The sequence below is a fragment of the Ursus arctos genome, unplaced genomic scaffold, assembly GCF_023065955.2.
Source record: "Ursus arctos isolate Adak ecotype North America unplaced genomic scaffold, UrsArc2.0 scaffold_26, whole genome shotgun sequence".
Lineage (NCBI taxonomy): Eukaryota > Metazoa > Chordata > Mammalia > Carnivora > Ursidae > Ursus > Ursus arctos.
The window spans coordinates 38,474,756-38,543,142 of NW_026622941.1; the positions used below are offsets into that span (position 1 = coordinate 38,474,756).

At 55.0% G+C, this 68,387-nt stretch overlaps 2 protein-coding genes across 5 annotated transcripts; one reads left to right on the forward strand and one right to left on the reverse strand.

The window, feature by feature from the left end:
- Positions 1-13,972: 13,972 nt before the first annotated feature.
- Positions 13,973-19,312, forward strand: TMEM106C (transmembrane protein 106C). Of its 4 annotated transcripts, none has more exons than XM_026502014.4 (8): positions 13,973-14,058; positions 14,633-14,844; positions 15,749-15,812; positions 16,308-16,467; positions 16,559-16,699; positions 17,144-17,193; positions 17,667-17,720; positions 18,593-19,312. In XM_026502014.4, the coding sequence occupies exons 2-8, from the start codon at positions 14,661-14,663 to the stop codon at positions 18,687-18,689; spliced, it is 750 nt and encodes a 249-aa protein (XP_026357799.1). In that variant the 5' UTR covers positions 13,973-14,058; positions 14,633-14,660; the 3' UTR covers positions 18,690-19,312. The 4 variants fall into 4 exon arrangements, with proteins under 4 accessions (XP_026357799.1, XP_048072604.1, XP_026357796.1 ...); XM_048216647.2 differs by having other exon boundaries at positions 14,015-14,173; XM_026502011.4 differs by having other exon boundaries at positions 14,044-14,132.
- A 10,987-nt stretch (positions 19,313-30,299) lies between these two features.
- Positions 30,300-60,474, reverse strand: COL2A1 (collagen type II alpha 1 chain). The gene is made up of 53 exons (XM_057318811.1): positions 60,390-60,474; positions 54,708-54,724; positions 54,493-54,525; positions 54,355-54,387; positions 54,203-54,256; positions 53,951-54,052; positions 52,852-52,929; positions 52,177-52,221; positions 52,024-52,077; positions 51,561-51,614; positions 50,733-50,786; positions 50,261-50,314; positions 50,080-50,133; positions 49,749-49,793; positions 49,198-49,251; positions 46,143-46,187; positions 45,695-45,748; positions 44,390-44,488; positions 44,052-44,096; positions 43,860-43,958; positions 43,626-43,679; positions 43,151-43,258; positions 42,719-42,772; positions 42,539-42,637; positions 42,339-42,392; positions 41,800-41,898; positions 41,362-41,415; positions 40,950-41,003; positions 40,558-40,611; positions 40,314-40,367; positions 40,040-40,084; positions 39,783-39,881; positions 39,453-39,560; positions 39,112-39,165; positions 38,784-38,837; positions 38,395-38,448; positions 38,026-38,079; positions 37,610-37,717; positions 36,958-37,011; positions 36,465-36,518; positions 35,525-35,686; positions 35,224-35,331; positions 34,892-34,999; positions 34,521-34,574; positions 34,238-34,345; positions 33,958-34,011; positions 33,694-33,801; positions 33,389-33,442; positions 32,879-32,986; positions 32,234-32,522; positions 31,588-31,775; positions 31,139-31,381; positions 30,300-30,639 (listed from the first exon to the last, which is right to left on the reverse strand). Exons 1-53 carry the CDS (start codon positions 60,472-60,474, stop codon positions 30,493-30,495), a joined length of 4,257 nt encoding a protein of 1,418 aa, XP_057174794.1. The 3' UTR covers positions 30,300-30,492.
- Positions 60,475-68,387: the final 7,913 nt, after the last annotated feature.

The following is a 68,387-nucleotide window of genomic DNA, read 5'->3' on the forward strand; positions in this document are numbered from 1 at the left end:
GACAGGACAGGAGAATCTCCCTGGGGAGACACTCGGGCTAATCTGAGGGATGAGAATGGGACTGGCTGTGTGTGTGTGTGTGGGGGGGGATTCCAGGCCCCGAGGCAGGAAAAGAACTTCGACCATCACGGACTCAAATAAGACACCCCCCCCCCCAGGTGCTGGGGCAGTGGGGAGGACACAAGACAAAGCTGGAAATGAGAAAAACAAAACAAAACAATGCTTAAGGCCTTTGAGGCTCTGGTCCTGTTCTGAACACGCACACACGCACGCACGCACGCACGCACACACGCATGCACATTGACAGGCTTGTGGGGAAAGGGTTTATAGTCTGAATGATGATTCTTACTGCTTCCTTGAGACTGAAACTAGAAGCCTCAGTTGGAAGCAGGCAGACCAGTTACAAGGCCATTGCAGAGTCCAGGTAAGAGAGGATGGTAGTTTCTTTGAATGAAAACGGGGTGGTGGCAGTTGAGAGACATGGTGGAATTCGAAGAGGAGGAACCCGCTTTGGAGGAAGGATTTGCTGGACTTGCTGAGAATTGGGTGTAAAAGGTAAAGAGGACTCAAGGACTGCAGTCTTTCGCAACTAGGAAGGTGGAGAGGATGCAGGCAAGACTGGGGCATAACAGGGTGAGAATCAAGAGTTCTTCTGGCAACGGGTTATGTTGGAAACATCTGGGAGTCCTCAAGAAGAAATGTCAAGTCTGTTTCTAGGAATCAGGGCTCAAAGAGGAGGAATGGGCCAGTCATGGACTGGCATCCACATGGCAGTGCCTACGGCAATGCACCCACGGAGGGAGGAGCTCAGGACCGAGTCCAAGGTCATCGGCATTAAAGCCACTTTGGAGAGGAACGTGCAGGAAGAAAACCAGGAGAGCCCCATGTAAGCCCCATGTATGGTAAGCCAGAGAGGGGAGCCGGCTGAGTTCAAGCTGCACACAGAGGGGAAGCGAGGCCAAGAAGCTGGGTTTGGCGACTTTCTTACAAGTGGGTGTGGTGGGGCAGAAGCCAGATTTGGGGGGAGGGTGAAGAGGGAATGGCAGGGAGGAGGTAAGAAGAGCCAGTGTCACCCACTCTTGGGAGGAGTGTGGCCGTGAAAGCAGCAGGGCCGTGCAGCTGTGGCTGGAAGGGCGTGGGTCTTGGAGGGGTTTTTAAAGATGAGAGCTACAGTGTGTTCAGCATGTTTGCATGCTGGTGGGAACATCCTGGCGGGAAGCTGGAGAGGAAAGATGCAAAGGAGAGAGGGGCTAACCCGCCCTCAGACACCCCTGGCTTCCCCAACCGAGATGAGGGCGACCTTGCCCCTGGACCCAGACCCAGGTACCTGGTCCCTCCCCGGAGTTGGATGGACGGGCAATGCCCAAGGCTTGGGGTAAAGGAAGCTGGGAGGGGAGGCCTGTCTTGCTCTGGAAATAGAAAACCGACACCGGTAACTGAGTAACTCCTGGACAGGGAGCAAAGGCACCGAAGGGGCAGAAATAATCTGTCCCGCTTGGGCAGTGAGGCAGATCCGATGCGGGGTGGAGAGGCCCAGCCTGCGGTCGCTCAGCCCCCAGCATCCCTCCTCGGCCCACAGGGCAAGCACTGCTCTTCTCAGTCTTACTCTGCGCCCCCCGCCCCCAGAAGCGATGGGGCCTGGCAGGCAGAGCGTCGTCAAGCCAAGGTCACGCACTCAGTGCCTAGGCCAGCCAGCTCAGTTCCCTCTGCCCCTACAGCCACTGCCTGCTCCAGACCCCAGGCAAGCGTGCCACCCATAATGGACAGACCGATAGACAGGGCAGAGCCGCCCTGAGCCCTGGCCAGGCAGAGGAGCCTAAGCACAGGGTTCCGGTTCCCTACACCCCTCAACCCCCCTCCCCCCGGCCACTCGCTCTCCAATCACCCCAGCTGCTCAAGTCCTAACTCCCAGCAGACAGGCCTCCCTCTTCTGAGGTCCTGAGCTTGTGTTACGTACCTCCCGCCCCCCAGCTAGACTGCAGTTTCCTCCCGGCTCCTCACAGCAGCTGTGAGTGGACGGAGCGGTGGGCCGCTTCGGGAGTGCAGAAGCTCTGACAGGATCTGGGCCTTCTCCCTCGTAGCTTCAGCACCTCTGTCTTCTCTCACCTTGGGGTGCAGGCTGCCCGGGCTCACCGCTAAGATCACATCTCATGGGCCGATGTCGGGAGATGAGCAAGGCCTGAGGGGAAGTTCTGTTCTGGGTTCAGCTCCCAGGTCTGCTCTTCCTCCGCAGTGGGCCTTGTCCGAGGAAAACAGGGGTTTGAGGGAAAGCAGGTGCCAGGCTCCAGAGAAGGGGGTTGGGCCCCTCTCTGCTGAGGAGGAAAAGCAGGTGAGAATCACTGACCTGGGAAGTTTCCATGAACTCTGGCTATGGGGGAGAAGGGAGGGAGAGGGCAGCAGGAGCAGAGCCAAGCACAGGGGGAGGGAAGCAACCTCGCAAAGTAGTTTCCTTACCATAAACTTCTAATTGGATCCCATGGTAAACAGATCCACTAGACGGGCCCTGAGCAATGAGGAGGGCTGGGCACCGCTCACCACCGGGACATCATAAGAGGTAGAGCAAGGGGGATCATGGGCCTGGACCACTGGGGTGTGGATCCTGGGCGACAGGGAGGCAGCTTGCCCAGGTCAGACACAAAGGCTGTGCCCATCCCCGTCCCCTCTGCCTCCCAGCACAAAATGTGGTCTGTTTATGCGAGTGTGAGTGAGAGGGGAGGGGTCATGGGGTCTTTGGGAGCCCCGAGATCTGTACCAGCTGCTGACTCAGCCATCCCCCCCCCCCCAGGACACCTCTCTCCCAAGCTGATGGGAACAAAACGGCCGCAAGTTTCCAGTTGTAAAAATCGGGGAGGAGCCATCAAGAACAAAGATCAAGGCTTCGGATTTTCCATGACACTTGGGCAGGGGCGGGGGCACCGGGCCTCTCTGGCACGGTTCCCATGGCCCGTGCCCTCTGGGAAGCAGGAAGCCACCATGCGGGCATGGGGCACAGCCAGCCTCACCATGGGCGCGGCGCCCTCTCCTGGGGCGGCCTTGGCAGGAGGCGAGCTGCTGGCCTTGCAGGTTGTCCGTGCACAGGCTTCTGAACTCTAGGCCTTTCCAGCCCCAGTGGCTCTCGGGGATGGACGGATGGACAGCCTCAGGGGCCCGGAGCTCAGCCAGCAGCCGCTGAGCCTGCAGTGTGAGGAGAGGTCAAGGCTCAGGAGGGAGAAAGGGAAGGAGATTGAGACAGAGCACAAGAGAAGGGAGTGTGGACTTTGCGGCAGGTGGGGTGGTGGGGCGGCTGGAGGTCAAAAGGCAGCGGGACTGGGCTGCCTCCCAGGGTCAGGCCAGTCTCTGTCCTGCTGCTCCCCACGCACCAGACTGTCCACCTCAGGAAGGCTGGGGCAGCTGAGAGCCAGAGGGGCCGACCCGTCAGACACGCGATGGTACCTGTTGAGTGGAGCGCTCCTCAGCTGTAATAAAAAGTGGAAGAAATCCACGCAGACTGACAGGGAAGATGGCCGAGGTACCGTGAGTGAGAAGAAGTTGAAAAACAATACGCAGAATCTGATACTATTTTGTTAGAAATAATTACGTTTAATCAACAACTAGTAATTAACAACGGTTGCCTTTAGATGTGTATAGCCAAGTAACTGTTCATTTGAATGTGCTTAGAAAGAAGTGCAGAGGACACCTGCCAAATCGCTCAAAGAAATTATGTCTGGGATCACAGAAAAAAGGAAAGACTTTGTATTTGAAATTCCTACGACAACAATGAATAATTTTTAATGAAAAAAAAAAAAGCTGAGGGCGGGGGGAATGGTTCTGAGCAGTCCAAGTGTGCAGATAGAGCTGGGCAGGTCAAAAGGTGACCTGCCAGGGGCACACATACTCACACGCGTGCTCACGCCAACCGCACCTGGCCCACCGAGGAGGACACACCTGGAAGGTCTGGCAAAAATTTGGGCCACACCTTGCTCAGGCACATCCTCATGGCCCCGGGCTTGCTTGGCATGTGTCAGGCAGGGCCCTTTCTAGGCATCCATCCCATCCCAGATGGGCTTCTAGCTCCTTCTAGCTAGAGGGTATCTTTCCTATCTTCCAGGTACTCTCCGCTGGGCCTCCATCCTTTCTTGCCAGGTACTCAAACAGCAGGGCCCTAGGTGAGTCAACAAATCCAGGAGGGGAACATCCGGCTTGGCCGCGAAGAGGGCCTCCCCCTTCTCTGGGCACTGGGGTGCTGCTCTCCAACACAGGGGTTGTCCTGGGGATTCTGATTTGATAAGAAACTGCCCCAGGCATCAGCCAATCCAAATATGTTCCAGGTTGTCCGTTTACTGGTTGGGTGGCCTTGGACTTGTTATCTAACCTTTCTGAGCCTCAGTTTTCTCATCTGTAAAGTGGGAATAATAAGGTTGCTGTGAAACTCAAAAATGATACTATCTAAGAGACTAAATGCTTTGGAAGATAAACAAGGAAATGGCGATCACAGAAGTCAGGAGACAGTTCCCTCTGGGGTGGAGAGGTGGGGCTGATGAGGGAGGCACTCAGGACTTCTGGGATGCTGATGGTATTCTATTTCTTGACCTGGCCTGCGGAAACGTGGGTGTATGATTTAAATTATTTATTAAACTCTACATATATGTTTAATAGAAGTATATTTCTTCTCTCAATAAGAAAAAAAATGCCAAGTTTCATGTTCAGCGTAAATGTAAAATTATATTAGGAAGTACAAATTCCCATTTGTACCCTCTGAGAAGCCTCTGGGACTCTAAATTTTGCTGTGGTCCAAGTTAGCCGGCTGTAAGGATCGCCTAATAAGCAGCAATTTCAGTCATAAATTTAGACCTGTGTTGCTTTCCTTACTGGGGGAGACCTAGGACTGCAGATGGGCCTCAGGGGTGTGCATCATTATGAGGGAGGCCTCGAAGACAGCTGTCAGTCCATGCACAACCCTGAGCCGGCTCTTCCCCGGCTCCTCGGCCCTGCAGACTGCTGAGCACTGCAGGCACACCCTCCCACCCAGACTTCCTGGCCAGAGTACTCCTCACCCTGCAAAGAGCGAAGTGCTCTGAAACCCAGACGGCCTCCTTTCCACCCCCACCCACCACCCCTTATTCCTCAACAGCTCGGCCACTTCCTTGGTCCTCAGGCCCAGCCATTTCCGGCTAGGCTGGCACCCCACCTCATGCCTGAAAAGTCAGCCCCCCGATTCCCAGCCTCTCCTACCCTTGCTACTGGCTCCCCGAGACTGCAAGGCACTCTGCCCCCCACAGCTTCTCCAGGCTCCAGAGCCCAGTCTGCATGGGGGCATCACCCCCCTTCCGGGCTCTGACTCCAGTGGAGGGAGCCTTCCGGAGAACAGAGAACGTGGCGTGGAGGGCAGGACCTCCCTGCCGGCCCAGGCATGAGACCCCATGCTGGGTCCCCCCACCCCCACCCCGCACCCGATGGCACCAGGCAGCCCTCAGGGCTGAGCCCACCCTGCCATCAGAGGCCACAGGAATTTCCATGTGGCTCTGGCCAGGGGCACTGCCTAGTGACTGTCAATTCCCTACCCCCACGTCTGACTTGCTCCTTGTCTCCTTCTGACTCGGCTTCTGTTCGACTCTATGATTTACTTTCTCTCCCATCCTGGAATTTCTGTGGGTCTCTGTCTCAGCAATCTTCCCCGGCCAGCACAGGGGCAGAGTGGACCTTCCCTCTGTGTGGGGGGCAGCCCGTGGCCCCTGCTCCTGGCCCTTGGCCTGGGCCTCTGCCAGCTGGGGGGGGGGGTCTCCCTGGCTGAGGCCCCACCCCCAGTGGGGAGGTGACTAAGGTGACAATTTTGGAAAAAAGCCTGCGGGCCTCAGAGGCAGAACAGAACTGAGAGGAAAGAGACTGCTGATGAAGTTGGGGTTGCGGGAGGAAGGCACTTCTCTTTGAAGTTCAGGAGCGTGGGGTGGTGTTGGGGGAATGAAAAGCAACTGGGGTGCACGGGGGCTCTCTGAGGTATTGTATAATAAAGGCTAAGAAGGACGTCGGGTTCTGGAGAAAAACAGGTCTTGGGGGAAATAGAGGTGGATTTCAGGGATCGGTTCTGATATTAAGTTCTTTTCAGTGTCTAACCTCAATCCTGCCTGCTGCAGAGCCAACCCTTTCCATCTGTTTGCTTCTTGCATCTTCAGAATTCACGCGAGGCATAAAGTGAAAGAGAGCGCAAGAGGCACTTGTGAGCAGCAGAGAGGCTCTCTCCTCAGCCCGGGAAGCCACCAGGGCGTCCCCTCCCACCCCCCATCACCTGATGGCGCCCCAGTCCTTGGCACAACCCGGGGACCGAGCTGTGGGCAGTGGCAGCTTCAAATCACTTAGACAATCTTCCTTTCACTAGTTTATTTATTATTCTTTTCCCACCTCTCCACCCCTTCCCCACCAGCTGCTTAAAATATTTTTTCAAACAGAAAAATCCAACCACAGCTGGAAACCAACCCTAAAGTTAGAGGAGAACGTGGGAGCTGCCAGGGAAAATTGCCGGAGTTCAGGCGGGGCTGTGAGAGGAAGGGCCCCAGCCACGGAGACAGCCCCGCTCTGCAGGGGCCCCGGGGGTGGGGCTGTGGACCAGGGGAGAGGGCACTTGGGTCCCATCCTCGTCCCACAAACAGTCTGCAAGGACCCGCTGTGCGGGGGACACAAATCGGCTTAAGTAAAAGAGAGGGACCCTCCCCTCAAGGCGCCGTGGGCTTAAGGAGGAAGTAGGGCACAGACACGAATGTACCAATGACAACAGCCTCCACGGAGAGAGGATTTCCCACCCAAAGGTGCTGGTCTTGACACACATCTACTCACTCAAAGCCCTATCAACCCTGTAAGGAAGGTACTGTTGTTATCCCCGTCTTGCGGAGGAGCAAACTGAGGCACACGGAAGTTAAGAAACTCACACACCACCATACAACTGGTATAATAGTCGGGCTTTGTGCCCCGGGGGTCCAGAATCCACGCTCTCAGCCCCTAGGCTATGCTGCCTCTCTAGGATCATGCAAGGGGAGAGGCACCCCCCACCCCAGGGAGAGAAGTACAAACAAAGTAACACGAGATGGTCCCCGGCAGAGGGTCAGGACAGAAGTGCTTCATGGAGGAAGTAACATATGTGCTGCTTCTGGAAGGGGAGTGGCGATTGAGGACCTAAGCTCAGTGGCAGGGATACAACCGTAAGAGCAGAGAAAGCTGAGGCAGAAGCAGGGGCAGAAACAGGACCCCAGAGGCCCAGCTCCCAACATATGGCGCCCATCACGCAAGAGGCTGTCCTCCCAGCAGCCAGCGCGGAGAGGAGGAAGATGCCAGGCCGCCACTGTGGACAGTCATCTGGATTCACGCTCCATCTCTCCAGCACCTTCGGCTGCTTCTCACCTCTGACGCCTCCCTTACCTGCCCAGTTCTCTCACTCTTACTGTTGGTACTGTCCCCTACAAACCTGTCCATAAGGACGGGGGAAAGACAAAACAAGAACACTCAAAAACTCTCTTTGATACAAATGTTTGGTGCCATTTAATTTGGACAAAAATTACCAAGCTATCTCGGTTGGGATGGATGGACCACTAGAGTGGCCACACAGCCATGTGGCCCAAAGACCCCAAGAGATACGGTGGTGGGTCATTGGACTGGACCCTTCTCCCTGCCCTGCCTCTTCTTGTCTCTGTGACCTTTACCAGGTCACTGGGCGTCTCTGGGCCTCAGTCCTCTCTGGATCTGTCTGGCGTGCTCCCTTTCAGATCCAAAAGCCCCATGAGCTGAGAGCCTCTGAGTCCTGCTGGGTCCTCTTCTCCACACCTAAGGACTTGGAATGACCAGCTGGGGGTGCTCAAAGCCAATTCAAAGATGGTGACAATACTGCCAGGTCACCGGTCTGGCTATTCTCCCATATGCCTTCAACTGTAAGCTTCTGAGCGCCGGTTGATAGGGAACCATCATCGTGATGATTGCTGTGGTGTATTGAATGCTTACTACCTGACAGGCACTCTTCTAAGAGGCTGTCATGGAATAAATTATTCCATCATTTTAACAATGTCACACATGAGGAACCCGAGGTACCGAAGGGGTTAAGGTCAGTGCCCAACGTCACACAGCTAGTGACAGGCTGAGCCATGATTCCCATGCAGCAGTCTGGCTCCAGAAGCCACTGGAAGATGGCAGGTGCAGAGCTTCCATGGAGGACGTGGGGAGCCCCTGGAGGGAGGGGACTATGTTCTATTCATCGCTTTCTGCTAGAGCCCAGACTCCCTGAAAGATTGGGCTGGCCTTGACTGGCATGGGGTAGAGCCGGGAGACAGCGTTGTGAGTCCTAACGAGTTGCTAGTGTCCAGGAATTTCCATAAACTAGATGCCCCCATGCCCATGGCGTGAAGGGCTCTGAGCCCATTCCCAGCTCTGAACCAGTTCGGCCCCAGCCAGAGCCACCAGCTGCAAGCTCCTATCTGTTCCAAGGTGGGCCTCGCCTGTGGGCATCCAGATCCCAGGAGCTGGCTGCTTCCTGTCCCACCAGGCAAGGGCCGGCCAGCCAGTCCCAGGCCTGCTGCTGCAGTAACCCAGCTTTGGGTGGGCTCCTTCCCTTGGAAGCTGGCCACCTCCTGGACCCTTCTGTGGACAGGAAAAACCCCGAACCTCTGCAGGTTTTAAGGCTGAGCCTCAAGGGGAAGAGAACTTGCAGGGTGGAGGCCTCCGGTGCTGGGCCTCCCACGCCCCCTGGCGGAAGGAACAGAGCTGTGCACAGGCCTGTACTGCCACCTAAGTCCAGCCTTCCCTCCCCTCTCCTGCCCTCCGTCCTCTCTCCTCCAGCCTCTAGTCACTTACCATAACTTCACGTCCACTGGGTACCAAGCACATGCCATGAGGTGGGGACACACAATGTGTCCTGTGACTATGACACTGTCCCTGCCCTAAGGTACCCCCTCATTCATTCACTCAACTCACTCAACTACTCTCTGCCAGGCTTTCTTCTAGGCTCCAGGGACACCATCCCTGCCCTCGGGGAGTTTATAGTCTAAGAGGACAGTCGCCCTGGTTCACAGGCAGGTGTAACAGCAGGGAGAGCACAGGTGCTAGACATGAGTCCAACGGACGGATGTGACGGCACCTGCCCGGACGCTGAGCGGTGCGTGTGCGGGGACAGCAGGAGATCGGTTTGCAGGGAAGATTGCAGAGTGGCATCCGGGCTAGGCTTCAATGGTTGTGTAGGAACTCTCTGGGTGCAGGAAATGGGGTGTGGGGTGGGGTGGGGTGGGGTGGGGCAGGGAGAAAAGAATGTCCTACCCAGAGAGGACAGAATGAGCAAGCACGAGTAGTTGCCGGCGTGTTCAGGGAGCTGCAAATAGTCCTCTGTGGTCGGAGCGTGTGGTTAGTGGGAAGAGAGCAGCAGGAGAGTGGAAAGGGCCTTGCAAGCTTTGGAAGGGTTTTGGGTCTTTTCCTGAAGCCTGTGAGGAGCCTCTGAAGGTTTTAAGAAACAGAATGATATGACTCCATTTGCATTTTATTAAAGGGCCTCGAGACTAGACCACTCCCTCAATCGAGTGTGAAGGAAGAGCCAGAAGGGCAGGTGGCCGTAGGTGGTGTGGTATTCGTATCCCAGCTGTGTGACACTGGGCAGGTCACTCCACTTCTCTGAGCCATGGATGCGCCATCCATCAGATGGGGGTGTTGAGACCCAGGCTGTAGAGAGAGAGGCTGTGGAGAGAACTAAATGTGAAGCTAGAGCCTTCTACACTGCCTGACCCATAACAGATACTCAGGAAACTGTTCCTTTGTTTAAGTCGAGAAACCGACTAAGAAGGCCACCGCATCGCCTCGGCAAAGATGGACACGGCCTGACTGTAGATGGAGAAGAGAAGACACCAAGAGCTAGTTGAGACAGCTGACTTGCGGGATGGGGGTGAGGATGCAAATCCTCTTGGAGGTCACCTCTGCCGTCTGTCCTCGGGCCCCGCCCTGTGGCTCCCTCATTCCTCACCCACAGTTTTCACTGCCTGCTCTGCACGGGGCATCCACTCATACCCTGCTTGTCCCTCTTCCACTCGTCTGGTGGGTCTCAGATAGAGGCTTCTGGGGGCAGAAGCCCAACGCCCAGCACAGCACCACATGCAGACAAGAGTGTAATGGCAGTTTTGACGACAATCAGGTGTGGGTCTGTTTGGCCACCAGGTTTGTCCCTGAGGCTGGCACGGGGGCGGCGGCGGGGGGGAGTGTACGTCACATGTGTATAGCGGGCACATGGGTGTGACTCAGCACACGTGTTCCTCGGAGGGGCTTTTGGCGTTTACTAAGGCCCAAGGCCTGCACAGCCATCACATGGACCCTGGGGACAGGTGTTACCAGTGTTCGGGGGCCAGGTATTCGTCTCCTCAATCTGCAAGTCCCCCTACAAGAGGATCTGGTTCTGGTGTTTGTTTTAAGATGTTAGCTTGTGTTCTGGTTTTCCTTGTGTGACAGTCCCGCCTTCCAAAGAGATAATAGTCCTTTGGGTTTGATTACTGTAGGGTGGAAATATTTCTTAAAAGATTGCTTTAAGCAAATCTCCTCAACTGTCTTTATTCAATGGCTCAGCTCACCGGAGAGATGACACCGGGTATTCCTGAAGTACCACTGAGGAGAAAGGGGAAAACACGGGGAGAGCAGGGAGAGACGCGGCCTGTGCCAGGCAGGGAAGGGAGCTCCTGCAGGCCCACCCGCTGGAGGGTCCCTGAGGATTTGAGACCTTGGTCCTGGCATCGCTGTAGGGAATGGCTGCACTGTGCCCGGGCATGCCGGTCCTTGGGCACCAGCCCTGCCAGCCCAGGCCAAGATTCCTGGGCCCCAGGAAAGCAGTCACATCCCCAAACCAGAGGCCTGTGGTGCACTGTATGAGGACAAGAGAGCGTGACACAGTGGTGGCCTGCTTCCCGGGCTCAAAGAAGCAAGTGCCAACTCTTTCACATACCAGGTGTCACTTAGCTTCAAGCAAGTTCTCCCGAGTGTGGAATAAAGGTAGCAGAATGAAGACCTTGAAGAGCGTTCCCAGCTCTACCCCCTCAGCCTCCATGTCAGTGAGGAGGGAGGTTACCAGAGTCCTAAACGCTCGCCTGCACAGTCTTGGCCCTGGGTGTGAGGGGAGGGTATGGAGCTGAGCAGAGCCAGTCCCTCCCCCCATCCCTCAGGGCCTTTCAGGACAGCAGCCCTTGGGACTCTACTGCTCTCAGCCTGGGAGGCCAGGGCTACCTAGAGCACAGGGAGACACCAAAGAGGCTGGAAGTGCAGGGATCCCCAGGCGGCCCCACTCTGCCCTGGCCCACCCGGAGAGCCCCAGTGAGCTCATGTCTGCAGCAACCTCACTGCTCATAACCAGGACGGTGAGACAAACCTGGAAGCCAGGCAAAGGTGAGAAGTGATGGGTATCTCCTCAGGAATGTGCTGCCCAATTAAAACTGCCTCCTGGATGGCACAGGCGGAGGCTGGGACCACTGCCCCAGGCAGTGCTGGCCAGCCTTCAGGCTGAGCCGTTCTGCAAGCATTGATTGAGAGCCTACCACGCTGGTGTGGAGCTGGGAGCTGGGGAGGTGAGGAGATAGACGAGCCACACTGGAGAGTAGTCTATCTGTCCCAGACCCACCTTCAGAAGCAGACTGTCAGACGCCTCAGGGGTTCTGCTGGTTAAGTTCCCAGGTCTCCTTCACAGCCCCTATCAACCCAAAGTCCTTTCCATCCTCACCACAGGCCCAAGCGCTTAGCCTGTTCCCTTCCCTTTTCAAGGCAACCACAGCCCTCCGTCTTCCTCTGGTCTCCACGTATAAAACAGGCTGCTGCCTCTTCACCGTCCCTGCTCCCGGGACAGCCTGGACCCTCTGTAATGTCCAGCTGTAGTGTGGACATCAGTCTTTGGCAGGGTTCCAACAGAGGTGGAAAGGTGAGGCAACACCCGTGTGACAAGAGGATGGACTCATTCCCCGGATTCCTCAGGAGAATTCCCTGTCAGAAGCAGGTTCTCAGACGAGAAAGCTGAACTCGGAAGAAAGGCCTCACACAGGAAAGAGGCCTCCCTCCTACTAAGAGCAGACGTTAGAAGAGCGTGGCCTACGTAGTGTGTGATTAAAGCTGTCACGCTGCTTGTGTTAAAACCCAGGCTTTAAACTAGCTCTGTATCTTTTAGGATTACATCACACGGTGAGAGACATGCCAAAAAACACAATTTTGGTGGGGAGTGCTCATTTTTCTCATGTAATGAGAAGTCATAAGATAGGTAGTCCAGGGGCGCCTGGATGGCGCAGTCATTAAGCGTCTGCCTTCGGCTCAGGGCGTGATCCCGGCGTTCTGGGATCGAGCCCCACATCAGGCTCCTCTGCTATGAGCCTGCTTCTTCCTCTCCCACTCCCCCTGCTTGTGTCCCTCTCTCGCTGGCTGTCTCTCTCTCTGTCAAATAAATAAAATCTTTAGAAAAAAAAAAAAAAAGATAGGTAGTCCAAGGCTTGAATGTGGCTCCAAATGCCACAGGGACCAAGGCTCCTTGTATGCTTCTACCCAGCCTCCCATAGCATGCATTTCTTGCCTCATGGTCACAAGATGGCTGCCCCGTATCCAATACCAAGCCCAAATTACAAACAGGAAGAGGAAAGTCAAAGGACCAGTTGAGTTTCCGTCCCTTTTAAGGAGCTTTCCAGGAAGCGCCACACAACCTCTGTTTATATCTCATTGGCTCAAACTGTGTCACATGGCAAGAAAGGTTGGGAGATGTATTTTTAATTGAGAATATTGTTGTCCCAAACAAAATCAGATTTGTATAAATAAAGAATATAAATTGGTATAGAGCTTGCAAAGAGAGAAGCGAAGACCCGATTCCAAGAAGGAGAAGGTATGGGCTGAAGGTAAAAAAAGAGGAACAATGGCTCCTTGCTGCTTCTGATAAAGATTCTTTGCTTGACCAAACTTTAGTCAGGCTCCTAAAACTTCTCATAGGCCCATCTGTGTGCTTATTGTAAAATCCAGTTTTAGCAAGAAAACTCCCAACCCTGGGTACCTGATCATTCTCCACCATCCCCCAGGTAAATGTCTGATCACCCTGGCCCGTCTTTAGCAAGAATCCTGTTAGGTCGGTTTAGCCAGAATCCTCCTTACCCCTGATGTTTCCTCTTAGTAATTTTCCATCCACTGACCCCCAACCTGCTCCTTGGCTCTAAATTCCTACTTGCCCATACAGAGCTGTGCCCAATCCCCTCCCCCCAACCCCGCAGCAAGTCCCCGTTGCAGCAGTCCCTACACCTATTCCCATGGCCCCCTTTAGTAAAGTCTGCCTTATTGTTTTTAACAAGTGTCATTCAATATGTCTTTTTTCAGCCCTTCTTACTCTAAAGGCTCAGCGGACCGACTATGACCAGCAGCCGGGCAGGCAACTAGAAAACAGAAGGGGCACCCAGCCTTCCCTATAGAATGAGGAGAGAGAGAGGGAGGTGGCGGACCTCGGACGTCGCAGGCTTCACTCCCCATGGCCACCCAGTTCAGAATCTCTCCTCTCCAGCATCATCTTAAGCAATGTCACCTGCTTAATGTCTGCCCTCCGCTGCAGGGTAAGCTCAACCTGGTAGTCCGTACAAAGAAACCCACCCTTTAAAACGTGTACTCTCATCCCTCTGTGCACGCCTTTGTGTGTGTGGACGGCTAGCGAACGGGAGGACCACGAGCAGGAGAGGGGCAGGTTCCGTGTCTTCCGCATCTTTGTAACCTCCGCGTCCACACAGCCCCTGCGCTCAAACAGGAGTTGAGAATGGCTCTGGCCGCCGCAGCGTCCTTCCTCGTCCCCAGGCAGAGACTACGCGACTCCGGAAACTTAACTCGGGCCCCTCCTGCCGTTTCTGAGGAACGGCGGAGCGTCTCCCCCGCTCCGAGTCCGCCTCCCCGGAACAGCTCAGGGTGGGTGCCGTTCTCCGCCGCCCTCTGCCGGCGCCGCCGCTGGGTTGCGAAGAGCGCATGCGCGCGCGCACGCCGGCACCTCCCCCTCTCCGCCCAGTCCCAGTCCCCGCGCAGCTTGTCCTTCGGCGCGTGCGCAGCGAGTGCTGGCAGCTGCGAGGGCTGAAGAGGCAGGTAAACCTGCCGGAGCGGGCAGGTGGCGGCGGGTGCGGCCCGGAGAGGAGCTGCCAGGAGTTGGCGCCCTGCAGGTCCGGGGACGTCGGCGTTCGCTCACGCCTGGGCGACTCTGGTGGGCTCGGAGCGTCACTCTGCCAGGGGGCGTGACCCGAGCCCGCCTCCCGGGGCTGCGAGAGGAGGGGGATGGGGAGCTCGAAGGCCTGTTATTGATTTGGTGCCTGTTGTTTGTCGGGTTTTCTCGAGGAGAGCACAGAGTTTGCAGAGAGTGGACAGGAAGGGGCGAGGCTGGGACCAGGTGGGAGCTGGGGTGCGCCGAGTCCCCAGGCCGTGAGGAGCTGGGCAGGTTGGCGGAGGGAGCTGTTGTTCCTCTGGCTTTATGTAGCGGGTGGGAGGGAGGTGGGGAACATTGCTACAAAATAATGATCCTGGTAGAAATGGTGCAGGTGTTTGAAATCACGGGACGGCAGTTTGGTTATTTTTGTTTTCACTTTTCTCATAGAAAGATGCAGTTTCTTCTCTCCTGGCGCGGTGTGTCCACTAACCTGCCTTCACTTGCTTCTGTACCTCCTAGGACATGACACCAGTGGCACATCCCGGCCATGGGGTCCCAGCATTCCACCTCTGCTCGCCCCTCTTATTGCAGGCGAAAGAAAGAGGACAGGGAGGATCTGCTGGCCGACAGGGAGCAGGAAGAAGCCATTGCTCAGTTCCCATATGTGGAGTTCACTGGTCGAGATAGCATCACCTGTCTCACATGCCAGGGGACAGGCTACATTCCAACAGGTGAGAATCTTTGGTTATCATGGGAAGGTCTCCCAAGGTACCTACAGGGTTTCTCCTGTCTCCCAGACAGAGCTTTTCTTCTAGGCAGTAGTTCCACAGTCAGAGACAGTGCCCTGAACAGGAGCCAGTCGAGCTGACTTGATAAATTTGGGTAGGTTCCACAACTTCTGTTGGTCTCCTTATACCTGAAAGCCTTTCTTCACTTCCACTCTTTTGTTCTTTGTTTCCTTGCTTTGGAACATTCAGTTTGCTCTGCGCTGTGGGGTTTGTTGACAGGCACATCTCTTTATTGCTCTCACTCCTGAGGCCTGGCACAGCTTTGCAGGGGAACCATCTTGGAAGCTTCTTTTCAAGGAAGCAGGTAGTAAATCATTAACCGCCTAAGGTCTGGAAAATATTTCAAGTGGGGACAGAAAAACACATGCTCAGGAGTGGAGCCTGGATTAAGGACAGGATCACCTGTCACTAACTTGGACCTCAGAAAGTCTTAACAGTTTAGATGGAGAGTCACAGCTGTTTATAGCTGGTGAGAACTCTAGAAACCATCTACTCCCAAGCCTTCATATGACACATGAGGAGACAGTGGCCTAGAGAGGTAGTGACTACTTTCCCAAGGCCATCCGGCAGTTCCAGGCCACGTAGTAATATTAAAACAGGATCCTAGATTTCTCAACCTCAGTGTCACTGTCCTGGTAGGACTGATAGATGTTTTGTAATTTCTGGCATACTCTATAGATTTACTTGTTTCTTGTTCCTTAGGCCCAGACTGTGAAACCTGTATCATAGAAATGTCTAATTCCAGACAAGCGTGTGTTGCGGCAGCTTGATGTGCGACGTAAGGGAGAGTGCCACCAGCACATGGAATTTACTTTTATACCAAAATAATTGTTTGGTTCTTTCCTAGAGCAAGTAAACGAGTTGGTGGCTTTGATCCCACACAGTGATCAGAGATTGCGCCCTCAGAGAACGTGAGTTTCGTGCCTCTCTCCTTCCAATACGTACTTCTGCCCTCTGCCCCTAGTCCTGTATATTTATGAGCTCCAGCCAACTTTTGGAAAACTTTTATGTGTTCTTGTGAATTTCCCATTTCCTTTAATACTATGTACTCAAGCAAGATATGTTTGCCCCATCACAGTCTGGGGAAGGAAACTGCTAGAAACATTCTAAGGGCCAAGTGCAAGAGTTAACTTGGAAGGCGTTGGAGAACAGGGGTATCGTGCATGGGAGGTGAGGGAATGTTTCTGTCCTCAGAGCTCTTCTCTTCAGCTTCTCTTCCCAGATGACAGACAACATTCATAGTGGGTTTTTAAAGTCTTCTCCCACTCCACTCATTCTTGCCTGGTTTCTGGTTCCTGGCTCTTTGTACTTTCCCTTTCCCTTCATTCCTGCTTTTGCATTTAATCTTGACTAACTGGACCTTGATATCTGACTGCTTGGCTGATCATGTGCTGTGTCATTTGCAGGAAGCAGTACGTCCTCCTGTCTGTCCTGCTCTGTCTCCTGGCATCTGGTTTGGTGGTTTTCTTCCTGTTTCCACATTCGGTCCTTGTGGATGATGATGGCATCAAGGTGGTGAAAGTCACATTTAATAAGCAGGACTCCCTTGTCATCCTTGCCATCACGGTAAGACGGAGGGCTTTGTTTCCCAGGTCGTGCACCTGCAGGCCTTGGACCCAGGACACTTATCCTTGTTTCCTCACTTGCCCTGATGTAGGCCACCCTGAAAATCAGGAACTCCAACTTCTACTCAGTGGCAGTGACCAGCCTGTCCAGCCAGGTTCAGTACATGAACACAGTGGTTGGTACATATGTGACCGCTAACGTCTCCCTCATTCCACCTCGGAGTGAGCAACTGGTATGCTGTTTTCTTAGGGTCCTTGCTCCACGGGCTTCAGGGAGGAGTAGGGGCTGTGGGGTGCTGTAGCCTCATGACTTTGCTTTCCCTGTCATTCCCACTGGTAGGAACTAGTTGGTGAGGAAGATCTGACACGCCCTGTAATTATGAGAAATTAGGGGGAAAATCGGCATTTAAGTATTAGGGGGACACAAGAATGTGTGAGAGCAAACGATTTGCTACAAATCAGGAAGAGGAGGTATTACAGTCTGAGGCTCGTTGGCCTCTCAGAAGAGAAGAGGTTGCAGACATCGTTAGAGGGACCTAGTCTGCGTCAGGGACAGTCTTGGGGAAGTATTTCGTATCTGATAGAAGAATGCTCCCAGGTCCATGGATTGCTGATAGTAATACTGTTCTGTGTCAAGCCTGCCTGACCACAGACTCACTCTGGTGTCTTAATTTCAGGTGAATTTTACTGCGAAGGCCGAGATGGGAGGACCGTTCTCCTATGTGTAGTAAGGACAGTGTTCTCTCTATGTGCGCTCTCTGCTGGATGAAAGGGGTTCGCAGCGTACTCAGTTGATTGGGGCTGCTCCTACCTTAAGTCCCAGCCGTAGGCCCGTAGGTCCCCTGAGCTTTGGCCATCTTGAGGGTTATTTGGGGGATGTGTTGTTAGATATGCGGCTGATGTGCTAGAATTTCTAAGAGAACATTAAGCCACTAGAAACATTTCCAAGTTCCAGCATTTATATGGCGGGTCTGAAAAAAACGAAAAGGATTATGACGTGGGAGGGTGTGTGGACACTGTGGGGACACAGAGCTAGTGAGCCCTGGCAGCACTTAGGTCAGAAGGGGAGGGGAGGGGCCCCAAGCAGGACTGACCCTGTAATTCAGCACTCTTCTGATGATCTCTTTTTCTTTTCTTTTCTTTCTTGTCTTTTTTTTTTTTTTTTTAAACCAAACTGTCTCCCTATTTGCGGTCTGGTAGCTTCTTCTGCACATTGCCCGATATCCTGGTGCACAACATAGTGGTCTTCATGCGGTACGTGGCTCTCCTCCCTGTCCCCATGGCCTTTGTGTTTGCGTCTGGACCATCAGGCAGTGTGACCTCACCACCTTTGCTCAGGGGGTGCTGTGTGACCCTCAAGGCAGAGGCACCTAACCAAAGAAGGACACCCAGTGCCTTACAGGCGCAGATACAGTGGACCCTTGGGCATCCTCTAGATGCAGGACCCAAGTCACAAATCTCCAGATTCACAGTCAGCAGTTAGATAGTTTTCTCCATGGAGTGGGTTCTAGTTTTGTGATCCCTTTAGAATCCTAATGAGACTAGTAAAGAATGGAAAAACTTCTCAGGTGTAAGTACCGAGCATTTGACTAGGTTACTTTCTAGCCACATAAATTACCCTATGTCATGGATCTTTAGGGTTTGGCCTAGAACCATGACTGTTAAATGGGCAGAATGAGAAGCACCGCTGCAGGCATTTGAAATACGAGGGTCTAGAGCAGGGTTTCTCAGCCTCGGCAAAGGATTCACAACCGTTGTTGTGAGGAACTGTCCTATGCATTCCAAGATGTTTAACAGCATCCCAAGCCTCTACCTGCCAACCACCAGTCACCACTTCGCCCCGCCCACAGTTTAACAGCCCAGAATGTCGCCAGACAGTGCCAGAAGTTTCTTGTGGGGTAGAATTGTCCTGGGTGGAGAGTCGCTTATTGCGATAGAAATGGCACAGCCTTTCTGTGACTGTACGGAGATCTTCTGGCCTCCTGCTTATGTAACCATGAAGCTCTGCGCCCGCGACCCATGGATACTGTTGCCTGAGCTGTTGCCAGAAGTTATTTAGGCAATTCTTCCTACTTCATCGCAAAAACAGAATTTATTATTCTTGGTTTGTTTTTTTTTCCCCCCAGAACTTCGGTGAAGATATCCTACATTGGCCACATGACCCAGAGCTCCTTGGAGACACATCACTATGTGGATTGTGGAGCAAATTCCACAGCTGTTTAGAAACCGCTCTCGGTTCTTCCGTGGCAGCACCTGCCAGAAGAGACCCAGCATCTGTTCCCAGGGCCCGAGTGTCCTACCTGTCCCGGGTGGTAGAAGTAGAGGAGAAATCGGTTCTCTTAATCCCCAGCAAACATCCTCCTGCCACTTGGGGGAAGAGCTCCTCTCTGTAGCACCATCTGTGTTTCTCAGAACCAGCAGAAGCACTGCCCAGTGCCTAGCTTGTGCCCAGCAAATAGTAGGCACTCAGAGCCAGTTTGAAGAATTGAATTCCGATCTTTTCAGCTGTTCGTGGGGCATTATGCACTGAAATCCTACCGAGGTTCTAGTTAGCAGACCATGGAGTGGCGTGGACTGTTAGGGCAGCTGCGGAATGGTCTCCCTCATCTGCGCAGAAGAGGCAGCAGGGTGGGAACGTTTGAATACATAAGAAAGCACAGACCATTGAATTGGGGAGATTTTTTCACCGGCTCACAAATGCCTAGGAACTTAAAAAAAACTTTTTTCCTGTAGAAAGTTACAATTGTTTTTACCAAGAGTCTACGTGAGGCTTGATTTACCCTTCATCCATTGGCTGGAACATGGATTGGGGATTTGGTAGAAAAATAAACCCGGCTTTTGATTCGCCTGCGTCTCCTCTGATTGCCTGGATGTCTTAGGAGCCACCTCCGGGGGACTAGAATAGTTGTCTGCTAAGTGGGTCAGCACAGGATGGGAGGGAGGAAGAGGAGCCCTGACTGCCCTGTCCCCGTGAGCTCCCCTCCCAGAAAGCAGCCTCCCGCCACGGCAGCCTTGCTTGTCTCCAACTGGCCCTGGTGGTGACAGGCGGGCCCCCCCCCCCCCCCCCCCCCGCTCTTCCGGGGCAGAGTGCCAAGCTCCCCCTGGAGGTGGCTAGCGGTAGGGCAGACGCCTGACAGGGAGAAGCTGCTTTCCTAAGAAGGGATGACCCCCCACCAACTGGCTGTAGCGCTAAGGGGAGCTGGTTTGAGGCTGAAAGTTCCTTGACGTGTGGCCACCCCCTTGGCGCCCCAAGAGTGGGCTACAGCCCCGTGACAGCAGCGAATCCCGTTGAGTAGTTAGGTTCCAGAACTCGGCAGAGGTGGGCTCCCTTTTGTCCCCATTCCTGTAGCTCGCTGCTCAGTATTTGCTTAATGATTTTCGCACTCTGGATCTTCAGAGAACGGTTACATTTCATGACCGTTTGGCTGATGTTGACCGTGACTGAGTAACCCAAAGCTGAGTGTTGGAAGCCGAGTTTGCGCGTTCTGCCGGATCCTTCAGTGCTGTGTGCCTACGGGGTAGTGAGGTCTGCCCTGCGCAGGGGTGCGGGAGCCGTCGCCATCCGAGAACACTGGCCAAACAGAGCGCGCCCTGCACACACGAAGATGTTCGCAGTTAGACGTCTTCTCTTTCATCTTCCCATTTCCCAAACAGCCTGTAGCATATTTTTCGTGTAATTTTGAAAAGGTTACTCAGTTTTGAGTCACATTTTCTGGCCATGTGCCTCAGTAGCATTTCTACTACATACTATCTTACAATTCAGTGACAATATTCAAATGAGAGCACTTACAAGGTTTAAACACAGCTGACTGCATAGTGCGGTGTGGTTCTTGTGCCTATTTCTATCCCTGGCGTCCCAAAGGACCCTTCGGGATGTTCTGCACAGTTTCATTATGCCGTCTGTCAGTTACTGAATAGATGCATATAATTTGCTGTCAGCAACACCAAAATAGAAGGGCGTCACTGCTGTCACTATTGTTTCTCTAGTGCGCTGAGATTTGGAGAGCACATGTTTCTCAGAGATAAGGCTTTACTAGGCTTTACTCTGTAGTTTCTGGCTTGGCCTATGCTCTGATCTTTTTGCTCTCAAACTACTTCCGTGTCACCTGGTGGAACTCTCCATTTGTTCACTTACTCAAGCCAGAAAAATGTTTACTGAGCACCTGCTTTTCACCAAGGACGGGGTTTCGTCTGAAGCATTTGGTCGAGAATCCTAGCTAGAAGTTTATCAAGCTTTTGACATTTGCCAGGCCCCCTATAGGCCACAGTTTGGCTTACAGTCCATTCTGCAACCCCAGTTTCCCCAAAGCAGGATCCCCTTGATCCCTGGATCAGCTGTTCCAGGAACTCTAGCCTCAGGTGTGAACCAAATTATTTTAAAAGTTCTGCCTGTTCGGTGGGGCCCTGGCTGGCTCAGTTGGTAGAGCATGCGACTCTTGATCTCGGAGTCATGAATTCAAGCCTCACATTGGGTGGAGAGCCTCCTTAAAAAAAAAAAAATAATGAAAATAAAACGCTGAGCCTATTTATAAAAGCTCTACGTGAATCTAAAGGGCCCCAAATACTTCCTCTGGGCAAAGTAGTTCTTATTCTTTCCCTTTCTAAGTCAGATTCTTTGTTTTAATTTCAGTAGGGTTAACAGGCAGTGTTATAATAGTTGTAGGTGGACATTAGCAGTGAGTCAACACTTGTATACGTTACTGAGTGCCCAGCCTAGGTGCTCTTCACCGGCTTCAGCTGTTCCCCCATCCCCACACCCATCTCCGTGCTGGCAACCATCAGTCTGTTCTCTGTAGTTCTCTGTTTCTTGCTTTCTCTCTTTTCCTTTGCTTGTTTGTTTTGTTTCTTCAATTCCACATATGAGCAAAGTCATATGGTATTTGTCTTTCTCTGATTGACTTATTTCACTTAGCATTATTCTAGTTGCACCCATGTTATTGCAAATGGTAAGATTTCATTCTTTTCTGTGGCTGAATAATATTCCATTGTGTATGTAGACCACATGTTCTTTATCCATTCCTCAGTCAGTGGACACTTGGGCTGCTTCCATAATTTGGCTTTTGTAAATAATGCTGCAATCAGTGTAGGGGTGCATGTATCCCTTTGAATTAGTGTTTTTGTATTTTGGGGGTAAGTACCTAGTCATGCAATTGCCGGATCATATGGTAGTTCCATTTTTAATTTTTGAGGAACCCTCCTACTGTTTTTCACCGTGGCTGCCGCAGTTTGCATTCCCACCAACAGTGCAAGAGGGTTCCTTTTTCTCCACATCCTCACCCACACTTGTTGTTTCTTGTGTTTTTGATTTTAGCCATTCTCACAGCCGTGAGGTGACATCTCATTGTAGTTTCGATTTGCATTTCCCCGAGGATGAGTGATGCTGAGCATCTTTCCATGTGTCTGTTGGCCATCCAGATGTCTTCTTTGGAGAAATGTTTGTTCATGCCTTCTGCCCATTTTTTAATTGGATTATTTTTTCTTTGGGTGTTGAGTTGTATCAGTTCTTTATATATTTTGGATACTAACCCTTTATCAAATACGCCATTGCAAATATCTCCCATCCTGTAGGTTGCCTTGTAGTTTTGTTGATTGTTTCCTTCACTGTGCAGAAGCTTTTTATTTTGATGTCGTCCCAATAGTTTACTTTTGCTTTTGTTTGCCTTGCCTCAGGAGACCTATCTAGAGAAATGTTGCTACAGTCGATGCCAGAGAAAATTACTGCCTATCCTCTCTTCCAGGATGATTATGGTTTCAGGTCTCACACTTAAGTCTTTAATCCATTTTGAGTTTATTTTTGTGTATGGTGTAAGAAAGTGGTCCAGTTTCATTCTTTTGCATGTCGCTGATCCGTTTTCCCAACAACATTTGTTGAAGAGACTGTCTTTTTCCCGTTGGATATTCCTTCCCCCTTTGTCAGAGACTAATTGGCCATATATTTGTGGGTTTATTTCTGTGTTTTCTACTCTGTTCCATTGATCTCTGTGTCTGTTATTCTGCCAGTATCATACTGGTTTGATTACTACAAGCTTTATGATATGAGTTGAAGTCTGGAACTGTGAAACCTCCAGCTTTGCTTTGCTTTTTCAGAATTGCTTTGGCTGTTTGGGATCGTTTGTGGTTCCATATACATTTTAGGATTGTTTGTTCGGGTTCTGTGAAAAATGCTATTGGTATTTTAATGGAGATTGCATTAAATCTGTAGATTGCTTTGGGTAGTACAGACATTATAAGAATATTTGTGCTTCCAATCTATGCATGGAATATCTTTCCATTTCTTTGTGTCATCTTCAATTTCTTTTGTCAGGGCTTTATAGTTTTCAGAGTATAGCTCTTTCATCTCTTTGGTTAAGTTTATTGCTAGATGTTTTATTTTTTTTGGTGCAGTTGTAAATGGGATTGCTTTCTTAATTTCACTTTCTGCTGCTTCATTATTAGTGTATAGAAATGCAACGGCAGGGCACCTGGGTGGCTCAGTTGGTTAAGCATCTGCCTTCAGGTCAGGTCATGGTCCCAGAGTCCTGAATCAAGTTCCACATCGGGGTCCCTGTCTGCTCCTCCCTGTCCCTCTGCCCCTCCCCCAGCTTGCGCTTTCTCTCACTCTCTCAAATAAATAAATAAAATCTTAAAAAAAAAAAAAAGGAAATACAATGGGTTTCTACACATTGATTTTGTATCCTGTGATTTTCCTGAATTCATTTATCAGTTCTAGTAGTTTTTTGGTGAGGTCTTTCATGTTTTCTGTATACACTATCATGTCATTTGCAAATAGTGACAGTTTAATTTCTTCGTTACCAATACGGATGCCTCAGTTCTCTTTCTTGTCTGATTGCTGTGGTTAGGACTTCCAGTACTATGTTGAAGAAAAGTGCTGAGAGTGGACATCCTTGTCTTATTCCTGACCTTTGGGGGAATGTCCTCAGTTTTTCCCCATTGAGTACGATGTTGGCTAAGGGTTTTTCATATACGACCTTTATTAAATTGAGGTATGTTCCTTGTAGCCCTGCTTTGCAGAGGATTTTTATCGTGAAAGGGTGTTATACTTTGTCATGTGCTTTTTTTCTGCATCTATTGAAATGATCATATGGCTTTTATCCTTTCTTCCGTTGATGTAATGTATCACCTTGATTGATTTGTGAATATTGAACCACCCTTGCACCCTGGGAATAAATATCGTAGTGTATTTTTGTAACGTACTGTTGGATTTGGTTTGCTAATATTTTGTTGAGGACTTTTGCATCTATATTCAGGAGAGATATTGGCCTGTAGTTCCCATTTTTTCTGGTGTCTATATTTGGGTTTGGTATCAGGGTAATACTAGCCTCACAGAATGAATTTGGAAGATTTCCTTCCTCTTTTAGTTTTTGGAATAGTTTGAGAATAGATATTAACCCTTCTTCAAATGTTTGGTAGAATTCACCCATGAAGTTGTCTGGTTATTTGGATTTTTGTTTTTTGGGAGTTTTTTTATTACTGATTCAATTCATTGCTAGTAATTGGCTTGTTCAAATTTTCTGTTTCTTCCTGCTTCAGTTTTGGGAGGTTATGTGTGTCTAGGAATTTATCCATTTCTTTACGTTGTCCATTTTTTTGGCATATAGGTTTTCAAAATATTCTGTTAAAATTGTTTGTATTTCTGTGGTGTTGGTCATTATTTCTCCTCTTTCATTAGTGATTTTGTTATTTAGGTTGCCTGTCACTCTCTCCCTCCCTCCCTCCCTTTTTGGTGACTCTAACTAGAGGTTTTATCCGTTTTGTTGATCTTTGCAAAAAACCGGCTCCTGAATTCACTGATCTGTTGGGGTTTTTTTAGTTTCTATATCATTTATTTCTGCTCTAATCTTTATTATTTCCTCCCTTTTGCTGGTTTTGGGTTTTTCTTCTTTTTCTAGCTCTTTTAGGTACAAGGTTAGGTTGTTTATTTGAGATTTTTGTCACTTCTTGAGGTAGGCCTGTATTGCTATAAACTTCCCTCTTAGAACAGCTTTTGCGGGGATGTCTGGGTGGCTCAGTCAGGTAAGTGTCTGCCTTTGGCTCAGGTCATGATCCCTGGGTCCTGGGATCAAGTCCCACATTGGGCTCCTTGTTCAGTGGGGAGCCTGTTTGGCCCTCGCCTGCTCTGCCCGCCTCTCCCTCTGCTTATGCTCTCCCTCCGCCAAATCAATAAAATCTTAAAAGTTAAAAACAGCTTTTGCCACATCCCAGAGATTTTGGACCATTGTGTTTTGATTGTCTCCATGTATTTTTTTTATTTCCTTTTTGACTTCTTGGTTGACCCTTCACTGTTTAGTAGAGTGTTATTTAATCTCTATGTATTTGTGTTCTTTCCAGATATTTTTCTTGGGGTTGCTTTCTAGTTTCATAGCAAAGTGGTCGGAAAAGATGCATGGCATGACTTTGGTCTTGACTATATTGAGGCTGGCTTTGTGGCCTAATATGTGCCTGTTCTGGAGAATGTTCCTTGAGCACCGGAAAGGGGTATGTGTTCTGCCGTTTCAGGATGGTGTGTAATGAGTATATCTGGTAGACCCATCTGGTCCAATGTGTCATTCAAAGCTGTTTCCTTGTTGATCTTCTGTTTGAACGGTCTGTTCATTCAGGTAAGTGAGTTGTTAACGTCCTCTATTATTGTCTTACTCTTAATTACTTCCTGTACGTTTGTTACGAGCTACTTTGTGTGTTGGGTGCATAAATATTTACAGTTGTTGTATCTTCTTGTTGAATTGTTCCCTTTATGATTATGTAGCGTCCTTCTTTGTCTCTTGTTACGGTCTGTTCATAAGTCTATTTTGTCTGATATAAGTATTGCTACTCTAGCTTTCTTTTCACTTTCATTTGGCTGATAAATGCTTTTGCATCCCTTCACTTTCAGTCTGCATGTATCTTTAGGTCTGAACTGAGTCTCTTGTAGGCAGCAAATAGATGGGTCTTGCTTTTTTAACCATTCCATCACGCTATGTCTTTTGATTGGAACATTTAGTCCGTTTATAGTCAAAGTCATTATTGATAGGCATATACGTTTTGCCATTTTGTTGCTTGTTTTATATTTATTTTTGTTGTTCTTCTCTGTTCCTTTCTTGCTCTCTTTCACGGTTTGCTTGCATTCTTTAATGATATACTTGGATTCCTTTCTCTTTATTGTTTGTGTATCTGTCAGTAGTTTTTTATTTGTGGTTACCATTAGGTTTGTCTGTAATGTCTTGTGCATATAGGAGTCTATATTAAGTTGATGTTTGCTTACGTTTGGACCCGTTCTTTACTCCTCTCCCCAGACCCCACAGTTTAGGTCTATGGTGTCATTACTTTGTATCCTTTTGTTCTGTGAATCGCCTGATTTTTACAGATATACCTATTTTTATTGCTTTTGTGCTTCCTACTTTTTTTCTTCCTATTTATGGTCTTTCTTTTCCACTCAAAGAGTTCCCTTCAATATTTATTATAGGTCCTAATGTATTATATAGGTAATATTAGTGGTCATGAACTCCTTTAACTTTTGGGGTTTGGGTTGGGTTTTGTTTTTTTAAGATTTATTTTTATTTTTATTTTTTTAGAGAGAGAGAGTGGGGGTGAGAGGGAAAGGGGGAGAGAGAGAGAATCTCAAGAAGACTCCCTGCTGAGCACAGAGCCCAGCGCAGGGCTCCATCTCACAACCCTGGATCATGACCTGAGCCAAAACCAAGAGTCAGATGTTCAACTGACTGAGCCACCCAGGTGCCCCTAACTTTTGGTTTTTTGAGAAACTCTTTATCTCTCCTTCTATTCTGAATGATAGCCTTGATGTATAGAATATTCTTGGCTGCAGGGATTTTTCTTCCAACACTTTGAATATATCATGCTGCTCCCTTCTGGCCTACAAAAGTTCTGCTGAAAAGTCCCTTGATAGCCTTATGGGGTTTCCCTTGTACATAGCTTTGCTTTTCTCCTGCTGCTTTTAAAATTCTTTATTACTACTTCTTGCCATTTTAATTAATACGTGTCTCAGTGTGGACCTTCTTGGGTGATTTTGTTGGGAGCTCTCTTTGCCTCCTGGATCTAGATTTCTGTTTCCTTCCTCCAGATTCAGAATGTTTTCAGCTATTTCTTCAGCTTTTCTGCACCCTTTATTCTCCTTCTGAAATACCTATAATGCGAATGTTATGCTTGACAGAGTCACTGAGTTCCCTAAGTCTGTTTTCTCTCCCTCTCTCTCTCCCCCCCACTCACTCCCCCCTCCCATTCAGCTCTCTTGCTTTCCATTACTCTTTCCTTCAGGTTGCTGATTCTTTCTTCTGCTTCCTCTAGTCTACTATTTATTCCATGTAGTGTATTTTTAATTTCAGTTGTTGAGTTCTTCAACTCTGATTAGTTCCTTTTTTATGTTTTCTATTTCTTTGTTAAGGGTCTCACTGAGATCCTTCACTCTTTTCTCAGTACGTGAGTATCTTTATGACCATTAGTTAAAATTCTCTCTTAGTCATACTACTTATCTCTATTTTGTTTAGCCCTTTTTCTGTGATTTTGTCCTGATCTTTCATTTGGGACATATCCCTTTGCTCGTTTTGTCTAACTGTCTGTGTCTGTTTCTGCTATGTCTCCTGCTCTTGAAAGGAGTGGCCTTATGAAGAAGAGGTCCTATAGTGCCCTGCAGTGCAATGTCCTCTGTTCACCAGAACCTGGTGCTTCATGGGGGCGGGGGGGTTCTCCTATGTGTTTTACATGAGTCCTGCTGTTATGGCTGAGCCACGTTTGCCTTCAGCCCAGTCATCTGCAATGTCTCTCTTTGCCTGTTATGGGTAGGGTTTGGTCCCTGTGTTGTTAGTGGGCCAGTCTGGGGCCACCTTGGCCTTGAGTTAGTCTAGATGTTTGCAGAGATGTCATAGCACCAGACTGCAGGGTGTTTTCCTTGTGTTGTCCCTTGAGAAGCTTTCATTGGTGGGTGAGGTCAGCAATCACATCAGCTATCTGCCCCCAACCCACTACTGAGGCCACAGTAGGACTGGTGTGTGTGGTTATCTTCCCCGTCCCCCAGAGCAGGAGTCACTCTGGAGTGATGCTGGGCCCTGTGGGCGCTGCTTGCACACTGCCAGGCTTGAGGCACCACTTTGGATGGCCTCTGGCCAAGGGTGTATTGGAGGGGGCAGGTCCACAGGACAGGATGGGAGCAGGGCTCATAGCCAGTAACTTTTCCACCCTTCCACTGTGGGAGAGGATATGTAGCTGCCCAAAACTCTGGCCAAGGCCAGCCAGGTTGGAGGGGGCATGTCCACAGGAGAACACTGGGGTGGGGACATTGTTAGCAAGCTGGGTTCAGAATGTTGATGTCACACTGGTTCCCTCAGGTGTCTTTGTGTCTAGGCTGGGAGGCAGGGGAAGGAATTGCTGCCTGCCAGCTCCTTTGTTCCTAGAGAAGTCTCCCAAAGATCCCCGCTCTGCCAGCACATGCTCTGAGATTAGTGAACAAATCTCCCTCCCATATACCCCAGGCATCTTTCAAACTACTGCTTCTATGCTGTATCTCAGCAGGGCTGTTTGTGTGCTGTCTCTTTAAGGGTGTCTCTTTAAGTTCTTTGTAAGAACTACAAAGTTTTGCCCCTGTGGTTTTCAAAGCCAAATGTTATGGGAATTTGTTTTCCCTTTGCAAGTTCCCCTGCCTGGGATTTCTGATGTGAGGGTCTGTTCTCTCCCCTGTCCATGCCCCTGGTGTCCCTCCCTCCCATGGACAGTCCTATAAATCTGTTTAGCTCTGGACCACATCTTGGCCCTTTCTACCATTTCCGATGTGGCCTCTTTACATTTAGCTATGGAGAGTCTCTTCTTCTGCTATTTGTGTCATTTTCTGGGTTATTTACAGTGATGTGGGTGTTTCTAGATGTATCTGTGGGACAGGGTGAGCTTAGGGTCCTCTTACTCTGCAGTCTTCCCCAGAAGTAACTATAAGGAAGATTCTTCCTCACCTTGACAGCACTCTTAACATTCTGTGTTCCTTCACATGGTCAGAAGGGGAACCAATTTCAGAAATTATAATTTATCCAGGATCCAGGTGACTTGAGGAAGTCTGAGCTTCATCTCCTAGTTAAAGCCTTTTAATGCCATACATTTTTATGGATACGGGGGATCTCATCTTAGTAAGCCAGGTCTGTCTACTCAATTGTGCCGGGGTCAGGAGAGGCTCTTCTCAGCAGAGAGAGCTTTTGCCTTTCCTGGGGCATCAGGGATCATGGGAATTAGTAATAAAGCTGGTTTTTCTCACCTTCCCTCTAGGCTAAGTTGGGACGAGGGAGCAGGGGTAGGTAGCACGGCACTGGCAGCCAAGGCTGTACATTTTGCTTTGACCACAGATGAAGCTGGCACAGGCTTTCAGTGTGAGTTCATGGAGGGCAGCTACAGGGTGGGGCCCAGTGCCGCCTCTCAGCTCCACCTTTGTCTAAGAAGTTTTCAGAAGCAGCCGGATACCCCACTGCTCTCCCCTTGCCCGCGTTAGCTCTCTTGGCAGGTTGGAAGGGTTATGTTATGAGATAGTTTTTCTAGTTTGGTATTTTCACTTATGTTTTCATCTTACTCTCTTAGTTTGTCATGAATTAGCCCTAAGATACTTCGTTGAACACAGTTTACACTATAAGTTGAATATTAATACAAACAAGTCCAACAAAAATGTCTTAAGTATTTTTTTCTTGTTTCTTTAATAGGAAAGCCATCTATCTTCACCTGGAGGAACAGAGAGGCAGGGATGGGAGACGGGCAGAGAAAGAGATGGTCCTCTGGTTTATCAGCAGTGCCAGGTAACTTTTGAAATGAATTTTATGAACTACTGGTGTTGATTTTGATAGGTTTCGTGTCTCCCACCCACTTCACACATCATCACCATCGTGCCCTCTGGTAGGGAAGGTGACTGTTTCCTCGTTGTGCCACACAGGAGTCATTGGAAAGCAAGGGACTCCTGATGGTAGGGAGAAATGGGAGGCTATCCATTCATAGAGCTGGTGTTGAGAGGAAGTCCATGGAAGCTTTAAGTGCAGGCCCAGGAAGTAGAGAAGGGAGGGCCAGAGGAGGGGGCAGGAAAATGGAATAAGGGGTGGGGGCAAGCATGTAACACTTCCCCCTCGACCTAAAAGTCTCAGAGGAAGACACAGACGAACAGATCACCAAGACTGGCCGATCGCATGCACTTATCCCAGGTCCCTGTGGACTTGCTCCCCACCCATCTTCCCCACCTTCCCCCCTCCTTCGGGAGCATCTCTGATCTCCCCCGTCCAGTAAGAGGCAGCCCACACAGTGTCCCATCTCCAGGCCCTAGAGTTGTGTTTTGTGTTTACTCAAGAACAAGGCCAGTCCTCTATTTTCTGCCCCCCTTCCCAAATCTTGGCCTCTGGTCCCGGTTCCCTCCTGGGTTCCATGCAGTGCGAAGGTTACAAAAAGAGGCGTGCGCGCGCGTGTGTGTGTGTGTGTGTGTGTGTGCGTGCGCGTGTGAGGTCCCTAAACCAGGCAGTATGACTCTACGGTCCTCCCTCCTGGCTGAGAAGTCAATAAAAGAAGGCCTTAGGATGACCAAATGGTCACGCCTACAGAATCAAAGACTAAGGGAAAATAAAGAACAAAACACAGGTCAATATGTACTTTCCAATAATTTTTTTGTTTTTAATATCAATTGACGTTTTAAAAAATACAGAGGTGTTTGACACAGAATAGCACCATTGTGTAGGACACACACAGTTCCTGCGCCCGGCACCTGAAGGGGCTCTTCTTGCCTGGGCTGGGGACAGTCACTCAGGGGGCGTTTGACTCACACCAGTTAGTTTCCTGCCTCTGCCTCGACCCAAAGGTCTTACAGGAAGACAATAAATAAATAGAACACCGAGATTTTATTTTGCAGTCTGCCCAGTTCAGGTCTCTTAGAAAGAGAGGGGAGAAAAGTCCACACTGTGAGCGGGTGGGATGAATGGACATCAGGTCAGGTCAGCCATTCAGTGCAGAGCCCTAGAGTGACTGGGACTGGAAAGTACTTGGGTCCTCTGGGTTGGCAATGGATTGTGTTGTTTGTGGGTTCGGGTTTTTACAAGAAGCAGACAGGCCCTATGTCCACACCAAATTCCTGCTCGGGCCCTCCTATGTCCATAGGCGCAATGTCAATGATGGGGAGGCGCGAGGTCTTCTGTGACCGGTACTCGATCAGAGTCTTGCCCCACTTACCGGTGTGTTTCTAGGGAAAAAAGAGAGGAGACACTGTCCAGTGCCAGCTGCCCAGGATCCCAAAGCTGAGCCTCATGGAGCACAAAGTATGAAACACGCTCAGGGGCTCCCCTGACCTCTCCTTGGCTTGCCAGAGCCCCCTCCACAACTCCTGTCCTTGCCAGCAAGGCCCCCTCCACGCTGTCCTTCCCTCCCCCACAGCGAGCCTCTCTTCCTCCAGCCCGTGGGCCGACCCACACACGCCACATGAATACACTCCTACAAGGGTAACTGGACATGCCGGGTAGGGCTTCTTTCCCCTGAGCCAAGGGAGTGAAGAAGATGGAACAGCACCCCTCCCTCACCGGTCACTCTGCCTGTCTTCTCTGCCTAACCCCTCACGCTCACACCTCTGAGGGTCCCATCGCTTTGGGCCTGACACCAGCTGTGGACCCGCCCTTGGCCTGCCGCAGCCCGAGCCCCAGGCCTCAGGCAGCCCGTCTCTGGAGGCCCCAGCCAGCCTGACTCACCGTGCAGCCATCCTTCAGGACGGTGTACGTGAATCTGCTGTTGCCCTCGGCCCGGATCTCCACGTCATTGGAGCCCTGGATGAGCAGGGCCTTCTTGAGGTTGCCGGCGGCTTCGTCCAGGTAGGCGATGCTGTTCTTGCAGTGGTAGGTGATGTTCTGGGAGCCCTCGGTGGACAGCAGGCGCAGGAAGGTCATCTGGACGTTGGCAGTGTTGGGAGCCAGGTTGTCATCACCGTAGCTGAACTGTTAGGGCAGAGAGCAGTGGTGTGAGAGGCCCAGGGGCAGCGTCCACTGGGATCACGGTTAGAACTACTGTCCCTCCCCTCTCCTTCCTCTTAAGCCTCAAAGAAAGCGGGTGAGTGTGTGGGTGGGGTGCCATCAACTCGGAGGGAGCACGAAGAGAAAGGTTTCGAGGCGCCGTCTCTGGCCTAGAGCGGCCAGGCACTCACGTGGAAGCCACCATTGATGGTTTCTCCAAACCAGATGTGTTTCTTGTCCTTGTTCTTGCTGCTCCACCAGTTCTTCTTGGGAACGTTCGCTGGGTTGGGGTAGACGCAGGTCTCGCCAGTCTCCATGTTGCAGAAAACCTTCATGGCATCCAAGGTGCAGCCCTGGTTGGGGTCAATCCAGTAGTCTCCTGCAGGGGGAGGAGGCGATACCCCATGAGGACTCAGCTAGGCAGACCCAACCAAGAGGGCCAGGGCTGCCTGGGAGAGACAGAAAGGCCTACGGGGACACAAGGGGCAGAGGCACAGGTGGTGAGGGCCACGTGTAGCCAAAGGGAGGGGAGATGCAGGGATCCAGGAGTAAGGAGACCTGGGCGGGAAAGCCCAGGGCTAAACAGGGGTGCAAGCCAAAGGGCAGGAGCAGGGCCTGCCTGGTGGACGGAGCTCTCCCCTGACGTCACATCTGCCCTGTGGCCATGGCAGGACAGGAGCCAGGGCTGCACTTTCTTTGCTGTGGGATGGAGGAGTGGCCATCTGCTGGCACCTTCCAGGCCTGGCTCTGCTCTATGCTAAGCGATGCCTCCTCCCACCCACCCCGTGGGCTGACTTCCTACTCTCTGGGGCCAGGGGTCCCGTCCGGCAGGCTCACCGCTCTTCCATTCAGGGTGGCAGAGTTTCAGGTCCCGGCAGGTGCGAGCGGGGTTCTTGCGGGAGCCCTCGGGGCTGCGGAGGCTCTCAATCTGGTTGTTGAGGGACTTGAGCGTGGCGTCCACCTCGGCATCATGCTGTCTCAGGTCGCCGGCTGCCTGGTCAGCCCGCATGTACTGCAGGGGGTCAGGGCCCTTCTCTCTCTGGCCAAGGCCAGCAAAGGCAGACATGTCAATGCCAGGGCCAGGGGGTCCTGGAGGGCCAGGAGGTCCGGGGTTTCCAGGAGGACCCTGCAGCAGGAAACATAACAATTAGCCGGGGATTGTGGGGATATGCCCCTCCTGGGTACATCTCCACCTGCTAGAATATGCTAGAGTGTCTTCTTCCAGTCCTGTGGGCGGGGGAGGGGTGCGGCAGGCCAGGACCAAGAAAATCCTGCAGCTTCCCTATTCTGCATCAGCCCCTCTCTTCTGTGTCTCAGTACCAAGCACGGACCCTTTGAACCTCCCAGGAAGACCCAGGGTAAAGGACGCCATCATCCTTAGCTGCGGCTGATGCCCTGAAAGAGGCCCTTGGCCCCAGAGCACGCAAGCCTCCTGGATGCTGGGGACAGCCCAGAGAGCGGGGAAGGAGTCGGGACACTTACCGCGGGGCCAGTTTCGCCTGAACGTCCACGGGGACCAGGAGGTCCGATGGGACCAGGGATTCCATTAGCACCATCTTTGCCGGAGGGACCGACGGGACCAGGAGGACCCTGCAGACCAGGAGAGAAGAGCCGTCACCGAAGGGGCGGTTGGGAGTGGCCACTCAGGTAGCCGTCCTGACGTGAAGCCCCGCAGCTTCACGCTTCTCCTCACAGAGCCCAGCCTGGTCTCCGCTTGGCTAAGAACCAGCAGGGTGGCCTCGCAGCTCGCCTACCATCCCGAGCTCCTCCTTGTCAAATCCCATTCCCAGGGGGCCTGACAGCCAGGAGCTGTTGTCATGTTCACCCAGCCTGTGGACTCTGGTGCTTTTCTGGCCCCGGTGACCCCGAGCCAGTACTGTCCCCGCTGCCGAGTGAGACCCCCTGAGCCTGAGTCTTCCCTCCCCGCCAGAACGCCTGGCCAGTGCCTGCCCTCCCCACCCCCCGAGGAAGGGCTCACTCCATCTCACTTACTCTAGGGCCAGAAGGACCAGCAGGACCAGAAGCACCTTGGTCTCCAGAAGGACCCTGTGCAAAAGGAAGAGGCAAAGGTCAGAGGTCAGCACAGACAGGGCCCCATCTTCCAGGGTGAGAGGCCTTCTCGAATATACATGTGACATGTCCTACTCCATTCCCTTTCCACTTCCTCAAGGTTGGAGGGAGGAGGAAGTCCTGGGAATTTCCCAGGATGATCCCAAGTTGACTTAGCCCCTGGTACACTCAAGTGGGCTCTGAGCAGCAGGAGGCCTGGGGAGCTATGCACAGACAGCAACACTCACAGGAGGGCCGGGCAGACCCTGCAGACCGGTGAAGCCACGGTGTCCCTTCAGTCCTCTCTCGCCAGCCTCTCCAGCTTCTCCTTTGTCACCCCGGGGACCTTGAGGGCCCTGGGAACAAGACAGACACAGGTTGGGTCAGGTTGGCCAGGCAGGAGCAGGCTGCTGGCCTCCCCTGAGCCAAGGAGTCCCCGGATCCATGGGACCCCCACTGTCCTCCAAACCTGCGCCCGTCAAGAGCCCAACAGAGGACGTGCAGATACTCACTGGGATTCCCCGGGCTCCAGCCGGTCCTGCGGGACCCATGGGGCCTTGTGCGCCCTGTGAGGGAGAGAGTGGGAACGTGTCAGAGCAGAGCCAGGACAGGGAGGGCCCCCTCTGCATCTGTCCTGGGCTGGGCACTGAGGTTGCTGCTCCCACGGCCCAGAGACCTCCCGGGCCCAGGGGTGCCTCCAGGGCCTGGGGATCAGGCAGACAGTGGGTGAGCTCCCAGCTCACTTGGCCACCCTCTTCCACTTCCAGCTTTTACTGAATTAAGGATACTCACAGCTTCTCCTCGGTCTCCCTGCTTTCCAATTGGGCCAGCGGGGCCAGGAGAGCCAGGGGGCCCGGGGGCTCCGGGGGCACCCACAGCACCAGCCTCACCACGATCACCCTGTCAGGAGAGAGGTCACAGGCTTAGAGCGGAATGTTCCAGGAGAGACATGGAGAAAATGTCCTTCCAAACCGAGACAAGACTCTGATTCCAACCTGCCACCCCAGGCTGACCTGGTAGGTCTGACAGAATGTCCTCCCTGCCCCACTGCACACAGAGACACCCCAATATTCACCTTGACTCCAGCGGCACCATCTCTGCCAGGGGGGCCATCAGCACCAGGGGTTCCCTGGGTAAGGGGAAACAAGACACCATGAAAGCTGCCCCTGCCTGGCTCCCACCCTGCTCGCCCATCCCTGCCTCGGGAGCCCCAGGCTTGTGCCCTTCCATCCAGCTGCCCAAGCTTCCTTCTGCCTTCCTCCCCCTGCACCGGTTCTTAGTCTCCGTGCCCTCTCCTCCCACCGTCACAACTTCCCATCGCAACCAGGCACTTGGGCCTAGCAGGCCGTCCCGCCATCCCCCCCTCCAGGACACCAGGACTGGGCCTGGTTGGCCCGGCATGCCTCTCCCTGGTAAGGGTCACCCACCACGGCTCCCGCTGCTCACCTCTCGTCCAGGTTCGCCAGCAGGACCGGTCAGGCCAGGAGGACCCACGGGGCCGGGGGGACCTCGGTCTCCAGATGCACCAGGAGCTCCCTGCTTGCCAGGCTCACCCTGGAGGGACAGCGACAGGGACGATGAGTGTGCACTCAAAGAACCCCGGCCCAGGACCTGCTGAGCCTTTCTAAAGAAAGGGCTGACAGAGGGTGAGTTCGGAGGGTGCCGAGTGGGTGGAAGCCTCAGAGGGCAGCGCTGCTTCTGCGGAGGCCAGGCCACCGCCCCACGAGCACGGCGTGCAGAGCCCCGGCTCCCCAGAGGAAGGGGCCTCCTCCACTCACCGATGGGCCGGGCAAGCCAGGGAATCCTCTCTCACCACGCTGCCCGGGCAGACCGACGATGCCCCTCTGACCAGCCAGACCTTGGGGACCTGGAGGACCATCGGGACCCTAAGAGAGGGGAGGCAGGAGTGAGAACGTGAGCTCTGACCTGGAGGGGCTCAGCCATCCACACCCAGCCTGGCTGCCATCCGCAGGAACCAGCCCTCTTCCCGCCCGGCAGCAGCCCCTCCCCGGCGTCCCTTTCCACTCTGGGCTCTGTGAGCTCCAAAGACTCCCTGGGCCGGGCCTGTGAGGGACTTACAGAGGGACCATCATCTCCAGGTTCTCCCTTCTCGCCAGGGGGTCCAGCAGGACCTTGGAGGCCAGGGTCACCAGCACGGCCAGGCGGGCCGCTGTCTCCTCGAGCACCTTTGGGACCATCTTTTCCAGAAGGACCAGGGGGACCAGGGGGCCCAGGGTTTCCCTAGAAGAGCAGATGTAAGAAATGAGAACTCTCACCCTGCTCCATCCAGGCTGCCAAAGCTGCTGTGGCCCAGGGCTAGCCAATCCCCTGGGGCTCCCCCCACGTGAAGGACAGCCTGACCTCCACCCCAGTGCACCTCTTCCATCTTCTCTCCCCTGTGGAGCTGTGAACAGCCAGCCCTGGCTTCTCCAGCCCCTGCATTTGCTGTTTCTGATCTACTTGGACTTCCTCCTGCCTGCTTCCTCTCGGCCTCAATCCCACTGTGCTGGGAGGAACCGCTCAAACCTGGCTGCACTAACCCCTGAGCCTCTGCCCCCGCCCCCCGCCCCCCGCCCCGCTCCCTCTGCACTCGCTGGTGGCAAGCCGGGTGACTTTTTTTCACCGTCGCTCCTCCCTCCGCAGCAAAAGCCCGCGGGGCGAGGTGCAGAGTTTGTACAGGCCAGGAACACGGAACGTGCTCAAGAACGTGCAAGGCAATGGTGCCAGCCTGTCCTGCCCCCCGAGCCAGAAGCCTGAAGGTTCGAGCCCAAGTCAGCAGGGACGGTTGCCCTTGGCCAGCAAGAGGGTCACAGCCCCTCTGCTCCCAGCTGTTTACAAGGAGAACAGGTCCCCGTGACCAATTAACTACTCGTCCCAGGAGTGGGAACAGCTCCGAAGGGATGGAAGCCAACCTGGGCTCTTTGGTTCCCTGTTGGGGGGGCTGTACCAGACTCTCCACCCCCCATCTGTGCCTCTCGTGCCAGGAGGCAGGTAGGAACCAGCTAGGGACGCCACTTACATTGGAGCCTGGGGGTCCGACGCGGCCAGCAGCTCCAGGGAATCCGGTGGCTCCCTATGTGGGGACAAGACAGGCCCTGAATCCCTCAGGCCCTCAGGAGGCCCACGGATCAGAAGGGCAGAAGGGTCTCAGAGGCTGGTATGGAAAGGGGCAAGGAGAGCTAGCAAGGAAGAGGGCCCGTGGGTCTGGCCCTCGGTCCGGAAGCTGCAGCTTCCCTGCCTCCAGCTCCTGCAGGGGGCTGCCTAGGGCCAGAGACCTCCCAGGACCACTGCACACCAGCAGAGAGGGCTCCTGTCCCCCACGAGGCTGTGGGATGGGCTCAGCCTTGGGGCAAAAGCAATGCTGAGAAAGAAGGTGAGCCAATCCCAGAACACCAGCGTGGGAGCCTCTGGCCAGGCGTTCTTCGTGAGATGAGGCCAGAGTGGAGGCATGAGACCCTGCTGTCCCCACAGTACCCTCCACCCCACCTGGTGGGCATGGGGACCTCACTCACCGGGGGGCCTTGAGCACCTCGGGCTCCTTTAGGACCAGTCACACCAGTAGGACCCTGGGAAGGAAGGAGGGAGGGACACAGTGAGGACTGGTCACCCAGAGAGGGGCTATGGGCTTCTGGGCGTAGGGCCTGTTGGAACCCTCAACAACGGACTCCTGAGGGCTAGGTTTTCAAAGATGTGGCCTTCTTGGCACTAAAAGCCCAGCCTGGAGAAGCCGTCACAGATGGGCCTGCCACCCCCTCTGAGAGAGACTCACGTTCTAGGAGACCTCAGGGAGGAAAGGCCTATCCGGCATCTGCAGAGCTGGGCCAACGTCTCCCCAGTCCCTCCCCAGGAGCCTGGCTGCTGGGTCCCAGGCTCTCTCTGTCCTCAGCCTGCACCCTCTGTCTGTCTGCTGGCCCCCACATCCTACCCCCAAGACAATGAAGGTCAATTTAGCTCCTTTAGAACCTTTGTCCCTGAGTAGAGATTCCTGCCCACAGCCTCTCCTTTCTGTGGCTGGGGCAGCGTCTGCCAGGCCGAGAGGCTGAAACTCGGGGGGGCCTACACCCAGGCCTCCCGGCCATTCTCTGCCTGTCTGTACCCCTCACCCTGCACCCAGACATCCCTGCCCCATGGGAATAGTTCCTGGGGGAGCTCACTGCTACCCACCTGAGGCCCGGGAGCTCCAGAGGGGCCCTGAGGACCCGGGGCACCAGCATCACCTTTCTGGCCAGCCTCTCCTTGCTCGCCCTTGGCACCTGGTTGGCCGTCAGCACCCTGTTCCAAGAAGGAGGAAGCGGGAGAATGAGAGGCAAGCCAAATACTCCAGGTTCTTCCAAAAGGGCCAGCAGCCCTGGGTGTGTGAGTGGGTGGGACAGTGAGCAAGCCAGCGAGCAGGTGTCCACCATGGCCTGAAGGCTGCTCTAAGATGGGATTGTGAGGTCAGAGTGGAGGTGCAAGGAGAGAAGGAAGAGGCCGCTTCCATCTTCTTTAGATTCTGCCCCTCCCGCCCCCACAGGCTGGAAGGTGCCGCCATGTTTCGAGCTGGCCTGAGTGGAGGGCTGGGAAGGTGGGTGGACACTCACGGGAGGACCTGCGAATCCAGCGGGCCCGGGGGGTCCAGTCTCTCCGCGTTCACCCTGTGAGAGAAGGGGCCCAGGAGAGGTAAGGCCCCACGCCCGCCTGCTTCTGTCCCCTCCTCTAAGCCAGAGCCCTCTGGCCCCGCCCAGCCCTTGCAGAGCCACCCCAGAGGGAGGACCCCCAAAAGTAGCCTCCGGGAAGCCCTGTCCTAAACAAGGGACCCGAGTCAGAAAGCCTCTCTTGGTCAGAGGATCTGGCGACCTGAAGGCCCTCTACCTCGACCACACCATGGAGAGGACAGGCCTTCTCCCTTCCTTCTCATCTCTCCTCCCACCCCCAGACACAGCGGGCCAGGTTCCAGGGCAGAGACTCACCGGGGCGCCGCGAGCACCAGCAGCTCCTGCAGGACCGGGAGGTCCAACTTCTCCCTGAGGTGGGGTGGGGGGGGGGCAACGGATAAGGGATGGGGGTCAGGGCGGGGCCCTTCAAGAGCAAAGTGCATCCCGGAGGGCTCACAAGGGATGGCCTGTTTTCGCCTTGTTGCTTTAGGCTGGCCTTCCCAGGAGCTCTGCCGCCCAGCCCGCTCCCCGCCTGGGCTCCACGGGACAGGGCGCGCAGCCAGTGACTCTGCTCTCGAGAAGACCCCTGCCCCTCACTGCTCGCAGCCCCCAGTGGGCAGGAGTGTGCCAGTTGTTGAGTGAGGACGAGAGACAGCACCCCTGGCAGGAGATGAGGGGGAGGCGGGCCAGAGAGAGGAACTCACCTTCTCACCATTGGCACCAGCGGGACCAGGGGGGCCAATGGGACCAGTCAAGCCCTGGGGAGAAAGGAGACCAAGGTGAGGGAGACAGAGAGTTGACCAGGGCCTTGGGAGCCCGGCACGGAGTCTAGGCCCTCGCACCCAGTGGACCTTGGCGCACCCTCCCACGGCCCCCAGAATGCCCTCTCGCCCTGTTGCCCCAGTTTTGTTGGGAGAGTCCCCAGAGCTGCCAGTCTGCACTCACACACCGCCCTCCTGTCCCCAGAGTGCCGGGCTAGAGACCCAGCAGCCCACTGGATTTGTGGGGCGCCCACAACCGGCATCCACTTACTCGTCCACCGTCCTTTCCAGGGGCTCCCTCGGGGCCTTTCTCACCAACGTCACCCTGTGGGATAGAGAAGACGGGCCACCTCAGGACTCCAGTCAGCCTCACCCTCCCTGAGGCTCCGGGCAGAGCTCAGCCCCCACCCAACAGGATTCGCTGTGGGTTCAGGGTGAGAGAGAGGAGTGAGATGGGGGCGGGGGGAGGCAAACAGAAGCCCAGAGGGGTCTCCAAGATCCTCAAGAGGGTTAGCTAGGGACCTCCCCACCCGGGTGCTACGGGGAGAGTGGAGGGGGAGTGTGGGTGGGGAAGCGCAGCTTTGGGGGAGACACGGTCAAGCTGGTACTCACCCTGTCTCCCTTGGGCCCAGCGATGCCAGCTGCTCCTCTCTCACCGGGCATCCCTTGCAGACCTGGAGGGCCCTGAGCCCCAGGGGGGCCAGCTGGGCCAGATGCGCCCTGTCGGGTGGGGGGAGGGAGTCTGTGGTGGGCAGCACCTGCCTAGGACCCCAGCACCCACGCCCCTCTTTCCTTCCCTTCCTCCTCTGCCAGACCTCCTTTGTCTTGTCTTCTACCTGCGCCCCTCCGATCTTCATTCCTCCTGAGCCCCTCCCATTCCTCCTCCCCCTCCCTCAGCAGGCCTCCTAGGCTGGCCCATACAACCCCAACAGCCTCACTTACTTTGGGACCGTCCGTGCCAGGAGTGCCGGGGAGGCCACGGGCACCCTGAAGTCCCTGGGCCCCGGGAGAGCCTCGTTCGCCTGGGAAACCTCGTTCGCCCTGTGACAGAGACCGTGGAGCAATCAAGCAAGAGAGAGGGGGCAGAGGCCCAGGGAAAAGCAGGGGGGGTGGCGGGCAGAGTGCTACAGGGTGCACTGGCAGAAGGGCACAGGGAAAGGGCAGGCCCGAGGGGACCACCAGAAGTGGCCGACACTCACCCTGGGACCCACGAGGCCGGGGGCTCCAGCTTCACCGGGAACGCCCTGGGGAACAAAGGAAGATGTGTGAGAGAGCATAAGCTTTTCTGTCCCCCACCCCCACCCCCCGCGCACTGGAGGCTGAGCTCAGACTGTCCTCCGTGGAGGCTGGGATGTGGCCCCAGACGTTCCCAGCCTCACGGGGCCCCTAGTGCCCTCCTGCCCTCGCCTCCTGGGCATCAGAAGAGATCTTCCCATCTGAACGGTTTGCAGGTTCAAAGAGCCCCGTACTCACCTGGTCACCTGGTTTTCCACCTTCGCCTGGGGGACCAGGAGGGCCAGGAAGTCCCTAGAGGGCAGAGTGACATGCATTAGCAGAGTTTACTGCCCCAGCCCTCCGGGGAGCCCCAGCACGGGGACAGGAGCCAGGCCTGTAGCGAAGCCCCCTGCCCCGTCCCCCTCGGGAGGAGTGCCCGCTGCTGCCCACAGCGGCCTGGGCATGGAAGGAACTGAAGAGTGGGCCCAGTGCAGCCACCTACCTGGAACCCAGATGGCCCAGGAGCACCCTGCTCGCCTCGTTCACCAGCAGGTCCCTGCAGAGAGAGGCAAAGGTGACCTGAGCCAGTGCTGCGGAGAATCGGAGAGCCTCGGCCAGAGGGGACTGCGGTGGCAGCAGGAGGGCTGCCCAGACCCCGTCCGGCACTGCCCAAGAAACAGCGTACGCGTGCTTCCCTTGCTGCTCTCCCACCAATGGCCTGCACCCCTGGGACAGCGTGGGGTCCACACTGCCTTGGCTGAGGGTGGGTCTGGTGTCCCAGAGGAGCCCAGATCCTCAGCTATTAGCCCGATGTGAGGCGGGCCTGAGGCGCCCCGGCCTCGCGCCACCACCCCCATGCCCACAGGGCGGCCTGAGAGGCTACCAGGTACTTACGGCGGGTCCGGGGGGTCCTGCAGCACCTGTCTCACCGTCTTTGCCAGGAAGACCCTGGAGGGGAGATGAAGGAGGATGGCATGACACATGTCCTTCCGTTCTGCAGACCCCAGGGCTGAGCAAGTACACTTGGTGGCCCAGAGATTCCAGACCTCCATGATCCCCCAACCCGAATTCCATTTCTACCCCCTTCTTTCCCTGGGCCCCTCCTTTTCCCAGTCTTCCTCAGCATGGGAGGCTTCCTCCTCTCCCTGGGCTGCTGACCTACAGCAGCTAGAAGTCTCTCCGTGTGGGCTCTGTGTGGCTCAGCCCCAGGAATCCCCGCTGCGGACGAGGGGCCCCAGGAGCATGCCGAGGGATGCGGCTCCCCTCGCACGTGTCCGGCCAGGAGGGAGCGAGGCAGGCTACTTACTCTCAGACCAGGAGCGCCGGGCAGTCCCTTCTCACCAGCCTTGCCAGGCTCGCCCTGGAGGAAAGAGGGCAGGACCATGACGGGAGGGTTTTGGGGGTGGGGGGCAGAGCGGGCTGGGGAGACGGGGCTTGGGGCCATAGCCCGATGGACAGCGAAAGCTCGAGCCGAGTATCCGCACCCTCTCTTATGCTCGGGAGTGTGACAGCACTGCCCCGGGGGACGATGTTATGGCTGAGGCCCTGAGCTCTCGGGGGCCCCAGTCTCCCCAGATCACATGCACTCCTGCAGGACACGGAGGCCCAAGCTGCCCATGGCCCTGGGGCTTCTGCTTGTCACTGCCCGTGGGATAACTCTATTAAGGAGCCAATCCTCTCTTCAGGGGGCGGGGAGGGAGGTAGCACAGTGTGGAAGGAAATGGAAGGGCAGGTTGTGACTTACGTTGGCACCTTTGGGGCCAGGGAAACCCATGACACCAGGCTGCCCACGAGCGCCCTGAGGACCTGGAGGACCAGGGCGACCGTCTTCACCAGGAGCTCCCTGAAAGAGAGGACAGCGTTGTCAGAACACAGACACTCCGACCACATCCGTCCATCCAGCATCTCCTAAGTGCCCACAGCATCGGCAGGCACAGGGCAGGGCAACAGCCAGACGCACGGCATGTGGGCTTGACCAAGGTTTCGACCAGCAGCCCACACCACACATGCGGGCCCTGGGAGCAGCAAGGCGCAGCTTAAATGAGAAGTGTTACCCCTAGAAGCGCACCCCGGGCTTTGCTTTCCTCCAAGGCAAGGCCCAAATGCACAAGAGGGCGGCATCTTCTGAGCTCCACACCTGGCCCGATGCCTACCATCTGCCCCTCTCCCCAGTTCTCAAAATTCACACGCTGCCCCCACCCAAACTCCGGTCTCCCGTACCACCTGCCTCCCCACGGGTATCACCCGCCCAACTCTCCCAACAGCCCCAGACGGGAGACTTACAGAAGGACCAACTTTGCCTTGAGGACCAGCATCACCAGGGCGACCAGTGAGACCCTTTGTTCAGGGGAGAGAGAGAGGGTGGTTATCAGGGAAGGTCCCAGGTCCTCCCAACCCTGGCCGCACAGGGTTGGAGGGAGCAGGTGGGGGAGGGTACGAGGACTTGGCTCAGAGCCCAGAGCAGAAGCAGCTCTGCTACGCACCCGGGCTCCAGGAAGGCCAGGCTCTCCAGGACGGCCAGGGTCACCGTTGGCTCCTTTGGGACCAGCAAGGCCGCTGGGCCCTCGCTCTCCAGGGGCTCCCTACACAAGGGGAGGCGGGGAGTCAGCAGGAGGCCATTTGACCAACAACGCAGGGACCCCAGTCCCTCTTCCCCCACTCACCTTTGGACCTGCCAGACCATCCTGACCTGGGAAACCACGGTTGCCAGGAGCACCCTAGAAGGAAGGGGAAGGAGGACGGGTAGTGAGTTAAAATGGCCCTGACCCAGCCATACAGACAGCCTCGCCCGGCTTCAGGGGATCCATCCCACCAACCCACAAACCATTTCTGTGGGGCAGTAGCCACGGCCGGCGAGACTCCGAGAGATTAACTTCTCGGGCCTGTCCCGGGCAGTAGCTCAAACTGCTTCATGCCATCCTGGGGTGGGGGGCACAAATAAGGAGGGCTTCCTGTCCCCATGGCGGTGAGTGGAGAAGAGAGGACTCTGATACTCAGAAAGGCCACCGGACTTGGCCAGAACACAGAGCCATGGAGACTCAGTGTCCACATCCAGGACACACCCCACAGACAGTGGGGACTCCCAGCCCACTTACTCTCTCTCCGGGGGGACCAACGGGCCCAGCGCCACCAGGCTCTCCACGGGCACCTCTCTTGCCTTCTTCACCAGCAGGACCAGGGGCTCCTTGGGGACCAGCAGGGCCCTGAGAACCAACACAAAAGAGAAACAGCGTGAGTCTTCACCTGGCGCCCGGTCCGTCACTGGCCTGGCAGGTGGAGGAAGCAGCCTTGGCTATTGTTTCAGAGCTGGGGGACTGGGGAAGAGGGGCCACAAAGGATCGGCCCAGGGAGAGTAGAAGTGGCCGGTGGGAAGAGAGAGGGTGGAAAGCTGAAGCTGTTCAGGTTGGTCAAACCAAAGATGGGACTTAAGCTGCATCGGTTTCTCAAGCTGTTATGGCCCCTCCTCCAGGCACAACCTGAGAGGTCCCAGGTTAGGGGACAGGGCTACAGAGGAGCAGGGCCGTGGGCTGGGGGTGGCCCTGGGCCTGAGAGCTGGGGGCAGATACTCACAGGTTCTCCCTTGGGGCCTTGTTCACCTTTGAAGCCAGCAATGCCAGGCTCGCCCTGGGGAAAGAGAGAGCAGATTCTCGCACTGGGCTTTCCCCACAGACCCTGCCCCCACCACCCCAGACACCCTTAAAGGCACCCCCCCGCAAAGGACACTGGTGTGAGAGCAGGAAGGAAGGGTGGCGGGGTTTGACTCCAGGGGTATTGGTAGGCCTTGGGGTTCATTCTGGCCCTTACCGTCTGACCTTTCGGGCCCAGAGGCCCAGTTGCACCTTGAGGGCCAGGTGGACCACGGGGCCCAGGGAAGCCGGGGGCACCAGCAATGCCAGGAGCACCCTGTCAGCATGAGTAGAAGAGAGGGGCATCAGGGGAGGGGGCAAGGAGGGACGGACGCTACCTGCGGGAGCCAAGTCCCAGGGCCACACTCACAGCAGATCCTTTGGCTCCGGGAATTCCATCAGTTCCGGGGTTACCCTGGAAAAGGAGTTGGTGTCATTATAAACTAAGCAGCAAAGAATACGCCCCAGCCACCCCGCAGCCCTCCCAGGGCCGTGCATTGTAGACGTGGTCCTGCTGGCTGTGTCAAGGGGAGGTCGGGGTTGGAGGGAGATGTGTCCCTGGAGCTCAGGATGCAAGTGCTGGGCCAAAATGAAGGTTTGGTGGGTGGGGCTCTGATCAGGGCCCCACTTCTCTCAGAGGTAAACAGAGTCAAGAGTGCCTGGGCCACAGACCCCAGGTGTTCCGGGCCAAAGGGAAGCCGCACTTACGGAGGCACCAGCCGGCCCGGGGGACCCAGGAGTACCAGGTTCGCCACGAGGACCTTGAGCGCCTTCGGGACCACGAGCACCAGTGGGGCCAGCTTCACCCTGGGCGGAGACAGAGGAGTGGAAGCAGGAGAAGACGGGGGCACAGACCCCTCACGGGCCAGCGACAGGCACGCCCTGGCAAGCTGAGTCACACAGGGGCAGCCACCGTGCCGTGTGCAGGCGTGCTCCCCGCGTGTTCCCACAGAGCCCCCCGAGTGAGCTTGCCCCTGCCCCCACCCCTCCTCCTCCACCCCGGGCGCCCCTCAGGCAGGCCGTGCTGGGGGTGGGCTGATGGACGGGCAACCAAGGTGGGCAGCCGTCACCTCCCCCGGCCACCTAGTGCCTTTCCCGAGGACACGGAGGCCGCTGGCGTCAGGCTGGGCCTGGGCGGCTGGAGGGCAAAAGCAAGCCACACTTGGGACGAGCGCCACACTCGCCATGGCCCGGCTCTGCCACGGTCCGGTTCTAATCCCCAAACTGGCCCCTGCTTCTCCTTTCCCTTTTGTCCTGAAAGGGCTGAGTGGCCGACTCCGGCGTGTGACCCGGCGAGGGCCCTGGGGAGCACCACCGACCTGGAGGCAGGGCAGGGCCTCCTCGGGTTTCTCCTGGGAGCATGCTCCCCTCGCTTGTGTAATTATTCTCTCTAAAGGTCGGGCCCCCTCACCTTCCGCTGTCCCCCTTCACAATGGGTCTCCTTCACCCAGCTCCCGGGCCTCAGACACTGTCTGGTTGCCGTGGAAACGCCGGGGAGGGAAGGCAACCCGATGCCAGTGAGCACATGGGGGCTCGGCCTCGGTCTCCAGAGAGGACTCCCAGGGAACGTGAGTGCCGGCACCCCGCTTGGGCCACAGGGGCCTTTCCTGGACTGGCTGGCCTCCCACTGGCCCCTGTGAACCCTAGGGAACCCCCACTCCCCCACACTGATGCAGGGGACGGGGACGCTCGGAGCCATCTCCTTGCCCACGTCCTCCAGCTCCCTCCTGGTTCTAGAGTTTGCTGAGCTTTGCCTTCTCCCCTCTGGGTCCTGGTCTTCTGCTCCCTCCCAGATCTCCCGTGTCTCCCCATCGTTTTCTGCCTTCCCCCAATCTCAAGCTGTAACTGTACCCCAGCTCTGTATCATGCCAGGGGGGGCTGTGAAACGCCTGGCCCTTCCCCGCCTCCATGGAGAGCAGCGGTGGGTGGAGCTGGGAGACACCCCTCAGAAGGGCAGGGGGACCGTCCAGGGGGCAGTCGGCAAGAACATGGGAAAAGGGGCAGGGCACGTACCTTGGCCCCGGGAGCACCAGGGAAGCCAGGACCGCCGGCAGGACCCACGGGACCCTGGAGGAAGGAAGGAGGGGGATGGGGAATGCCGTTTCCGGGTAGTACTTCTCCAGCCCCCAGAGTGAGCCACCCCACACTCACACTCCTCCCCACCCTGTACTGATCTGGCTCTGCATCCCTTGTGCCTCCGGGTCCCTGGATGGAAACTGTCCCCACGGCCAGTGTCCCTGAGTCTGGCTTCCCCAGGCGAAGTATCTAACTATACACACGGTGAGAAGCAGATGATTCTTCCGCCTCCCTATCGGTCCCTCCTCAAAAAAATGCCGAAATCGTGGCTGAGAAAGAGGAGCCACCGCTTCAAAGCTCATTACCGACATGCTAGGGAATACGGGGAAAGCGTTCCTCCTCCCACCCGCTCCAGGAGAACCGGCCACGGGTGAGAGGCACTTACCGGAGGGCCTGCGGGGCCTGGTTGGCCGTCGTTGCCCCGGGCACCCTGTGAGCGGGGAGAAGGAAGCAGGCACGGTGAGAAGCCCCGCACGGCCAGGCCCTCCCACCCACAGTCCACCCCCACAGAAAACTCGGGCAGCGCTGGGCCCCAGGGAGGAGGGGGAGGCCGCCGGGCACCAGGGCAGGACAGCCCCATGGGGAGGAGCAGCCTGGAACCCTTCCGTGGTGGCTGCAAGGAAGCGTGCTGGGGGCAGCAGTGGGCAAAGCTCGGGTGGTTTCATTGCTATTCCATCATTTCTGAAACTTTCGTTTAGACTCCAAATATCCCCAACTTCAAGGCCAAGTTATCATTTAAAGACAGTGAACTGAGCCAAAGAAAAGTGAAAGAGCCAAGCAGCACACCTAACTCAATTCCTCCCACCTGCTCTCGGTGGGAAACATTTTCGGGGGCTTGGTTAACCTCCTTAGTTAAGGCTTGGTGAAGGCCTCCCCTTGGTTAGCTCCAGGATGCCTCTGGGCTCCGCCCCCTTCCCCACCCGCTCCAGACAACCTGTTCCTAAGGAAACACAGATGCCCACAGGATGTCTGCCTCTGGCTGGGAAGAAGCCCTGTGATGGGGACAGGGCACTGGGCACAGCCTGAGGACCACATCGGAGCTCATGACCCCTGAGAGTCCTTAACATTGTAAGACAAGGCTGCCAGTTCTTTCTCTCTAGGACTAGTTTGTGTCTTTTTGGTAAAGATTGATTGATTGATTTAGAGAGAGAGAGAGAGACCACACGTGAGTGGGGGGAGGATCAGAGGGAGAGAAACTTCAAGCAGACTCCCTGCTCAGTGAGGAGCCTGACATGGGGCTCAATCTCATGACCCATGAGATCATGACCTGAGCCAAAACCAAGAGTCAGATGCTTAGCTGACTGAGCCACCCAGGCACCAGTAGGACCAGTTTTGAGGATTCTTCCCCCCAGGTTTGTGGTAAGCATTCCCCAGTTTCTCTCTTGAAGCCCCTCAGGATCTAGGGAACTTTTACCCAAACTCCTGGAACCATTAGGCCAGGCGGAGCTAGGCCTGGCCCCTGGGCCTTGTCAGGGGACCAGAGCAGGCCAGAAGGCGACCTTTCCCAAGGTGAGCCCCACCTGCCTGCCTCTGCCTCTTCTGGGATGCTGAAGAAGGATGCTTTAGGGGGAGCTCATGTTTTAAAAAAGACTCAGATCTTCTTCCTGGCTATGGTCCATTTCTCCTGACGGAGACTCTCCAGATTGGCATTAAACAGGGAAACAAGATTGACAGAAAAAACGTCATAGGGCACATAAAGCCTCAGCATTGGCCAGAGCCCCTTCTGGGCCAGGCTGGCTGCTTCGGGAAACTCTGGAGCACCCTCCCTCCAAGGGTTGGCCACAGGAGAGGCCTGGGGCCCAGGCTGAGCAAAGGGAAGCTGAACGCTGCTCCAGGAGGCCTGTGTTGGGCTGGCATCCGTGGCTCTGCCGGCAGCACGGCTGGGAGAGGGCACCGTCTGGCCCAAGGGGGCACGTGACCACAGCCGGCAGAGGCCAACCCAGCTCAGCCCCGGGCCCAGCCTTGACACCAGGCCTGCATTGGAACTATGTGACGTTGTCAACTTTCTATGCCAAAACCTATGCACGGCCTGCCAGCCGGACTACTGTGGGGACAGGAACCAGCAAGGAGGAGCAAGAAGCTGGGCCTGCCATGGCCAGGAAGGAGGAAGAAGAGGGATGCCGCTCATCTTTGCCCCTCACGGAGGGGCAACCACCACGGTGCAACCACCGTGGCTCCAAGCCTGGCCAAAAAGCCACAAGCCAGTCCCGAATAGTCTGCAGAAACAGCAGTGTGTCTTGGCAGCCCTGGCACTCTCTAATTCCCTCACACAAAGTGACTCCGGGACAAGGCCCTTCAGCAGCTCAGGCTGACAAATGAGGGTCAAGGCTGCCTGTTATTTCACTGATCTGCTTTTGAGGGAAATTTCTGCCAAACAGACGCATTATCTGGAAAGCAGCAGAGTGAGTGAAGCTGCTTTGCTACGGCCAGCCTCACAAGGACCTGCGAGGAGGGGCCTGGAGCTTGGGCGGCTGGGGTATGAGCTCCACAGAAAGCATAATCTTCCTTACACACAGCTTTCATCACATCACTCGCCTGACCGAGCGCCTGCAAGGACGCCGCTCTGCTGAGGGGTCAGAGCTAAACACCTGCTCACTCCTCGGGCTGTGAATCGCCGGGGAGCCCTGCGCCCTGCCCTTCCCACATAACAAGAGGCCACCAGGGTCTGAGGCGGCCATGCGCGGTCTTTAGCGATTTAACCTTTCTGGGCCTCAGTTTCTTCTGCTCTAAAATGGGGAGAATAGGGGCTCCTGGGTGGCTCAGTTGGTGAAGCATCTGCCTTCCGCTCAGGTCCCAGGGTCCTGGGATCGAGTCCCGCATCAGGCTCCCTGCTCAGTGGGGAGCCTGCTTCTCCCTCTCCCACCCCCTGCTTGTGTTCTCTCTCTCTCAAATAAGTAAAATTTTAAAAAATAAAACGGGGAGAAGAGTAGAATCTACTGCACAGTTTTTGAGGGAAGGTCCGATGAGACAAAGCACAGGAGGTATTGTCCCCGGGAAGTGCCTGCGCCATGGCGGCCGCGCGGCGTGTCAAGTATAAAGGCCCCGCGAGCCGACGGGAGACTGTGAACGCTCTTCTAGCCCATCGTCTCAACAAGCAGGAAGAACAAAAGCGCGGCACTGGAGCCAACTGAAGTCTGTCCATAACCTCAAACTGGACTGACTGGGGGTGCGTGGCGGCTGTGACAGGGAGGAGAGTAACCCACACTGGTAAGGGAGCGCCGGCCCTCACCAACCGGCCCTTCCACAGCCCAGCCCCGTCCTCCATCTGTGCAGACTCGGCCTGGGAGTTGGGGCCAGGCCCACTCAGGATCCATGCCCGCAGGACGGCAATACTCTCTACACCGCGTGCGGTTGTGGAGGGTCAAGGAGAGCCCTATGTGAAAGTGTCTCGTGAACCAAAGCGCGGGCCAAAGGGCGGCTTGGGCCTTGTCATTACTCACAGCGGCACCAGCAGGGCCGGTCCGTCCTCGCTCACCGGGCAGGCCGCGGGGACCCTGGAACACACCGGAACAACACAAGCATGAGCTGGCTCAATGACACTCTGCCAGTCGTCCCCAGACACCAGCGGGGGCAGCATGCGTGTGCCTGGGAGGCAAGGGTGTGGCTGCCCTGCTCCTGCCTTCCCAGCTCATCTAGGACCCCCCGCATCACATCCCAGGCGCTTCTGCGCAGGCAGACACCCAGCCGCTGCTGCTCCTGCCGGGAGCCTTGTCGCCGGCGCGGCTCGCCTCGTGCCGTCGACGAACTCCCCAAGATGTGGGGAAGACACGGAATTTTTATAAACTGAGGCACATCTGAACACCGTGAAGGCTGTTTCAGGGAAATGTTGGTGAAGCTTGAACAAATCATCTATTCGATGGTAGGATCCTAATCAGATCAGACCTACGAAGCCGAGTATCTACTTTGCGCAAAGCGAGCGGTGGTGTTTATTCTCGGCACCGTCTGCTGGGCTCCCGAGGTGTCTGAGGAGCGGCGGGATGGTCATACTCACCATGGGGCCTGGGGAACCATTCTCGCCGGGTGACCCACTCTCTCCCTGGGGAAAGATGCACAGGGTCAGTGAGCGGGTCCCCACTGGCAGCCCCCAGAAAACTCCCAGGAAGAAGCCAAAAGCTCTGGTCAGCTCAGCTGCACCGAGACCCCCAGACTTCAGTTCTGCAAGGGACCCCGCCCTGAGCTCTCCCGGCCTGCTGCTCTTCCAGCAGGATGTCGGACCGGCTGTTCCCAACCAAAGCTCTTCCGAGTGCTAGCTCCAGCAGCTCGAGGGCCTCTGCTTGACGTCTCCCTCCGTCCCCTGCCCCCCTGGGCTCCGCGGTCCTTACCTTCACACCTGGAGCACCGGCTTCGCCCTTAGCACCATCTAGACCTGGGTAGCCCTAGAGGACAAGAGAAAATGTTCCATCACACTTCTGGGAAACCCTAAGAGGGAGATTCATGCCCACAAATGCTTCTCCCTCCCCTGGGCGATTCCTTCCTTCCAACACCCTTCTCCATGATACTTACTCTGTGACCCTTGACACCAGGAAGGCCTGGGGTTCCCGGGAAGCCGCGAGCACCCTGCAGGTCAAAGCGGAGGTGTTCAAGGCACGGAGCAGAGGGCCCAGTCGAGGCTGCCCAGCTCTACTAGAGAACCTTCGGAGCCAGCTCCCTAGGGCCGGCAGGGCAGTGAGGAGCCCAGCACTTGGACAGCTCCTGCAGGAGATCCCAGAGCCCCCCCCCCCCCCCCACCGCACTAGCCTGGCTTCATTTTATGCAAAATGGGTGTAAACAACAGCTGCCCAGCCCCCAGCCCCCCCCCCCCCCGCCCTCCCCCCCCCATTTGGGCCTGTGCGAGGAGCCTGCACAGGAGCGGGAAGGCCTTGAGGCAGGGGCTGTTGTGATTCTGATTTAGAAGTGAGGGAGGCCACTGCCTTGGCTGCCAAGGAGGGAGGCTTGGGACAAGGTTTGAGGCTGGAAAAGGCAGGGGGCACTTCACCTGAGGGCCAGGGGGGCCCCTTTCACCAGATTTTCCAGGCTTTCCAGCTTCGCCCTGAAGGGAGAGAGATGTACTTCAGCTCCCCAGAAGACAAGTAAGCACAGCTGGCACGCTCCAGGTCATGTCTCTCCTCCCTGTCTTCTGTGCCTTTAGCCCACCTGCTTACTCCTCTCCCCCACCTCCTCGGGATTCCGGACTTTCAGTGCTTTTCCTGGGTCATGATGTATTCTTTCGGGCAGCTGCACATTGCATGGGCAAGCTCGGCCCCGACGAGCCTGCGGCTTCTCCAGGGGACAGTCCTCTCTCCGCACCTAGGCTCTGCAGACTGGGCTAGTGCGGCCTTACCGGGGAGACGTTCACTGTCTAATGGGATTCGTAATAGCTCGAGAGCCAACTCGAGTCTCCTCACTCCGTTTGCATCTTTGCGGACATCCTGACTTAGGCTGCACTGTTCCCAGCTCATTTACAATTAAGATAATGTTAGGCTGTTGAGTATCTTCCCTTTGTTTTCCCTTCTCTACATCCTTCCCCCTGTGTTTTCTCTCTCTCTTCTCCTGTTTCTCAATTTCCCTTCCTGGAGCTAATGATGTTTTAATTATTTCCCTTCCCGATGGGTCCAAAGCAGTCCCCAGGCACTCGCAAGCTAAGGTGCAGGTGGGAATGTAGACCATAGACAGGGTCTGAGTCTCTGATTGACCAGTCCTGCCCCTATGGACACCTCCACCCTGGGCCAGGCTGAGGGCGCTTAGGCATCACTGCCCCCTACCACACCCCCACACACCCTTTCAAAGGAGGCAGCCCCTCGTTCGACGGCTCAGGTGTACTCACATCATCACCAGGTTTTCCAGGGGGGCCAGGAGGACCACGGGGACCCATGGGACCCTATAAACGAAGTGAGAGAGTTTAAGAGATGGTTGGAGGGGGACGATACCTAATCAGTGGACAAAACTTCGAGACTGTAACCTTTGGAATCTAAGTTCTCCCATAAGGAAGAAAGATGGGGGTGGGGGGCAGGGGAAGCCCACTTTGTGCTGGGAGAAAGCAAGAGTGCAGAGCTGATCATACTGGCAGGCAGCAGGCGGCACAGGTCAGGGGGGACCCAGAAAGGGGACTGCTGTGACAGAGCTCCTGGTGGTCCTTGCCACCTGGGTTCTCCGGGAGAGACCCCGCAGAGCTAAGAAGTGGCATCTCGGGGCCATCCACTGGGAAAGCTCTGGGCAGTCTCGGGGTCTGCATGGTACATCGCTGGAGGGCTCCCCAGGGGGAGGGCAGGGCCCGTGTGGGTACTCACAGAGACGCCGGGTTCCCCAGGTTCACCAGGGTTGCCTTGAAATCCTTGAGGTCCCTAAAACATAACATGAGGACACCACGTTCGCCCACAAAGTGACACATGAGAGCTGGAAAGCATCCTCACTGCCACGGAGCAGAAAGACCCGGTACTTACAGGAGCACCCGCAGGGCCTGGAGGTCCTCGAGGTCCCATGGGGCCCTGCAGTGAAACAGAAGAGGAAGAGGGTTACTGGAAATGATTCGCCAGTGGCCGCCAGCATGCCCCCGCCTCCCAGCCGGCAGCCCAGACAAAGGACAGAAAGTTACTCTGTGGGCAGGGGGCCTACAGTGGCTGCTCCCTCTCATTTCCCACTCCCCACGCAACAATCTATTTATTTATAGGCACCGCTTGGATAGAGAAGCCGGCCTTGCTTTCTCCTGGCCCGCAGCCATGTTTACTAAAGTCTGAGTTTCATTTAGCATGTGCCAAGTCGGAGCTGCAGGACGGACATTTCCTGCTGGAAGTCCTGTGGGTGCTGGAGGACAGTGGCTGCTGTCTGCATTCTTCAGTTCTCAGTCCAAGAGCAATAGCGACCGGCCTTCTAGCAGCTCAGCCTAGATGTGTCTCTCCATCCTCATTCTTCTTGGTCACTCCAGCGCATCATTAGAACTGGCATCCATCACCATTAAAAACCAAAGGCTTTGGGCTAACCCCACGGGAGGTTACATAACTGCGGGAGAAGAGCTGCTCTAAGCAATTATCTGTAACGTGAGGTTGTCAGATTCTCTGGCTCTGCTAAGCGCCACCTCCTGCCATTTTGGCTCCAAAAAAACTGGTGTCTTTTCTCACCATTGGTCCTTGCATCACTCCCATCTGGGCGCCACCAGCCTTCTCATCAAATCCTCCAGCCATCTGGGCAGCAAAGTTCTGCAAATAAACCCAACAACATTAGGAGTTTGAGAGGCCCTGGTTGTTCCTTTTCAACTAGGTAAGCTATAAATCGGGATAGGAAAAACAAAAACAAAAAACTCTGTTTTAGATACACTCTAATTGTTGGAGACTAACCTAGCATTGAACAGAATTGCCAATGATTCCTGAAACATCCCTCTGGAAATGTGTTATGAGGTGCCAGCGGCATAATCACCTCCCTGGAAGATAAAGTGCTATTTGGAGGAGTTTTGGTTACTCGCACTTCATTGTACAGAGTTGTTTTTTTTTTTTAATTCTAAAATAGTAAATACGTTGTTCAACATACATTGAGAAAGAGAACCAAAATATCACTTTTAGTGATATTTAGTGATATTAGTGTTTGTTCGTTTAGTTCCCAGGGATTTAATGCCCAGCAAAAGACTAAAATCAACAGCCTTAAAATATTTCAGCAGGGAAGGGGTAGGCATCTGCAGGCCACTTAAGTTCAAGAATTTAAAACCTAACAAATATCAAAACGGCAAATGTGCAAAAACTGGACAACACAGTCCGTTGACTGGCTTAATTCCAAAAACGACTTTAGCCGCACAACTGCACTCAGTGGGGCTCTTTCATGAGAACGAATAGTTGCTTGGAATGTACCTGGCAAGGACCAGCGTTAAATGTCTTCCAAGGACAGTGGTCACTCTTCTTCCAAGGAAATACAGGTGCCCAGTCAGCCTCTCCCTCGGCCCCCACACCCACTCCCAGGAATCGACCGCAGAGGACAGACGCCTGGGAGCCGGGGAACTGAAGACTTTCTTTGCAGAAACCCCGTGAGGGAAAAAAGTCAGCCCTTCATGCCAGAGTGTCAGGCCTAATATGTGATTCCACTAAATTACAGGCCCAGGGAGAAGCCCATGCACGGGCTGTGCACACACTGCCGGCAGCCCTGGGAGCCAGCCAGGTACGTGTGAGTAGCAATTTAGAAGCCGCATGTCTGGAGGGACGGCCTGAAGGAAGGGGACATTGGGATACTTACTCCACCAAGGCCAGGGGGGCCAGGGGGGCCAGGAGGACCAGGGGGGCCAGGATTTCCAGGGGTCCCAGGCTCTCCATCTCTGCCACGAGGTCCAGGGGCACCCTTGGCAGAAAGAGAAAAGGGCACCCGCGTGAATCAGGGCTTATGCAAGAACCACACATCCACAGCTGCCCCTGACGAGGTGGGAGGAGGGGGAGATGCTCAGAGGCCCTGGGGTGGCCACGGGGGGTCGGGGAGCACTTCTCAACTCACCTTTTCACCTTTGTCACCACGGTCACCTCTGGGTCCTTGTTCACCGGCAGGTCCCTGAAGGTGGAGAACATGTTGAGATGACAGCAAGGCTGGGGGCCTGCAGACCAGTTCCTCGAGGAAGGGGTGGAGGAAGCGATTTCTCCCTTTCTTACCTGAGGCCCAGGAGGTCCTTTAGGTCCTACGATCTGTGAGAGAGAAAGAGACCCACACGATGGCGTATTAGCGGGAGTCCAAGGAGCTGACCCGTTAGCGCAGGAGACGCAACCAGTATGAGAATGATCTCTACTTACATCCTTGATGTCTCCAGGTTCTCCTTTCTGTCCCTGCAACATGACACAGTCTGAGGACGGAGCCACACAAGCCCACCAAGCCCCAAGCAGAAAACCTTGCCCTGCAGCCCAAGCCTGGAGGGGCCCCTAAAACAGCCACAGGCTGGGCGCACACAACACGGCTTCTGAAGAAAGCCCCCCCCCCAAAAAAAAAAAGAAGAAGGAAAAGCCCTTACCTTTGGTCCTGGTTGCCCTGCAAATGGAAAAAGAGAAGAATGAAAAATTGTGAGATGGAGAAGTACGAGTTCTTGTCACTCAAACACTCTTTAATGGATTAAACAAAGACAAGGACACAACCCCGGAAGGAGGCAACTCCCTGTCCCTCTGCTGGGATGTTAGGGTCATTGGGGTCCTGGGGTTGCTGAAGTCCCTTGAGGAAGGGAGCTGACCCAGAGTTTGTTACTGAAAAAGCAGTCAGCATGCAAAAGAATGGAGCAGGGCGTATGAAGAGGAAACACGCTCAAGACCTAATTAGCACCAAGAAAGGCAGCACCAGAAGCTGGCAGGAGGTCCAAGCCTCTTCTCTCCCCACAGGGTAGGAAGCCCTTCCCGCAGCCCAAGCCCTCCCAGAAGGAGTTAGGGGATCAGAAGGGTCTTACGTCCAAGCTGAGTCTCCTCGGAGCAAGCACATGAACACAGGAGGGCACAGTTAGAGAGGGCATTGCAGCCAGGGCCATCCCAAATCAGTGACCCCTTCCCCCTCCGTAGCAGCAAAGTAGTGAGGCAATCAACACTTCCCTCACGTGGGCCTCAGAAATGACCCGGAAATCTGGACCATAAAAGCAGTTCACCAGTATTGGCAAAGTGTTAAGGAAGGGCAACTCCTTGCTTCCCTTTCCACTTTCTTCTCCGTTTGAGTAGGAGGGGGAGAGTGAGGGCCACCCAAGGGGCCTAGGCATGTGCCCCCCCCCCCGCCACCCTACAGGGAGACGGGGTCTGTATCCAGTGTTGAGGAGGGGTCGCGGACACGCGGACCAGCACCGGCTCCGGCTGGGAGTAAATAAACCCACCGGAGCGCAGGCCCGAGGGGCGCTCGCCCAGCCCCACCTTCCAGAGCCCAGCTCCGCCTTCTCTTATTAACTTGCTTCTTAATTGGCAGTTAACTCCAAGAGAGGTAAAAACAAAAGGAAACTGCCACCGAGCTTCCATATTTCAAAGAGGGAGCCTGCCCTCTGTCTCCCCACTGAAGACCCGATATTTAGCGGTCTTCTACAGAGAAGACGAGCTGTGGGTCACAGAGGAATTTATCTGTGGTCTTGCCCACAGAGCATGCGATCCCCATCGTGGCTCTAGGGATTTGCAGGGGTGATTCCAAAGAGGATACTTCTGTGGAATCACATCTATCCTTCCGTGTGTTGGAAGTGCATTTGGGGGAGGTTTCGGGGGAGGAGGGACCCCTCTAGTGTCTCAGGCTCATTCAGTTTCAACCTGCAAGCAAGAAGTGGCCTTTCCTTTCAGCCTCAGCTGCTGGGGTCCCATGGATAACCAGTCCCTGTGCTTCGCAGAGAGGACCAGCATCCATGGGAGGGCATTTGCTGCACCTGCAAGTAATTTATTTATGTGAACAGGAAATAAATAAATTACGACCACTGGCAGTGGCGAGGTCAGTTGAGCAGACGGGGCAGCACTCTCCGAAGGGGGTCTCGGGGCTGAGGCAGTCTTTCATGTCTTCACAGATTATGTCGTCGCAGAGGACAGTCCCAGTGTCACAGACACAGATCCGGCAGGGCTCGGGCTTCCACACATCCTTATCATTATACCTCTGCCCGTCCTGCACACAGCTGCCAGCCTTCTCTGCACCAAGGGCCGGGCAGGGGAAGCAGAGAGAGCGAAGGGAAGGAGGGGGTGGGGAGCCAGAAGAGAAAAAGAGAAAGAGGTTGCAATCAACTTGACATAATTCAAATGCTGAAGAATGCGGGCTCCGGCCACCCGAACACAGAGAACTTGAAAATTATTTTTCTAAGCCATCCTTCATTCATCCACGTTTCCAAGGTACATTTATTGAGTACCTTGAATTATGCTCTCTATTCGCCACTGAAAATCCGGACCCAGCAGGGAAGGGGGGGAGGTGCTACTGTACTTTATTCTCTTCCAGCATCTAGCCTGGGGCAGAGGTGAAGGGGCAAGGGCAAGCTGGAGTGGGAGCAAGGGGTGAGACGCTGAATGGGAACTCTGGGACTGCAAAGACAGAGGAGAGGAGAAAACAGAGAGACCCCTCCCTCCCCCAGCACAGGAACAGAGGCCTTTTTTCTGCCTTCCTCTGGGAATTACGGGATTTGCTAAATACAACTGACAGCTAAAATGCTGAAGGCATGTAGAAAATTCTACCCACAAAAATTAGAATCTATAAACAGCCAGACTCCCAAAGTGGACATATGGGGTGGGGGCGGGGGTGAAAAGAGGAGCTGTTAGAATTAGGATCATGACCCATTATTTAAATCCTGTTAGAATCAGGACCAGTTCGAGAAGGAGGATAGGCAGATTCAGACAATACAGTTGGGACCCCACCAGCAGGCTAACAGAATGCCTTGGGAGGCAGGAAGGGCCAAGACACCACCCCCTCTGCTGACCTCCAGCCGTTGCCCTCTCCGGAGAGATCCTAACTCCATCAGAAGACAAGACCTCAACGTAGGGGACGGGGAGGGCGCAGGGGGCTTTGAACGCCTGGCCTGGGCTAAGATTAGCCAGCCCAGGCCTGGCCTTGTCCAAGAATGCAGACCAAGAATGGCAACGACCAGTCCCTCTCCACTAGCGCCCTGCCGTCTGGAATTCACCCTGCAAACGAAACCTGTGCTGACAAGAGCGCTCCCGAGAGCGCCAAGGGCCGAAGAGCCCGCACCACGTGCTAGGGAGCGCCCAGCGCTGTTTTTCTCATCAAAATCCCCAAAGCAATGGCAGCTGCAGGGAATGAATCATAGGAGAGAGCCACAAACCAGGTGGGCGGAGAAAGAAAGGGCCCTGTCTGCTGCTCTGGAAGGAGACTCTGAAAATCTAAAGATAAACCTTTTTTTTTTTTTTCCTTTGCCACCAGTAGGAACCCGCTCAGCCTTTGGGCGAGATAATCCCGGCGAGGGTAAGGGATCCCAGGGTGTCCACGGTGTTCCCGTGAGGGGACACGCCCACCGCCAAAGCCGCTGGAAATGCAGAAAGCCGGCGGTGGGGCAGGGGCAGGAAGAGAGGTTTGCGGTCTCCCGTCCGGACCAAGGAAAAGCTCACTCTCACCCAAGAGGGCTCAGGGTGAAAAAAAGAAAATGCAGGGAAAAGGGGGTGCACCCGAATGCGGGTCGGATTTCCCTCGGACGCGCGGCCCAGGGATGCACAGGGGCGGGGCCAGGCGGCGCAGGCTGCGGGAGCCGTTGGATGACTCCCCGGGCCGCGGCTCGCCCAGACACTGGGAGGGTGAAAAGTAGGATTAAATGACTGCCCCAGAAAGGAGCCAGCCCCGTAACCGGATCCCCTAGGTGTGGACGGAGGAGCCCAGCACCACCATAATTGCTGTTCGAAGCGGCTGCCGATAGCATCCCGGCGCGCCTGATCCGGTTCCCCTCGTTACCGCAGCGCGGCATAAAGTGCTCCTTTGTAGCAGGCCAATTAAAAAGTTACCTCTTTCGGGGAACTGTTTTTGCTTCGCCGTCGCTTTGCGCAGGGCTGGAGCCCGGAGGTGGCGGCGGGCGGGCACAGGGGGGCATTGTGGAGAGGGGGTCGGGGAGTCCGGGGGAACCCACCGGACCTCGCCTCTCATGAATGGGGCTTTTCTCGAGCGCACACAGAGCCCGATTCACAGGTCTCCGCAAGGAACCAGTTTAAATAAATACGGGCAGCATTTCAGCCCCATCTGGAAGCCATCGCTGCCAATCTCCCAACGCAAACAAGCCTCACAAAGGAGGATTGAGGTCTCTCCCCTCCGCCGAGGGGCACTTTCGGAGGCGAGGGCTGTGAAATGCAGATGTGGGTCAAAGACGCCGCCTCCAATGAGTTTCTCAAACTCGTGGGCAGATGGGGAGGAGGGGCGTGCCCGAGCTCTAGGCTTCTGACATCACTGACGTCCACGCAGACCGTGCTTTTCCCCATGTCACTTCTCGAGTCCACTGACCCAGGGGAGGGGGTGACGGGGCTGGGATGCGCCAGGGAGCAAAGTCAACAGCCCCGATGCACTCCCTCTGGGAGCAGGGGGAGTGACCGGAAGATCTGGGCCCTAGAAACTGTGGAATTCACTCACTCCCGGCAAAGCTGCGGCGCTGAGAGCCTCTGCCACTGAAATGAGTGCCACTAATACCAGATGGAGAATTGGACAATTATTTTAAAGTCACTTAGCTAATTTCATTGTGCACTAAGCAGAGGTGGGTGTCCCTGCAAATTGACGACAAAATAGAGTCAGTCCGAGCCGGGATCACTTATAGACACACCGTATTCCAACAAGTGTCCGGGAGCGCGCAGCCAGTTCAGCGCAGCACCCGACCACCCGGCCAGACTCTCCTGCCCGGGGCTCCCTGCTGCTGTGCCGCGGGCCCGTCCTGCCCCCGCCTCACAGCTTCTCTAATGAACGGAAAGTCCTCCTGGGCCCAGAGCCTTCCAAACCGTCTCTGGAGACAGCCTGGTGGCAGGCGAGACCAGACAGAGCCTGGTCGGCAGAGCGATTTTGATTCCCCCTCCCATCCGACGCCCCCAAAAAAGTTTCCTCTGAGATTGATTTACAATCTGTAACTTAAAAAGACAGGGCTGGAATCCCAGCCATCGGAAACATGCCCAAACACGTGGAGGGGGGAAAAAAAGTCCTCTCTACCTAATACACTTTCCAGGCTTCGTTTGTCCTGAATATAATCCCAGACAGTGGGGACTTTACCAAAGGAGGCGATGGAAAGGTGCGATCCGAACCGCCTTTGGACTAGACTGTAAAACTGCCATCTCTAACTATATTGGGTTGAAATTGTTACGGCAATCTACCAACTGTGGCCCCCTCCCCTGCCACACACACAGAGACACAGACCCACAGCCCGTAGCCTGGCTCCGCGAGCTCCAGAAACTTAGAAGAGGAACTCATGGTAGTACCTCCGGGGTTTGGAGGGGAAGACGGCGGGGAGGGGGCGCTATTTTCTGGGGCGTTTGAAAAGCACAGTCTGGTTGGAATGTTATCGCCTTTCAGATGGCCTCCCCTACGGGAAGTTTCTGTACCCGTTAGAGGCAGGGCGAAAGCCGAGATGAGAATGAGGGCTGCACCTTGCTCCTGAGCCAGCCGGGAGGGGGAGGAAACTGCGAGAAGCGCTGAGGTCTCAGAGCGCGTCTCCGAAGGCTCTTTGTGGCCTCGGATTTCAGCCCACCAGTTTCAGAGCATCTCCTTTGTCTAACTCCCGTTTGAACCCTTCGGCCACCAACCCCTGGACAAGATTGCGAGGTCAACCCTTTGGCGCTTCCTCACTCCTTCGCTAGTGCCCGTTCCAACTTCTCCTAAGATCGATGGGCTAAGACCTGTTTTTGCTGAACTCCGAGTGCTTCGAGGTGAGTTGTGCGCGTGTACGCCTGCCTAATTTTCAAAGCTGGGGGAAAAGAGCACTCTTTAATCTGTGCTCAAACATCTCGACCCGGCACTGCACGTTTCAAATTCCTGCGCAATGTAGAGACCTGCAAATGCCTCCAACTGCGACCCGCACGGGAGGACCCTCGGACAGAGACCCTAACTTGCAGAACTCCGCTAGCTGAGCTCCTGAGCATCTTGCACCCAAGTCCCAAGTCTAGGCGCGCCGTGACCCCGGGAGCCGCTCTAACCCGGACCCGCCGGCTCCAGAGCGGTAGAGGGCGTGGGGGGAGGGTGCGGAAGGATGGCACAGAAGGGTGGCAGGCAGGGGCGTGGGGCGACTTACGGACATCCTGGCCGTGACATCGAAGGACAGCGGCGACGAGCAGCGTCAGCAGCACCAGCGTCTGGGGAGCCCCGAAGCGGATCATGGCTCACCGCGGGGCCTGGCGGAGCCGGCCCGAGCGGAGCGGAGCGCAGCGAGGCGGCAGGAGCACGGCGTGGGTCCGGGTCTCTACCGCGCCCTCATGCAGGAGGCTTTTGGAGCAGGAGGAGGGGGCAGGAGACCCGGCAGCCCAGCAGCGCTCTGCGTCTTCTCCCCTCCGCGGAGCCCGTTATATGCGCCCGGCCCCTCTCGAGACTGGCGAACTCGCCCAAACCGCGGGCCGCCCCCGGCCCCCCGCGGGGCTGTAACCTGAGACCCCGCCCCCGGAGCCCGCCTGGGCCCAGCCAGAGCCCGCACCTGCCTGGGCAGGACCCCCCTCTCCGCTAGTCCTGCTTCCCGCCCCCCACCCCTAGTGTGCTGAGTGGCCTGATCGGGCGGGGCGCAGAGACGGCTGCTGTCCTCCCCCCAACCCAGGGCTGCGGCGCTGCCCCCTCCGACCACAGGCGGGAAGGGGGGCCTCCGGCCCCTCCCCTCGGAGTTCTGCCCGGATTGGAGGGGCGGGGGGTGTTTGCAGAGGCCCAAGCCGCGAGCCCTAGACCGTGGACGGAAAAGACTTAGGAGGGAGCGCGCAAAGTGGTAGAAAGGAGCAGCGGGGGAGGGCTAGGGGGGCTCCGCGTTGGGACCTTGGGCGGAGGGCACGAAGGATGGCCCCGGGGGGGAGCTCGCGATGGTATCTGAAATCCTAAATCTTGGAGAGCTCAGGCAGCGCCAGGTTTGGGGAGATGCCCCGACCTATCTTCTGGCCACTTCTCGGAGTACCTGGCCCGGGGCTCCCACCTGAAGGTTCAGAACAACAGCCCCCGACCCCTCCCCCATCCAGCTTTGCGAAGAAAGAGCGTCCTCTGGAGCCTTGGCAGACGTTGGCCGGAGCCAATCGCCAGGAAAGGGGCCGGTGTGTTACAGCACAGAGGGAGACCTGTGTGAAGGTGTGGGGGCGGGGCAGGCCCCGGGAAGGGGGCTCGAGCAGCCGCAGAGGCCGGCGGGAGCCGAGACTAAACCGTGCACGCTGCCCAGGTGGGGGACTGTCGAGTTCCAGGCTCAGACGTGGTGTCTGCTCTTCCTGGCCAGGGTCCGGGAGCCCCGGGGGGAGTGGGCACCGCCGCCCCGGGTTGAGCAGCTCTGGCCAGGGATGGCTGGTCAGTGCTGCAGCCCTGTCCAGGGCGCGGGGAGGCTGCTCCAGCTGGACCGACTTCTGTGAGCCAGGGGAGAAGCCAGAATTTCCTAGTTGGCCCCCTGGCCCTCTGCTGCTTCCCACCTCACCTCACCTTCCCTGGTGAGCAAGCCATGTTCTTCTCTAGGCTCCTGGTGTCTCCATTTGATATTTGAGAGGAAAGGACTCCAGCTAGACCTTCTTCCTCTTGAGGAAATGGTCTTCCCTCCCTGAGGACAGTCGGGTCCCTCAAAGAATTTTAGGAAAAACACAAACTTTCATGAAACTTCGACTTTGGGGTCTGACTTGACCAGATCTCCCCTTCCAGGCAGTGGGGTTTCTGCTGCGCTTCCTCCCGGAAGTTGGGGGCACTGGGAAGAAGCTGCTTCTAGCCCCCAGGCTTCAGGCCGCCATAGGGAGTTCGGGGCTTCCCCTCCCTCTCTCCCATGCCTCATGCTTTGAAGCTTCTCAGAGTGGAGCCCGGAATTCCAAGTGTGCAGAACTTCTGTGTGCGTGTGCCGGCCAGAAAGAGAAAGACCTCTCACTGTTTAAAAAGATGCCTGCATGTTCTGTGCAGTCTGGGTGGAGGTGGGTGAGGGATCGAACCGCTGCTTCCAGCTGCTCTGCCTGCCACGGGCCTGCCTTCGCTCTTTCCCCAACCTCCTGTTCACGGCCAGCATGAAGCTCTGAGCCTTTCCTCAGCCCCAGCTGCTGCCAGGAGAAAGCAGGGCTCCTGCCTGCAGGGTCCCAGGCCCTCCTTGGGGCCATGGGTCCTGTCTTCCACCTGGAAGGTAGGATGACCAAACCCCACATGTTTCTCAAGACCCCCTAGTGCAAGCCCCCCCAGAAGCCTTCTCTGATATCTCTAGAACACACCGCCTCCCTGCCTGAGTCCCTCTGGCATTTTGTAGCCTGTATCCACTTTTATATTCTATGCTTACTTTTTTGTGTGTGGTTTTCTTTTTTCTTTTCTTTCTTTTTTTTTTTTTTTTTTTTTTTACCTTTGTATTCATTGGTCTTATCTTAGCAATGAGCCTGGGAGCCCCGTGAGGGCCAGAACAGTGCCTAGCACAATGGCAGCCCACAGGAGGAAGTAGGTAAACCCCTGGGGACTAGTGCATGTCAATGCAAAATACATTTCTTTTAGGATACAAGCAGTACAGAGGCAGCCACAGAGCTAGGCAGTCATACAGTTGACCTCCAATGCAAGTGACCATAAAAATTCAACAACAAAAAAAAGTTTTGGTGAAAACACTAAAATATTTGAAAAAATTAAAGCCTGTTTCAAAGTGACGTAGTTTGGTGGGCAGCGAAGTGCCACATCCTTCGGAGCTCAGGTGCTCTAGATTCCATCCTCTGACTCTGTGAGTCCCCATCTTTGCCTGCGAACTCTTTCTACATGTAAGAGTTCTGGATTCTTCCCAGTAATCATGGCTCATTTGTGAATACAGTTTAGTTCTCCACTCCCTGTGTGGGAAAACAAAAGTTTTTTCATCAGAGATGAGAATTGACCAAAGCAAAATAAAATTTAAAATTTAAATCAACAAAGCCAAGATAAATTATGGAAATTATTTAAATTCTAAAGTCAACTAAACACCAATATTAATATTTTACCCATTTGTGATTCCAAACAACTACCATTTAAAAACCTCTAATTTGTGACTCAGACTAGAATTGAACCTGTATGTAGCCAAAAAAAAAAAAAAATCACGGATCTGGAGATTATTTACCCAACAATCTCACTATGCAGAACACAGCCAAGAAGCTGAAAAGAAGAGGAAGTAAACCAGCGAGCAGAAGCAGCAGCACTCGGGACTGTGAGCAGCGGGGTTTAGGTCACGTGCTAGCACACGCATTTTATGCATCCTAGAGTCCCTCTTGCTCCGTGTCTGTTGGTTCATAGTTTAGATATTCTGTTAACAGGCGATGTCATCAGACCTCACCGATTAGATGCAGAAACATAGAGGTAAGATAGGAGAGCAGTTGTGGGATGAAAACACAGTAAGAACAGCAGGAAGGGACGAGACAGAAAAGCAATATGGAGTTGACGCAGTGAATAAACAACATGGTAGCCTAGGGCCCATAGGGCTGGGGGCGAATGCTCTGTGCTCCTCAGTGGCTCCAGAGAGTATCCTGGTTTACAGCATCTGCTGCAGTCCTGTGCTTCATAACAATGAACTTAAATGTCCAATAAAATGTTCATTGAAGTTTAATATGGTCTCTTTGAAGAGGCAGGGAAAGACACATTCCATTTTAGAAGGGTCTGCGTTAAACTTAATGAAGATAAGTGTTTGTTCACTTAACGTGAAAAATCTCCTATCCCAGCAGTGCTGAATAGATGAGGAGGCATCGTGACATCCAGAACTGCGGGGCTCAACTGGGTGGAGGAAGGGCCATGGGTGGCTGGGGACTGAGGACGAAGCTCCCACGTGGCCTCATCATTTGCTCACACCCTTGAGAAGAGCGCACACCTCACTGTAGGGAGAACATTGAGCAAGTAAACGGACCCAATCCGTGCATCTACCCCGGATCCGACCGACCCAGTGAGACAGATGGAGTCAACCAGTCATTCTGTATTGTGAAAGAACTGTTCCACCGTGTTTTCCTTTTTATGGGGATATTAAATTTAGACTTCTGCAGACACAGACTCACTGGGCAAGATATTTGTAGGTAGACTGTAAAGAAAAGATCTTTCTCTCCCTCTGCACAAATTCCATTTAAAAATAGTGATAGAGTGAGGAAGGATTCGCGTTCCAGAGAGGTAAGCCCAGCCCAAATATGGCAGTGGTGAATGCACACACTGCACTCCAGCCACACTCCCCAGACGGCCGCGGTGGAGGGAGAGCGGCTCCGGCTCGCTCAGCGGCATTCGGCTTCTGTCGGTTGGGCTCAGTTCAGACGTCCTTTCGAGGTGTGTTTATGTTTTCCTTTGGCATTTTTGGGACAGAGTAACAGAATCAGGACTGTCCCGGGAAGGGTTTCCAGATTTATGGCGTACATTCCACCGCACAGGCGCATAAATGTGTCACTATGTAGTCCCAAACGCAAACAGCGTCAAGGATCCCCCTCAGTCCCCTCGGCTCTGTCTCAGCACCGTGCGAACCCAGCTTAGTGCTCACACTGAACACCTACTGCCCTATCAGATGGGGAGACAGACAGGATTAAGGGACTGCCTTTGAGTTTGTAAGAGAAACAGAAACAGACTGTGAAAAATGCTGTAAGGAAGGTACCCTCCTAAAAAAGAAAAGAAACCACATACGCACGCGTGTGCATACACACACACACACACACACACACACACACACAGAGCACGCAAGAACAGCATTCTCGAGATCACGGAGCGAGCTGGGGAAGGCCTCCTGGGCGAAGTGAGGCTCCGGGATGGGTGGGGTTTTTTGAAACGCATGGGGCTGGAGCACACAGGATGCCTCCCATGACAAATCCAACAGGCCCGTCACCTGGAAGACAGGGTGAGGGGCCCAGAACAGTGTGGAGTCAGCCATGGGGGCCACTGGGAATAAGATGTGGCCCTATGGATGAGATCAAGGCCGGATAGGAGGCTTCCATGAATGCCACTGGTTGTCACTGAGTCTGGCTCAGACCTGCCTTTCTTACTTCTCCTTTTTCCTCTTGGACTTCTCTCCTAGTAGATAGGCCTTTGGGAGGAAAAGAGAGAGATGTCTGGGTTTTTTAAAGACCTAATTTTTTAAGAAATACAGAAATGATCTTCCCATTTCACTTTTTTTTTTTTTTTTTTACAGAAGCCTTTCATACAAAATCTTGCATTTTCTTGAAGTGCATGGCATTCGGGCTTTAAGGAACATGCGTCTCTCTCATCAGCTCTTGATGGTGCTGGGGGAAGGGAAAAGCATAAGAGCCTCAGTGCAGAGCTGTCCGAGCACTCCCAGCAGAGGCTGCGTGGGAAGCCCGTTCCACGTCAGAAGGTTGTCCAGCCACCGCCGTCTCCCCGTCTCCAAGGGCCAGAGAGCATCTGCTCTGGGCACATGTCAAGGGACGGCACAGCGCAGTGGCTCCGGGGACACCCTTTGAGGGGCCAAAACCCTTCCAGACACGTGCAAGCGGCCGGCTTCTGTCTCCCGTCTGTCTCCCTCCCTTGAAGTTTACACTTCAGCAGCCTGTACTGCGGACTTGTGCCCTTAGTCATTCGTTCCTCCGTCCATCGGTCTGTTCCTCAAACCGGTAGAGAAATGCTGTGTGAATCTCTTCTCAGACCTCCTTGAGAGCAGGGCCCGTAACTGAGACACGTCGAGTCTCTGTAGCAGGGTGCCGTCACAGAGAAAGTGTTCTAAACTCCTGCTACTGGGAGCGTGGTCCACGGACAGGCAGGGCCCCCTCCCTGGGAACTGGTTAGAAAAGCAGAATCTGCAAAATCAGAATTGGTATTTCAGCAAGATCTCCAGATCACTCATGGCCGACACACTGGTGGCTGGCCAGCTCTCTGTGGCCCTGGCGAAGGGGGTGCTGTGGTCCGCAGTTACAGATGGCTGGGGTCACACGTCACTGCATCTGCAGGCATGGGGGGGGGGCTGAGGTAAGGGTGGCGGAAAGGAGAAACGAGTTGAGGGAAAGGGATGGACAGAAGGTTGCAGGGGAGGCATGACCCAGAAAAGCCTGCTGCTGGGGGAGGGGGTGTGAACTCTCGAAGGACATCTCCAGAAGTAAGTGGGAGGTCACTTTTCCTATGGTCCATTTCCCCGATTGGAAATGGGATCAGCGCGAGGCAGAGCCTGGGTTCTGCGGGGACAGTGTCAGGGCAGAACGGGGAGCCGAGCGGAGACCGACATCCTACCTCTTTCCCAACAGCCCCTCGGCCCTGCCTCTCCGGGGCTGCTCACCCAGGAACTCTTTCCGGGAGGGAAGTATCATGGGAAGCAAGGAGCCATACGGGGAGGCCTCTGGGCCCATCAGGGCACGTACACCTTCAGAGAAAGTCAGGTGCCTGGAAACCAAGTTTATTCTGCCCCAGTGGGTGGGGTGGGCCTGCCCTCCAGGAAGTCCCTGAAAAGCTCAAGGGAACGTGTGGTGAGCTTCTCGTGGGCTCCCCTGCCAAAAACAACCTCTGAGGGAGCAGGACAGCGTGTGCTGCCCTTCTCCACACCGCAAACCCGGGAGAGCACCTTGTCTGACCTGCCTGAGGCACCTGCCCAGGGAGGCCGGAGCACCACTGTATTCGGCACGCAGACACCCACCCGTGGCCCTCCACACCCGGCCCTGGCAGATGCCGGCGCTCTGGAGTCCTTCTTGGGGGGGGGGGCTGGCTCTGTCCTCCTTGCTGTCCCCTCCCCCTCCCGTCTCTCCCCAGCTCGCCAGCATTCCTTCAGCTCGGCCGGGCTAAGCCCCCACAATGCGCTAGGCGCCGCTAAGCGGTGTGGGGGACACAAAGAGAGGCCTATGCAGCACGGAGCCTACCCTCAGGAACGCCACCCCTCGGAGGAGCCGCTCATGTAAAAAGCCACACTAAGAGGTAAATGAGCTCTGGGCTGTGACAAGGTGCGACGTGGCACAATGCAATGCCGCGTATGGAGACACTCGGCTCTGGCCTTTACCTGTCGGAGCCCTTCTTGACACGGCCTTGGGCAGTGGGGACAGCGTGGCCGCACACGCGCCACGGTGTTACTAATCTCGTTAGGCCCTCCAGAGATCTGCCTTCTTCCACCCCCACCTTCGCCCCGATTGTAAGTTTCTTCCTCTGGCAGCTTAGTTATGTGACAGGCGACGCCCCCACGGTGGCGGTGGCGTTTGCTCCCTGTCGCGTGGGAGCCCTGCCCCGGAGTCCTCGGCTGGAGGTACAAGCGCTTCCTTCGCATGCGAACCAGAGAGTAAAGAGTCCCACCTGTGTCGCCACCTGTGCCCGCCCGTCGAGATGTCGGTCTAGCGTCGTCCTCGCAGTGCCTGCGAACACACGTTTCCTTCCTGTGGTCTTGCGGAAACAAAGGAAGAAACGAGGGCTGCCCTTCAGCGGCTCAGGTTCAGCACGGAGGCGCACCTCCTCGCCTTTCCCCGCGGGCCAGTTCCTCGGCGTCCCGGCTCGTCTGTGAAACAAGGATAACAGCCATTTGCTCACGGGCTAGTCATCAGGACAAACGGAGTCACAGATGTGGAGCAACCGCGGGGCGCGCGACAGAGGCTCGGAGCCGTGTTTCTCGTCCTCAGCACTGCTTTCCTTGGTCACCACCCTGGTTACCGACCCTCGTCCCACCTGCCTGCCGCACCATGAAAAAACAATCTCACCTTGTTTTTCATTGAGTCCCATTAACATGTTTGTCTTACCCGTTATGTTTCCACGACTTCGGGTGACAACCGATGGAATCTAGGCTGATCGATGAAGATCCTGGAATTTGAGGCCATAAACAGAAAATGTTGAAGACATTTTAATTATTTTAAAATCAAGAACACAAACTCTGGGTGCACAAACTTTCGATACTCCCTGAAAAGCACCCTTGGCGCTGGGAATACATGGACCTGATCGTTGGGCCCAGTCTTTCCCTAAGAAGGAGAACAGGAGATCGTCACGTTGTCTTGGAGACAGGGAAGACGAAAATAGCAACTGACCTTCTCAACAGTTATCAGGTTAAACAAAAACACAAGTTTAATGGAACTGTGGGAAGATAAAGACGGGAGGGAAACCACGTGCAAGGCTTGTGGATCCGGTTTGATGAGCAGTTTGAGAGGATGTAACTCAAAGCCACGAGAGGGAGAAGCCGCTGCTTCTCCGGTCAGGAGAGCAC

Coding starts and splice junctions, on each gene's coding strand:
- TMEM106C (XM_026502014.4), top strand. CDS start 14,661: ATGGGGTCCCAGCATTCCACCTCTGCTCGCCCCTCTTATTGCAGGCGA. Junction 14,845..15,748: donor GACAGGCTACATTCCAACAG/GTGAGAATCTTT, acceptor GTTCTTTCCTAG/AGCAAGTAAACGAGTTGGTG. Junction 17,721..18,592: donor AACATAGTGGTCTTCATGCG/GTACGTGGCTCT, acceptor TTTTCCCCCCAG/AACTTCGGTGAAGATATCCT.
- COL2A1 (XM_057318811.1), bottom strand. CDS start 60,474: ATGATCCGCTTCGGGGCTCCCCAGACGCTGGTGCTGCTGACGCTGCTC. Junction 38,449..38,783: donor CTGGTGCCAATGGTGAGAAG/GTGAGTTCCTCT, acceptor ACCCCACCTCAG/GGAGAAGTTGGACCTCCCGG. Junction 37,718..38,025: donor CTGGATTCGCAGGTCCTCCC/GTGAGTGTCCAC, acceptor TTCTTGGAACAG/GGTGCTGACGGCCAACCAGG.